Here is a 72089-nt window from a genome sequence, read left to right on the forward strand (position 1 = left end):
TAGTTCACCAATGCGCCACTCAAAAAAGGCTAACCAAACCATATCAAAGAAACTAAATCTCTTCTAATCTTACTCATAAATAAGGAGCCCTAGGAACCTGTTAAGCCAGACGAACCCTGCTCCAAAACAAGTTCATTCCACTCCCATGGGGACCTCAGCACATCAGGCTCCTCATGTGCATGATCAAAATCCATCCACACGTCTTTTGAATTTTTTTCCTTTGTTGGAGCAATTTTGACCTGAGAGCGAATGCCATTATTGTCTGAGCTGTTTCCGTGGCCGGTGCTGCTACTGTTGTTGGTATAGCTGGTCAGGTAGGGTTGCACCTCAACTCGGACGCCTGTTATAAGAAACCGCTGGTGCTTTGACACGTGTGGGGTTGCGGTGTGTATTGCCACATCACAGTTGCGGCAAAGAAGAGCACGGTCTTCTAAGCAGAAAAAATAACCGGCTTTCTCCTAAAGAATAAAAAAGTTGGGGAAAAAATCAATGCCTCCATTACCAAGATTTGAGGACATATAGCTGAGGGGAGTTACTGTTTCAATTATATTGTATGTCTATGTCAGAAATTTATCACGAACATTACATGAGCATTTGCTTAATTAAAGTTCAAAACTATTTTTAAATAGAATAATGCAGTTGGTAAAAAGTTGACAACCAGTGCGTTCCCTTTGCAGTGACCTTTTATATAAAATGTCACATTTGCTTATCTTGATTTGTAAACCAACCACCAAAAGAAGAAATCTATAAAGAATTATATTTATCTTTTTCTTAGAAATAAATACGATGCATAACTAACAAAAAGGCAAAAGCAATGAAATTTTAACTGAAGTGATCCTCTGTTTTCAATATTATTTGTAGATAATTGCAGAAGATAACACAATTGATATAACCATCACAACCTCCTAAATAACTTCCAACTTCATCACTTCACAATTCCAATCCAAATCCTAATGCACAAATTAATTTTACTGTGCATATATAGCAGGAAAATACCAAGTTATACTGATTAGCGATATGTAACTTTTCAATATGTTGGAAAAAACCCATAAATATTCTTGGACACAATTTAGTGTCAAATAAATAAAAAACTAAATCTTCTGATAATGGTGCCTCACCATCAATTGATCAATAATAAGCAAATAAGGTAACGAAAAATAATTGCTGGTCTTCATGTATTGATTGGTAATTCGTCATTAAAATGCAAAGGTGTTTAGAAAAAGAAAATAAAAATGTAAACACATAATAGTTTATCATTTTGAGCATAAAGATATGAACACGTAGTTTATCATTTTGACAGTTCTAACATTCATCTTTGATGGTACATCCGTACTGCTAAGACAGTGATCAAGATGTGAACACATAATAGCTTTATCATTTTGATAGTTCTAACATCCATATCTTGATAAACATTGTTCAAACTAAAATTTGAAATTATAAAGCTTTTTCATTTTTGAATAGTGTAATAAATTTGGGCCAATTTGAAAGCCATTTACCTTTCCGTCAAACAATTTAATATTTTAAAGATGAAGTTTTAATGATTTTTGATGGATTTATCACTCAAATTCAAAACTGTCTCAAATTTGATACACGCCTCATCTAAAATGACAGAAAAAAAATATACAATTTAAACTTCTTATTTTGAAGAAATCTTTCTTACAATAGCAAATGAATGCACCATAAAAGAGGGATGTACGCAATAACCCTTATTATTATCATTATTCAATATTTACGAGTTTTAATTGGTTAATTGAAGTTAAATAGCTTCTTATTAACGTTCAGTGGCCCATAATCGATCAACCGTGGCTTGGTTTGAGAATTAATTGAGGCATAATAAATCAAGCTAAAATCAAATAAAAAAAAGGAAGGAATCCAAAGCTAGTACCTGACAAATGTCGCACAAAGGATTTGAAGAAGACGGAGAAGAAGAAGAAGGGCGGTCGAGGCGAGGAAGCAGTGGGACCCGCTGGTGCTTCCTGGCAAGCTTATTGGCCGCATGGACCACATCATCGCACTGCCGGCACAGCGCCGCCTCATCAGCACAGCACAACAGCGCTGCCTCTGATCTTTCACATACATCACATAATATCTTCATCTTTTGATCTCGCCTTCTCTTTGTACAAGGTGGTAGTTACGGAGTAGCTCCTGCTCAATAAGTCAAACCACAAGCTAAGAAATAGAGCAAAATACAGAGGGGTAATAGAAAGGGCCGTAATTGAAGTTTCCAGAAAAGACAGATATTTCTAGCGTGTTGCTGCGTGTAAGAGTCGCTTTTTCCTTTTCCCACGAGCGCAATTAAATTAAACAAAGGGGGATATTTGTGTGATAAAAACAAGAAGACAAAAGAAATAGTAACGAGATATTAAGAAAAGATAATTTTTTGGAACCTGCGAGAAGATGCTGCAGCAATTGCACAAAAAGAGATTTGGGTTGGTGAGAGGAGGAAATGAGAAGGCAGAAGTGGGAAAATGAGATATTTTGTTTGCGGTTATCTTGGTCGGAAACTTTAAGTGCGCGCTAATCAGGAATTTATTCACTAATAAGCTGGGATGTAATTAGGATTCTATGCGGTGTTTACCGTGTTGCTGTTGGGATGTAATGATCTGTTTTGGTGTTTACTATTTCTGAATCCTTTTTTATTAAACATTATAATTTTGATCATTTTTGTAAGCGACGCTCACAATTTTTATATATAATATATTAAAATTAAAAACAATGCTTAAATTAAAATATAATTCTTGATCATAATAATAATACAACATGATAATAAAATAGAGGGATCCACTTACACTGTTTTTGGTGACACTTAATTACACTTTACATTTATAAAGTTTTTAAAGTTCAAACAGTCGATCCAAATCGTTTGATATGATGGATATATTAAAATGTACTTGAAGATCAAATTTTGCATTTTTTTATTTTTTTTACTATTTATTAAGTATTTTACAAAATCGTTGTTTTTATACCATTAAATTTTTGTACTCATCTTAATAAATAGTAAAAGAAGATTCAAAAAACTGTAAAATTTGATGTGCAAGCACATTTTAATATATATATCATGTTAAACGGTTTAAATTGACTGTTTGGACTTTGAAAATGTAAGAAGTAATTCGGTGTAACAAACAAAGATGTAAATAGACCCCTCCTCAATAAAATAATATAATAATTTCAAATTAAATTGTAATTTATCTAATTTTTTAAATATTATATCCCTGATGCAACCTTTGCAAGGAACATGTGTATTAGGGTTAGAGATTAACTGTTTTCTTATGAAAGAAAATTTCTTATTTAAGGATTAAAGAAGGAATATAAAATAAATTATAAAACATTAACAATTTTATCATCGTGATTCAGATTCAAGAGCATTAGTTATGATAAGTATTTATTTGATATCATCATTGTTAATATATAAGTATTAAATGGGGGTATTTATATCCGATTTTTTTTAGTTAGCATTTTAAAATAATAAAATTTAAGAACAGTGCTTTGAATTTTTTTTTCCAATATTAGTTAGAACACATACATTATTTGCGCATTGCCTAGGAACGGCACATAAACTAAGTTTGTGCCTAATTAAATGATGCTCAAATATAGTGTGTATTCTTTATTTTTGATTCAAATATGCTCATCCTCCTTTTAGAGAGATAACTAAGAGAAGAGAAGCAAAAAAGAAAGAAGAGAGAGAAAGAGAAAAAAGAAGAGAAGTATGTGTATTCTAGCCCTGCATACACTTTGACTAACAAACAGAACACATCAAGAGCAATTTTTAAAAGGTTGGATAGGGTGGTGGCAACCCCGCAATGGCTGAGTCAATATGGGGAAGCGCACGTGAATAACCTCCCAAGAATTCATAGTGATCACGCACCAATCCTACTAAGAACAAAAACTGGGCAAAGGAAGACTCGTGGTTTTAAGTTTGAAAACTGGTGGACAAATATAGAAGGTTTTTCAGAAAATTGCAAGCAGTCATGGGTGCCATCTGGAACTCTGACTTGGGATCAAAAAATCCTACTGATGAGGGAAGACATGAGGCACTGGGCACACAGTACACCTACCCCACAAAATAGGATACTGGTAGCACAGGAAAAAATCCTCCAATTCCAATCATTGCATCCGCATGCACAGGATCAGAGAGTTGAGGAAGAATTAATGAAAGAATACAATAGAGCTGAAGATGATCTACAAGAGTACTGGAGACAGCGATCGCGGACTCAATGGCATGTAGAAGGAGACCGAAATACTGCATACTTCCATGCAACCGCAACACACAGGAAAAGGCGGAACTTGATAGCACAGATAGAATCAGAGAGTAGGGAGGTAGTGGCTGATAAGAAGAAAATAACTTAGGTCTTTGTGAGTTATTTTAAAAACTTATATTATGAACCACAAGAAATTGAAAACAGGAATGTGGAGGAATACATTCAAAGCTGCTGTCAACAGGAAGACTCGATCATAGAAGAGACATACCACGTCGAGCTCACAACAACACCTAGCCAAGAGGAGATTCGAGAAAATCTATTTCGGATGGGAGCCGACAAGGCTTCGGGCCCTGACGGCCTCACTGCAAGATTTTTTCAGATGAATTGGGACCTTTTCAAGGAAGACCTGACAAGGGCAATGACCTCCGTCTTTGAAATAGGTCAAACACCCACGAAATGGCTAGCAAGTCACATGATTCTGATACCAAAAATGGATCAGCCAGCGACACCTAAAGAGTACAGACCTATCATGATTAGGAATGTAATCTATAGGCTTCTCATGAAAATTATTGCCTCAAGACTTCAACCCCACATGCAAACCATAATCTCCAAAAACCAAACAGCATTTCTGAAAAATAGAAGTATTGCGGATAATACAATTTTATTGAGAGAAATAATCCAATCTTTCCAGTCAAAAGAGTACAAAGACCAGTCATTCCTACTGAAGGCGGATATTAATAAGGCTTTTGATAAGGTGAGATGGGAGGCTGTGAAATGCTCACTTCATGCCATCAACATGCCAAAGCCTCTGATTGACCTGATCATGACAGCTATGACTTCAAGCCGAGTTCAGATATTGATAAATGGTAGAGGAGACGGTTTCATTAAATCGATAATGGGCTTGAGGCAAGGATATCCCTTATCCCCTTATCTATTTATCCTTGTAATGGAAATGCTTACGAGAAGAATTAACCTTTCAAGGGTACAAGGCAGAATTATAGGTGTTAAATTGGCAGCTACGGCACCAATTTTAACAAATATAATATATGCCGATGACCTTGTTATCATGGGTCAGGCATCAGCAAATGAAACAAAGGAATACAAGAGCATCCTCAATGAATTTGGGAAGAATTCGGGATTATTTGTCAATCCACAGAAATCCAAGATCTGGTACAGCAAAAGGTGTGAAGAACAAAACAAAAACAATGTGAAGCAAGAACTAGGGGCAAGGCCAGCTGCTAGAGGGGAGAAATACTTGGGGATTTTCATGTCAGAAGATAATTCACAGCATGATATGACCCGAAAACTGCTCACAGAAAGGTTTATTGATAAAATGGCCTCATGGAAAACCAACACACTCTCACATGCGGGCCATGCAATCATGATCAAATCAGTCCTTACCTCATTACCTGTATATTATATGTCTATTGAGAAGTTACCAACAAAAACGGTCAAGGAATTGGAATCAACAATGAGACGGTTTTTTTGGGGAAAACTAGACAAAAAACATTATATGGCTCTGATAGGGTGGCATAAGATATGCCGGGTAGAAGAGGAAGGAGGACTAGGGATACGAGATATCACCATGTTCAACATAGTTCTACTACTGAAACTGGTATGGCACATAGCGGCGGGGTCAGATTGTATATGAGTTAGTATCATGTGTGCAAAGTATTGCCAGAAAGGGGGATTATGGGCTGAAAACTCAGCAAGAGGTGGTAGCAAGCTGTGGAAGGAGATACAGAGGCAAAAAGGTTTCTTTAGAGAAACAATTCGGTGGTATATTGGAGAAGGAAACCAAATCACAGCTCTTAATCAACCATGGTTCGAGGGATGGGAAACATGCACAATTCGATGTGACTAGCAAAGGCTCACAAAGGTTAAACAACTATACAACCAGGATCTGAAAATATGGCATGAAAATGTCATAAATGACCTTATGGGGGCAGCAAGCATTACTGAGAATTAAGCAAACAACAAAACCTCCCTCAAGGCAACCGGAAATTGAAGACAGGCTAATTTGGATGGAGAGCAAAAGAGGGATATACACAACAAAGGAAGGGTATCAACTTCTATTTAAACAGAACCAACAACCCATAAACTATAAAGAGGCTCAGGTGACAATGTGGAAAAAAAATTTCAAAATGGAAAAATATACTGCCAAGGATTCGAACCTTCCCGTGGAGGGCAGTTCATGAAGGAATTCCAACCCAAAGCATCATTCACATGAGAATTAGAAATTTGACCTCGATTTGTCAGATATGTGGATCTGAGAATGAAACAATCATGCATACCCTTTTCTTCTGTTCAGCGACTAGAGCTACCTGGTACGCATCCCAATTCGCTCTCCAAGTTGATGGGTTACCGCTAAACTTTGCAATAACGCTATTAGAGATCACAAAAAACATGGATATAAGTCAAATAGAAGCCATCTGTAACATACTAAGGAGCAGATGGAAATCAAGAAATGATGAAATTTTTCAGGGAACTAGAGCCGATCCGATTGCAACCTTATCACGAGCAAAAACACTTGAATACACAAGAGTAAGACCTCAAACAAGGGAAACACAACACCAACAGAACCCCATCCCCATCGGAGTGCCGACTAGTATGGTACTGATACAGGTAGATGGGTCATGGGATATTAAGAAAAATGCAGGAGTAGGAGCAGTTATTTTTGATACACAGGGAAACATGGTGGGAATACAGTTTAGCTACCTAGAAGCACAAGACGCACTAGAAGCAGAGGCAATTGCAATCAACACAATGGTTGAAAGGATTGCCACCTCATGGGACGCTAATGGATCCACAAAATATCAGATCTATACCGACTCAAAAAACCTGACAAAGGCGCTGGCAACAAGGAAGATAGAGGACTTACAATCGTGGAGAGCAACTCAGATAATTGCAAGGACAATGCAGCTAACACAACAGATGGGAGGAAGGTTTGAGATAATCTTTGCAAGAAGAGAATATCTTAACACGGCACACAACCTGGCAAATTGGGCAAGAAGGGAGAAGCAAACTTTCAGCGGCTATCCGAGTGAAGATTTCTGTAGTAGGATGAAAATTGAGCTAACAACAAATCAAGCTCTGTTTTCATATGGGGAATAGCAAGTGAGCTGCAACTCCATAAACCTGCCAAGGATCATGCAACAACACACCTAGCAAGTGAGCTGCAATCCTAGACTCTACAATATGTTTTCTTAGTTTACTATTTTTCTTTTAATTTATTCATAAATTGCTTTTTCAGTAGGTTACTTTTACCAGTATTTCTGTAACAGTAGGACTAGATGTCAATTTAGATTTTTTACATTTGATGTAATGGTAACTTTCTATGATATTAATGCATGCCTACGGGCTTCCTCTCAAAAAAAGAAGAAGAGAATAGTAGAAAGTGAGCGGATTTGAATCCTTTATTTTACATGTTTTTTATACCAAAATGCCTCTCTCTCACCTCGTGACGTTATATCTAATTTTTTTCTATGACTTTAGTGGAGGATTATCTTTTTTTGTATTTTATAACTTTTGACATTTGCATTGTACATTGCACCAAGATCTTTTTACTAAATGTATAGGACACACATAATATGTTTGCATGTTGTCCCTAAGGGGTGTATGCTAATTATGTTTGTATTCTTGCTAACTTAAAAAAAAAAAATTCAAGGTGTTGCCAACTCTATATTTTTATTATTTTAAAATGCCAACTAAAGAAAATTGGTATTTATATGGGTGTTAGATTGGAATGGAAATTTGTTGCTCTTTTCAAGAAAAGTAGAGATTTGTTTTTCTTCATCCAATTATTTATATAATTTCAACGGTTCAGTTTTTAAAGAGAAGAGTAGCGGATTTCATCTTCAAATTTTAATTGTTAAAAATTTATATGAAGTTGTTTCAGAAGAAAAAAACAACATATTTGGTTCCATTATATTTAGTTCAAATTTGGATCATGTAGGGCAGGCAACGACAAAATTAATTCGAGTTGCAATAGGGTTGCAACCAGCCACTTCTCTTGCTATATGGAGACACAACTAGTGTGCTACTAATACCTTCAATTGGAGTGTTAAATTAGGGTTGCAACTACCCTCTTCCCTTTATATTTGGAGACACTACTACAGTGCTACAAATATCTGCAATTGTAGTGTTGTTTTAAGGTTGCAACTTCCATCTTCTCTTGTCATCTGAAGACACTACTAGATTGTTGCATAGACATTCAATTGAAGTGTTGTATATTAAGGTTAATACTACCCTTTTCTTTTGTCATATGGAGACACTACTAGAGTGCTCCAAAGACCTTCAAAATATTGTATTAGGGTTGCAATTACACTCTTCTCTTGGCAAATGAAGACATGCATATCTAAGGCTTAGCCAAAGGTGACTAAGTTGCCTCTATGATTTCAAAATTTTAATTATATATATAAGAATTTAATTGAATTTTAACTTTTTATATAGTTGTTAAAGCTCTATTTTATGGTTGAGAGGTCTTGGGTTCAAATCCCACTCACCACAATTTGTATTTTAATTTTCAGCCACCCCTAATAAAATTTTATAGTTCCGCCCCTGTGAAGAAACTAATAGGGTGCTAAAAAGACCTTCCATTAGGGGGTTGTATTAGGGTTGCAACTACCATCTTCTCTTACCATTTGAAGACACTACTAGAGTGTTGCAAAGACCTACAATTGGAGTACTGTATTTAGATTGCAACCACCCTCTTCTCTTTTCATATGGAAACACAACTAGAGTGCTGGAAACTTCTTCAATTGGAGTGTTGTAATTGGGTTGTAACCACCCTCTTCCCTTACCATATGAAGACACTACTAGTGTGCTACAAATACCTTTAATTGGAGGGTTGTATTAGGATTGCAACTACCCTCTTCGCTTCACATTTGGAGACATTACTAGAGTGCTACAACCCTTCAATCGGAATGTTGTATTAGGGTTACAACTACCATCTTCTCTTGCCATATGGAGACATAATAGTGTGCTGTAAATACCTTCAATTAGAGTGTTGTATTAGGGTTGCTACCATCCTCTTCTCTTATAGAGACACTACTAGAGTGTTATAAACTCCTTTAATTCGAGTTGCAATAGGGTTGCAACCACCCACTTCTCTTGCTATATGGAGACACAACTATTGTGCTACTAATACCTTCAATTGGAGTGTTAAATTAGGGTTGCAACTACCCTCTTCCCTTTATATTTGGAGACACTACTACAGTGCTACAAATATCTGCAATTGTAGTGTTGTTTTAAGGTTGCAACTTCCATATTCTCTTGCTATCTGAAGACAATACTAGAGTGTTGCATAGACCTTCAATTGGAGTGTTGTATTAAGGTTAATACTATCCTTCTCTCTTGCCATATGGAGACACTATTAGAGTGCTCCAAAGACTTTCAGTTGGAGTGTTGTATTAGGGTTGCAATTATTCTCTTTTCTTGCCAAATGAAGCCACCCGTATGATTTCAAAATTTTAATTATATATATAGGTATTTAATTGAATTTTATCTTTTCTAAACTTTTTTATAGTCTAGCTACCCTTAATAAATAACTAATGTTTAGTTGTAGGCTAATGGTTAAATCTCTATTTTATGGTTGGGAGGTCTTGGGTTCAAATCCCACACACCACAATTTGCATTTTAATTTTCAGCCATCCCTAATAAAATTTTCTAGTTCTACCCCTATGAAGACACTAATAGAGTGCTAAAAAGGCCTTTCATTGGAGGGTAGTATTAGGGTTGCAACTACTATAGTGCTGCAAACTAGAGACCTTCTCTTGCCATCTAGAGACACAATGAGAGTGTTGCAAACTCCTTCAATATGAGTATTGTAATTGAGTTGCAACCACCATCTTCTCTTGCCATATGGATACACTACTAGTGTGCTAAAAAGACCTTCAATTGGAGTGTTGTATTAGGGTTGCAACTACATTATTCCATTGCCATTTCGAGACACTACTAGAGTAAAGCAAAGACCTTCGATTGAAGTGTTGTATTAGGGTTGCAACCACCATCTTCTCCTACCATCTAGAGACACTACTAGGTGCTACGAAGGCCAATTGGAGTGTTGTATTTAGGTTGCAACCCCCCTCTTCTCTTGCCATATGGAAACACAACTAGAGCACTGCAAAGACCTTCAATTGAAGTGTTGTATCAGAGTTGCAACTATGCTCTTCCATTGTCATTTCGAGACACTACTAGAGGTGCAAAAACCTTAAATTGGAGTGTAGTATTAGGATTACAACCCCCTCTCTTCTCCTGCCATCTGGAGACACTACTAGGTGCTGCGAAGGCCTTCAATTGGAGTGTTGTATTTGGGTTGCAACCACCCTCTTCTCTTGCCATATGGAAATACAACTAGAGTGTTGCAAACTCCTTTAATTGGAGTGTTATAATTGGGTTGCAACCACCCTCTTCGCTTGCCATATGGAGACACTACTAGTGTGCTACAAATACCTTCAATTGGAGGATTGTATTAGGGATGCAACTACCCTCTTCGCTTCACGTTTGGAGACACTACTAGAGTGCTGCAAAGACCTTCAATTGAAGTGTTTTACTAGGGTTGGAATTACCCTTTTCTCATGTCATCTGGAGACACTACAAGTGTGCTGTAAACACCTTCAATTAGAATGTTGTATTAGGGTAGCAACCACCCACTTCTCTTGCCATCTGGAGACACTACTAGGGTGCTGCAAACTCCTCCCATTGGAGTGTTGTAATATAGTTGCAACCACCATCTTCTCTTGCCATATGAAGACACTACTAGTGTGCTGTAATTACCTTCAAACTGAGTGTTGTATTAGGGTTACAACTACCCTCTTCCTTTACTATTTGGAGACACTACTATAGTGCTGCAAAGACCTTCCATTAGAGGGTTGTATCGGGGTTGCAACCATTCTCTTCTCTTGCCATCTGGAGACACAACTAGAATACTACAAACTCCTTCAACTGGGTGTTGTACTAGGGTTGCAACCACAAACTTCTTTTGCCATATGGAGACACTACTAGTGTGCTTCATAGACCTTCAATTGGAATGTTGCATTAGGGTTGCCACTACCCTCTTTTATTGCCATATTAAGACATTACTAGATTGCTGCAAACACCTTCAATTGGAGTGTTTCTATTAGCGTTGCAACCACTCTCTTCTCTTGCCATATGGAGACACTACTAGTGTGCTGTAAACACCGTCAATTAGAGTGTTGAATTAGGGTTGCAACCACCATCTTCTCTTTACATCTGGAGACACTACTAGAGTGTTGCAAACTCCTTCAATTCGAGTGTTGTAATAGGGTTGCAACCACATACTTCTCTTGCTCTATGGAGACACAACTATTGTGCCTACTATACCTTCAATTAGAGTGTTAAATTACGGTTGCAACTACCCTCTTCCCTTAACATTTGGAGATACTAGTAGAGTGCTACAAAGTTCTTCAATTATAGAGTTGTTTTAGGGTTGCAAATACCATCTTCTCTTGCCATTTGAAGACAATACTAGGGTGTTTCATAGACATCCAATTGGAGTGTTGTATTAGAGTAAATACTACCCTTTTCTCTTGCCATATAGAAATACTACTAGAGTGCTCCAAAGACCTTCAATTGGAGTGTTGTATTAGGGTTGCAATTACCCTCTTCTCATGCCAAATGAAGACAGTAATAAAGTGCTAAAATGACCTTCCATTCGAGGGTTGTAATGGGGTTGCAACCACCCTCTTCTCTTTCCATCTGGAGACACAACTTGAGTGCTACAAACTCCTTCAATATGAGTGTTGTAGTTGGGTTGCAACCATCCCCTTCTCTTACCATAAGGAGACACTACTAGTTTGCTACAAAGACCTTCAATTGGAGTGTTGTATTAGGGTCACAACTACCCTCGTTCCTCCCCATTTAGAGACACTACTAGAGTGCTGGAATGACCTTCAATTGAAATGTTGTATTAGGCTTGCTACTACCCACTTCTCCTGCCATATCAAGACATTGCTAGATCGTTACAAACACCATCAATTCGAGTGTTGTAATTGGGTTGCAACCACCATCTTCTCTTACCATATAGAGACACTACTAGTGTGTTACAAATATCTTCAATTGGAGGGTTGTATTAGGGTTGCAACTACTCTCTTCCTTTAACATTTGGTGACACTACTAGAACACTGCAAATACCTTCAATTGGAGAGTTTTATCAGGGTTGCAATTACCCTTTTGTCATGCCATATGGAGACACTAATGGTGTGCTACAAATACTTTCAATTGGAGTGTTGTATTACGATTGCAACTACCCTATTCTCTTGCCATATCAACAAACTACTAAATTATTGCAAACATCTTCAATTTGAGTGTTATATTAGGGTAGCAACCACCCTCTTCTCCTGCCATCTAGAGACACCATTAGGATTTCGTAAACACGTTCAATTCGAGTGTTGTATTGGGGTGCAACCATCTTCTCTTGCCATCTAGAGACACAACTAGAGTGCTGCAAACTCCTTCAATATGAGTGTTGTAATTGGGTTACAACCACCATCTTCTCTTGCCATATGGAGACGCTACTAGTGTGCTATAAAGACATTCAAATTGAGTATTGTATTAGGGTTCCAACTATTATCTTCTCTTGCCATCTGAAGGCACTACAAGAGTGATGCATATACCATTAATTAAAGTGTTGTTTTAGGGTTTCTACTGTCCTTTTCCCTTGCCATATAGTGACACTGCTAGAGTGCAACAAAGACCTACAATTGAAGTGTTGTCTTAGGGTTGCAAATACCTTCTTCTCTTGCCATATGAAGACACTATTAGAGTGTTACAAAGACCTTCAATTAGAGTGTTGTATTAGAGATGCAATTACCATCTTCTCTTGTCGTATGGAAACACTAATGGTGTGCTGCAAAGACTTTAAATCTGAATGTTGTATTAGGGTTACAACTACCCCCTTCTCTTACCATCTGGAGACACTACTAGAGTGTGACAAAGACCTTCAATTGGAGGGTTGTATTGGAGTTGGATCCACACTCTTCTCTTGCCATCTGGAGACACAACTAGAGACAAACTCCTTCAACTGGAGTGTTATAATAGAATTGCAACCACCCACTTCCCTTGCCATATGGAGACACTAGTAGTGTGGTTTTAGTGGAGCACACTAATTGAAAGTGTTTGGAGCACACTAAACACCTTCAATTAGAGTATTTGGAGCACACTAAAACCTAATACAACTTCTAGAGTGCTCCAATTGAAAGTGCTTGGAGCAAACTACTAGAGTCCTACAAACTCCTTCATATGGAGTACACTAAACACCTTTAATTAGAGTGTTGTATTAGGGTCATAAATGCCCTATTATCTTGCCATTTGGAGGCACTATTAGAGTGCTCCAAACACCGTCAATTGGAGTGTTATATTATGGTTGTAAATGCTCTATAATATTGCCATATAGGGACACTAGCAGGGTGCTCTAAACACTTTCAATTTGAGTGTTGTATTAGGGTTGTAAATGCCATATTATCTTCCCACCTAGAGAAACTGCTAGAGTGCTCTAAACACCTTCAATTATAGTGTTGTGTTAGGGTTGTAAATGCCCTATTATCTTGCCATTTGGCGACACTACTAGAGTGCTTCAAACACCTTCAATTGGAGTGTCGTACTAGGGGTGTAAATGCCCTATTATCTTGCCATATAAAAACACTACTAGAGTGTTCCAAACACCATGAATTTGAGTGTTGTGTTAGGGTTGTAAATGTCATGTTATCTTTCCATCTGGAGAAACTACTAGAGTGCTCCAAACACCTTCAATTGTAGTGTTGTGTTAGGGTTGTAAATGCCCTATTATCTTGCCATTTGGAGACACTACTAAAGTGCTCCAAACGCCTTCAATTAGAGAGTTGTATTAGGGTTTTAAATGCACTATTATCATCCCATTTTAAGACACTACTGAAGTGCTCCAAACACCGTCAATTGGAGTGTTGTGTTACGGTTGTAAATGCACTATTATCTTGCCTGTAGATACACTACTAGAGTACTTCAAACACCTTCAATTGGTGTGTTGTATTAGGTTTCTAAATGAACTATTATCTTGCCATTTTGAGACACTACTAGAGTGCTCCAAAGTCCTTCAATTGGAGTGTTGTATTAGGGTTGTAAATGCACTATTATCTTGCCATTTGTAGACAGTTCTAGAGTGCTCCAAACACCGTAAATTAGAGTGTTGTATTAGGGTTGCAAATACCCTATTATCTTGCCATATGGAGATACTAATATAGTGCTCCAAACACCTTCAATTGGAGTGTTGTATTAGGGTTGTAGATGCTCTATTATCTTGTCATATAGATACACTACCAGAGTGCTCCAAACACCATTAATTGGAGTGTTGTATTAGGGTGGTAAATGCCCTATTATCTTGTCATATAGAGACACTACAAGAGTGCTCCATATACCATCAATTGGAGTGTTGTATTAGGGTTGCCAATGCCCTATTATCTTCCCAAATGGAGACACTTCTAGAGTGCTCCAAATACCTTCAATTGGAGTGTTTTATTAGGGCTGTACATGCTCTATTATCTTGTCAGTTAGATACACTACTAGAGTGCTCCAAACACATTTAATTAGAGTGTTGTATTAGGGTGGTAAATGCCCTATTATCTTGCCATATATTGTATTAGAGTTGTCAATGCCCAATTATCTTGCCAAATGGAGACACTTCTAGAGTGCTCCAAACACCTTCAATTGGAGTGTTGTATTAGGGTTGTAAAAGCTCTATTATCTTCTCATATAGATACACTACTAGAGTGCTCCAAACACCTTTACTTAGAGTGTTGTATTAGGGTGGTAAATGCCCTATTATCTTGCCATATAGAGACACTACTAGAGTGCTTCATATACCATCAATTGGAGTGTTGTATTAGGGTTGCCAATGCCCTATTATCTTCCCAAATGGAGACACTTCTATAGTGCTCCAAACACTTTCAATTGGAGTGTTTTATTAGGGCTGTACATGCTCTATTATCTTGTCATTTAGATACACTACTAGAGTCCTCCAAACACATTTAATTAGAGTGTTGTATTAGGGTGGTAAATGCCCTATTATCTTGCCATATATTGTATTAGAGTTGCCAATGCCCTGTTATCTTACCAAATGGAGACAATTCTAATGTACTCCAAAAACCTTCAATTGGAATGTTGTATTAGGGTTGCAAATGCCCTATTATCTTGCCATATAGAGACACTATTGGTGTGCTCCAAACACTTTCAATTGGAGTGTTGTATTAGGGTTGTAAATGCAATATTATCTTGCCATATAGGGACACCAGCAGAGTGTTCCAAACACTTTCCATTAGAGTGTTGTATTAGGGTTAAAAATGTGTTATTATCTTGCTATTTGGAGACAATACTAGAGTGCAACAAACACTTTCACTTGGAGTATTGTATTAGGGTTGTAAACGCCTTATTATCTTGCCATATAGATACACTACTAGAGTGCTCCAAGCACCTTCAATTGGAGTGTAGTATTAAGCTTGTAAATGCCTTATTATCTTGCCATATTGATACAGTACTAGGGTGCTCCAAACACCTTCAAGTGGAGTGTTTTTACTAGGGCTTTAAATGCCCTATTAACTTGTCATGTATAGACACTATTGGAGTGCTCCAAACACCATCAATTAGAGTATTGTATCAGGGTTACAAATGCCGTATTATGTTGCTATAGAGACACCAGCAAATTGCTCCAAACACCATCAATTGGAGTATTTTACAAGGGTTGTAAATTCCCTATTATCTTGAAACCTGGAGACACTACTAAAGTGCTCCAAACACCTTCAATTGGAGAGTTGTATTAGGGTTTTAAATGCACTATTATCATCCCATTTTAAGACACTACTGGAGTGCTCCAAACACTGTTAATTGGAGTGTTGTATTATGGTTGTAAATGCTATAATATCTTGCCATATAGGGACACCAACAGAGTTCTCCAAACACTTTCAATTGGAGTGTTGTATTAGGGTTGTAAATGCGTTATTATGTTGCCATTTGGAGGCACTACTAGAGTGCACTAAACACCTTCAATTAGAGTGTTGTATTAGGGTTGTAAATGCCATATTGTCTTGCCATTTGGCGACACTACTAGAGTGCTTCAAACACCTTCAATTGGAGTGTTGTATTAGGGGTGTAAATGCCCTATTATCTTGCCATATAAAAACACTACTAGAGTGCTCCAAACACCATGAATTGGAGTGTGGTGTTAGGGTTGTAAATGCCCCGTTATCTTCCAATATGGAGAAACTTCTAGAATGCTCCAAACACCTTCAATTGTCGTGCTGTGTTAGGGTTGTAAATGCCCTATTATCTTGCCATTTGAAGACACTACTAGAGTGCTTCAAACACCTTCAATTAGAGTCTTGTCTTTGGGGTTTAAATGTCCTATTCATTTGCCATATAGAAACACTACTAGAGTGCTCGAAACACTTTCAATTGGAGTGTTGTGCTAGGGTTGTAAATGCACTATATTCTTGCCATTTGGAGAAACCACTAGAGTGCTCCAAACACTTTCAATTGGAGTGTTGTGTTAGGGTTCTAAATGCACTATTATCTTGCCATATAGATACACTACTAGAGTGCTCCAAACACCTTCAATTGGTGTGTTGTATTAGGGTTCTAAATGAACGATTATCTTGCCATTTTGAGACACTACTAGAGTCCTCGAAAGTCCTTCAGTTGGAATGTTGTATTAGGGTTGTAAATGCACTATTATCTTGCCATTTGTAGACAGTACTAGAGTGCTCCAAACACCGTCAATTATAGTGTTGTATGAGGGTTGCAAATGCCCTATTATCTTGCCATATGGAAACACTACTATAGTGCTCCAAACACCTTCAATTGGACTGTTGTATTAGGGTCGTAGATGCTCTATTATCTTGTCATATAGATATACTACCAGAGTGCTCCAAACACCTTCAATTGGAGTGTTGTATTAGGGTGGTAAATGCCCTATTATATTGTCATATAGAGACACTACAAGAGTTCTCCATATACCATCAATAGGAGTGTTGTATTAGGGTTGCAAATGTCCTATTATCTTGCCAACACTTCTAGAGTGCTCCAAACACCTTCAATTAGAGTGTTGTATTAGGGTTGCAAATGCGCTATTATCTTGCCATATAGAGACACTATTAGAGCGCTCCAAACACATTCAATTGGAGTGTTTTATTAGGGTTGTAAATGCACTATTATCTTAACATATAGGGACATCAGCAGAGTGTTCCAAACATTTACCATTGGAGTGTTGTATTAGGGTTAAAAATGTGCTATTATTTTGCCATTTGGAGACACTACTAGAGTGCACCAACCACCTTCAATTGGACTGTTGAATTAGGGTTGTAAATGCCCTATTATCTTGCCATTTGGAGACACTACAAGAGTGCTCCAAACACCTTCAATTGGAGTGTTGCATTAGGGGTGTAAATACCCTATTATCTTGCCATATAGAAACATTACTAGAGTGCTCCAAACACCTTGAATTGGAGCATTGTATTAGGGTTGTAAATGCCTTATTATCTTGCCATTTGGAGACACTACTAGAGTGCTTCAAACACCTTCAATTAGAGTCTTGTATTACGGGTGTAAATGCCCTATAAATTTGCCATATAGAAACACTACTAGAGTGCTCTAAGCACTTTCAATTGGAGTGTTGTGTTAGGGTTGTAAATGCACTATATTCTTGCCATTTGGAGAAACAACTCTCCAAACACTTTCAATTGGAGTGTTGTGTTAGGGTTCTAAATGCACTATTATCTTGCCATATAGATACACTACTAGAGTGCTCCAAACACCTTCAATTGGTGTGTTGTATATTAGGTTTCTAAATGAACTATTATCTTGCCATTTTGAGACACTACTAGAGTGCTCCAAAGTCCTTCAGTTGGAGTGTTGTATTAGGGTTGTAAATGCACAATTATCTTGCCATTTGTAGACAGCACTAGAGTGCTCCAAACACCGTCAATTAGAGTGTTGTATTAGGGTTGCAAATGCCCTATTATCTTGCCATATCGAAACACTACTATAGTGGTGCAAACACCTTCAATTGGAGTGTTGTATTAGGGTTGTAGATGCTCTATTATCTTGTCATATAGATACACTACCAGAGTGCTCCAAACACCTTCAATTGGAGTGTTGTATTAGGGTGGTAAATGCCCTATTATCTAGTCATATAGAGACACTACAAGAGTGCTCCATATACAATCAATTGGAGTGTTGTATTAGAGTTGCCAGTGCCCTATTATCTTCTTGCCAACACTTCTAGAGTGCTCCAAACACTTTCAATTGGAGTGTTGTGTTGGGGTTGTAAATGAACTTTATTGTTGCCATTTGGAGACACTACAAGAGTGCTCCCAACACCTTCAATTGGAGTGGTGTATTAGGGTTGTAAATGCACTATTATCTTGACATATAGAGACACTACTGGAGTGCTCCAAACACCGTCAATTGTCAATTGGAGTGTTGTATGATGGTAGTAAATGCTATATTATCTTGCCATATAGGAACACCAGCAGAGCGGTCCAACCACGTTCAATTGGGGTGTCATTTTAGGGTTGTAAATGCCCTATTATCTTACCATTTGGAGACACTACTAGAGTGCACCAAACACCTTCAATTGGAGTGTTGTATTAGGGTTGTAAATGCCTTATTATCTTGCCATATAGATACACTACTAGAGTGCTCAAAGCACCTTCAATTGGAGTGTTGTATTAAGGTTGTAAATGCCCTATTATCTTGCCATATAGATATAGTACTAGGGTGCTCCAAACACTTTCAATTGGAGTGTTGTACTAGGGCTGTAAATGCCCTATTAACTTAGCATGTATAGACACTACTAGAGTGCTCCAAACACCATCAATTATAGTGTTGTATTAGGCTTGCAAATGCCGTATTATGTTGATATATAGTGACACCAGCAGAGTGGTCCAAACACCTTCAATTGGAGCATTTTACATGGGTTGTAAAAACCCTATTATATTGAAATCTGGAGACACTATTGAAGTGCTCCAAACACCTTCAATTGGAGAGTTGTATTAGGGTCGTAAATGCTCTAGTATATTGCCATATAGGGACACCAGTAGAGTGCTCCAAACCCTTTCAATTGGAGATTTGTATTAGTGTTGTAAATGCGCTATTATCTTGACATATAGAGACACTATTGGAGTGCTCCAAACACCGTCAATTAGAGTGTTGTATTATGGTTGTAAATGCTCTATTATCTGGCCATATAGGGACACCAGCAGAGTGCTCCAAACACTTTCAATTGGAGTGTTGTATTAGGGTTGTAAATGCGCCATTATCTTACCATATGGAGACACTTCTAGAGTTCTCCAAACATCTTCAATTGGAGTGTTGTATTAGGGTTGTAAATGCTCTATTATCTTCTCATATAGATACACTACTAGAGTGCTCCAAACACCTTTAATTACTGTGTTGTATTAGGGTGGTAAATGCCCTATTATCTTGTCATATAGAGACACTTCTAGAGTGCTCCATATACCATCAATTGGAGTGTTGTATTAGGGCTGCCAATGCCCTATTATCTTACCAAATGGAGACAATTCTAGAGTATTCCAAACACCTTCAATTGGAGTGTTGTATTAGAGTTGCAAATGCCCTATTATCTTGCCATATAGAGACACTATTGGTGTGCTCCAAACACTTTCAATTGGAGTGTCGTATTAGGATTGTAAATGCACTATTATCTTGCCATATAGGGACACCAGCAGAGTGATCCAAACAATTTCCATTAGAGTGTTGTATTAGGGTTAAAAATGTGCTATTATCTTGCCATTTGGAGACAGTACTAGAGTGCACCAAACACCTTCAATTGGAGTGTTGTATTAGGGTTGTAAATGCCTTATTATCTTGCCATATAGATACACTACTAGAGTGCTCCAAGCACCTTCAATTGGAGGGTTGTATTAAGCTTGTATTGCCTTATTATCTTGCCATATTGATACTGTACTAGGGTGTTCCAAATGCCTTCAAGTGGAGTGTTGTACTAGGGTTGTAAATGGAACCATTAATTAGAGTATTGTATCAGGGTTATTATCTTTCTATATAGAGACACCAGCAGAATGCTCCAAGCACCTTCAATTGGAGTATTTTACGTGGGATGTAAATGCCCTATTATGTTGAAATCTGGAGACACTACTAAAGTGCTCCTAACACCTTTAGTTGAAGAGTTGTATTAGGGTTTTAAATGCACTATTATCTTCCCATTTTAAGACACTACTGGAGTGCTCCAAACACCGTCACCATCAATTAGAGTGTTGTATTATGGTTGTAAATGCTCTAATATCTTGCCATATAGGGACACTAAAAGAGTTCTCCAAACACTTTCAATTGGAGTGTTGTATTGGGTTGTAAATGCGTTATTATATTGTCAATTGGAGACACTACTAGAGTGCACGAAACACCTTCAATTAGAGTGTTGTATTAGGGTTGTAAATGCCATATTATCTTGCCATTTGGCGACACTACTAGAGTGCTTCAAACACCTTCAATTGGAGTATTGTATTAGGGGTGTAAATGCCCTATTATCTTGCCATATAAAAACATTACTAGAGTGGTCCAAACACCATGAATTGGAGTGTTGAGTTAGGGTTGTAAATGCCCTGTTATCTTCCCATCTGGGGAAACTACTAGAGTGCTCTAAACACCTTCAATTGTAGTGCTGTGTTAGGGTTGTAAATGCCCTATTATTATCTTGCCATTTGGAGACACTACTAGAGTGCTTCAAATACCTTGAATTAGAGTATTGTATTAGGGGTGTAAATGCCATATTATCTTGCCATATAGAAACACTACTAGAGTGCTCTAAACACTTCCAATTGGAGTGTTGTGTTAGGGTTGTAAATGCACTATATTATTTACATTTGGAGAAACTACTAGAGTGCTCCAAACACCTTCAATTGGAGTGTTGTGTTAGGGTTCTAAATGCAATATTATATTGCCATATAGATACACTACTAGAGTGCTCCAAACACCTTCAATTGGTGTGTTGTGTTAGGGTTGTAAATGAACTATTATCTTTCCATTTTGAGACACTACTAGAGTGCTCCAAAGTCCTTCAGTTGGAGTGTTGTATTAGGGTTGTAAATGCACTACTATCTTGCCATTTGTAGAGACAGTACTAGAGTGCTCCAAACACCGTCAATTAGAGTGTTGTATTAGGGTTGCAAATACCCTATTATCTTACCATATGGAGACACTACTATAGTGCTCCAAACACCTTCAATTGGAGCGTTGTATTTGGGTTGTAGATGCTCTATTATCTTGTCATATAGATACACTACCAGAGTGCTCCAAACACCATGAACTGGAGTATTGTATTAGGGTTGTAAATGCCCTATTAACTTCCAATTTGGAAAAACTACTAGAGTGCTCCAAAAACCTTCAATTGGAGTGTATTATTAGGGTTGTAAATACCCTATTATCTTGCCATATAGATACAATACTAGAGTGTTCCAAAGACTTACCATTGGAGTGTTGTATTAGGGTTAAAAATGTGCTATTATCTTGCAATTTGGAGACACTAGTAGAGTGCACCAACCACCTTCAATTGAAATGTTGAATTAGGGTTGTAAATGCCCTATTATCTTGCCATTTGGAGACACTACAAGAGTGCTTCAAACACTTTCAATTGGAGTGTTGCATTAGGGGTGTAAATGCCCTATTATCTTGCCATATAGAAATATTACTAGAGTGCTCCAAACACCATGAATTGGAGTGTTGTATTAGGGTTGTAAATGCCCTATTAACTTCCAATTTGGAAAAACTACTTGAGTGGTCCAAACACCTTCAATTGGAGTGTATTATTAGGGTTGTAAATGCCCTATTATCTTGCCATATAGATACAATACTAGAGTGCTCCAAACACTTTCAATTGGAGTGTTGTGTTAGGTTGTAAATGAACAATATTCTTGCCATTTGGAGACACTACAAGAGTGCTCCCAACACCTTCAATTGGAGTGGTGTATTAGGGTTGTAAATGCACTATTATCTTGACATATAAAGACACTACTGGAGTGCTCCAAACACCGTCAATTGGAGTGTTGTATGATGGTAGTAAATGCTATATTATCTTTCCATATAGGGACACCAGCAGAGGGGTCCAACCACTTTCAATTGGGGTGTCGTTTTAGGGTTGTAAATGCCTTATTATCTTGCCATATAGATACACTACTAGAGTGCTCCGGACACTTTCAATTGGAGTGTTGTATTCGGGTTGTAAATGTACTATTATCTTGACATATAGAGACACTACTGGAGTGCTCCGAACACCGTCAATTGGAGTGTTGTATTAAGATTGTAAATGCCCTATTATCTTGCCATATAGATATAGTTCTAGGGTGCTCCAAACACCTTCAATTGGAGTGTTGTAGTAGGGCTGTAAATGCCCTATTAACTTACTATGTATAGACACTACTAGAGTGCTCCAGAAACCATCAATTAGAGTGTTGTATTAGGGTTGCAAATGCCGTATTATGTTGATCTATAGTGACACCAGCAGAGTGGTCCAAACACCTTCAATTGGAGCATTTTACATGGGTTGTAAAAGCCCTATTATCTTGAAATCTGGAGACACTACTGAAGTGCTCCAAACACCTTCAATTGGAGAGTTGTATTAGGGTCGTAAATGCTCTAGTATATTGCCATATAGAACACTCCAATTGACAATCTTACTAGAGTGCTGTGTTGGGGTTGTAAATGCCCTATTATCTTTCCATTTGGAGACCCTACTAGAGTGCTTCAAACACCTTCAATTGGAGTGTTGTATTCGGGGTGTAAATGCCCATCTTGCCATTTAGATACTACAATACTAGAGTGCTCGAAACACTTTCAATTGGAGTGTTGTGTTATGGTTGTAAATGAACTATATTCTTGCCATTTTGAGACACTACAAGGGTACTCCAAACACCTTCAATTGGAGTGTTGTATTAGGGTTGTAAATGCACTATTATCTTGAGATATAGAGACACTACTGGAGTGCTCCAAACACTGTCAATTAGAGTGTTGTATTATGGTTGTAAATGCTCTATTATCTGGCCATATAGGGACACCAGCAGAGTGCTCCCAACACTTTCAATTGGAGTGTTGTATTAGGGTTGTAAATGCGCCATTATCTTGCCATTTGGAGACCTACTAGAGTGCTTCAAACACCTTCAATTGGAGTGTTGTATTGGGGGTGTAAATGCCCTATTATCTTGCCATATAGAAACACCACTAGCGTGCTCCAAACACCATGATTTGAAGTGTTGTATTAGGGTTGTAAATGTCATATTATCTTCCCATCTGGAGAAACTACTAGAGTGCTCGAAACACATTCAATTGTAGTGTTGTGTTAGGGTTGTAAATGCCCTATTATCTTGCCATTTGGAGACACTACTAGAGTGCTTCAAACACCTTCAATTAGAGTCTTGTATTAAGGGTGTAAATGCCTTATTAATTTGCCATATAGAAACACTACTGGAGTGCTCTAAAGACTTTCAATTGGAGTGTTGTGTTAGGGTTGTAAATGCACTATATTCTTGCTATTTGTAGACAGTACTAGAGTGCTCTAAACACCATCAATTAGAGTGTTGTATTAGGGTTGCAAATGCCCTATTTTCTTGCCATATAGAGACACCACTAGAGTGCTCTAAACACTTTTAGTTGGAGTGTTGTATTAGGGTTGTAAATGCACTATTATCTTGCCATTTGGAGACACTATAGTGCTCCAAACACATTCAGTTGGAGTGTTGTGTTTGGGTAGTAAATGCACTATATTCTTCTCATTTGGAGACACTACAAGAGTGCTCCAAATACCGTCAATTGGATTGTTGTATTAGGGTTGTAAATGCACTATTTTTTTGACATATAGAGACACTATTGGAGTGCTCCAGACACCGTTAATTGGAGTGTTGTATGATGGTCGTTAATGATCTATTATCTTGCCATATAGGGACACCAGCAGAGTGCTCTGGACACTTTCAATTGGAGTGTTGTATTCGGGTTGTAAATGTGCTTTTATCTTGACATATAGAGACACTACTGGAGTGCTCCGAACACCGTCAATTGGAGTGTTGTATTATGGTTGTAAATGCTCTATTATCTTGCCATATAGGGACACCAGCAGAGTGCTCCAAATGATTTCATTTGGAGTGTTGTATTAGGGTTGTAAATGCGCTATTATCATGCCATATGAAGACACAACTGGAGTGCACCAAACACCTTCAATTGGAGAGTTTATTAGGGGTGTAAATGTACTATATTCTTTCCATTTGGAGAGACTACAAGAGTGCTCCAAACACCTTCAATTGGAGTGTTGTATTAGGGTTGTAAATGATCTATTATCTTGCCATATAGGGACACCAGCAGAGTGCTCTAAACACTTTCAATTGGAGTGTTGCATTAAGGTTGTAAATGCTCTATTATCTTGCCATGCAGGGACACCAGCAGAGTGCTCCAAACACTTTTAATTGGAGTGTCATATAAAGGTTGTAAATGCCCTATTAACTTGCCATTTGGAGACACTACTAGAGTGCACCAAACACTTTCAATTGGAGTGTTGTATTAGGGATGTAAATGCCTTATTATCTTGCCATATCAAGACACTACTAGAGTGCTCAAAGCACCTTCAATTGGAGTGTTGTGTTAGGGTCCTCAATGCACTATTTTCTTGCCAAATAGATACACTACTAGAGAGCTCCAAACACCTTCAATTGGTGTGTTGCATTAGGGTTCTAAATGGACTATTATCTTGCCATTTTGAGACACTATTAGAGTGCTCCAAAGTCCTTCAATTGGAGTGTTGTATTAGGATTGTAAATGCACTATTATCTTGCCATTTGGAGACACTACTAGAGTGCACCAAACTCCTTCAATTAGAGTGTTTATTAGGATTGGAAATGCCCTATTATTTTGCCATTTGGAGACACTACTAGAGTGCTTCAAACACCTTCAATTGGAGTGTTGTATTGGGGGTGTAAATGTCATCTTGTCATTTGGAGACACTACTAGAGTGCTTCAAACACCTTCAATTGGAGTGTTGTATTGGGGGTGTAAATGCCATCTTGTCATTTGGAGACACTACTAGAGTGCTTCAAACACCTTCAATTGGAGTGTTTGTATTAGGGTGTAAATGCCCTATTATCTTCCATATAGAAACACTACTAGAGTGCTCTAAACACTTTCAATTGGAGTATTGTGTAACGGTTGTAAATGCACTATATTCTTGTCATTTGGAGAAACTACTAGAGTGCTCCAAACACCTTCAATTGGAGTGTTGTATTAGGGTTCTAAATGCACTATTATCTTGCCATATAGATACACAACTAGTGTGCTCCAAACACCTTCAATTGGTGTGTTGTATTAGGGTTCTAAATGAACTATTATCTTGCTATTTTGAGACACTACTAGAGTGCTCCAAAGTCCTTCAATTGGAGTGTTGTATTAGGGTTGTAAATGCACTATTATCTTGCCATTTGTAGACAGTTCTAGAGTGCTCCAAACACCGTAAATTAGAGTGTTGTATTAGGGTTGCAAATACCCTATTATCTTGCCATATGGAGACACTACTATAGATTTCCAAACACCTTCAATTGGAGTGTTGTATTAGGGTTGTAAATGCCTTATTATCTTGCCATATGGTTACGTTACTAGAGTACTTCAAACACCTTCAATTTGAGTGTTGTATTCGGGTTGTTAATGTACTATTATCTTGCCATTTTGAGACACTACTAGAGTGCTCCAGCCACCGTCAATTGGAGTGTGGTATTAGGGTTGCAAATGCCCAATTATCTTGCCATATCTAGACACTACTAGAGTGCTTCAAACACCTTCAATTGGAGTGTTGTATTCGGGTTGTTAATGTACTATATCTTGCCATTTTGAGACACTACTAGAGTACTCCATATACCATCAATTGAAGTGTTGTATTAGGGTTGCCAATGCCCTATTATCTTACCAAATGGAGACAATTCTAGTGTACTCCAAACACCTTCAATGAGAGTGTTGTATTAGGGTTGCAAATGCCCTATTATCTTGCCATATAGAGACACTACTTGAGTGCTCCAAATACCGAGAGTCGTATTAGAGTTGTAAATGCCTTATTATCTTGACATATAGATACATTATTAGAGTGCTCCAAATACTTTTAATTAGAGTGTTGTATTGGGGTTGTAAATCTGCTATTATCTTGCCATTTGGATACACTACAAAAGTGCTTCAAACACCTTCAATTGGATTGTATTGGGGTTATAAATGTCTTATTTATCTTGCCATATAGATACATTATTAGAGTGCTCCAAACACTTTTAATTAGAGTGTTGTATTGGGGTTGTAAATCCGCTATTATCTTGCCATTTGGATACACTACAAGAGTGCTTGAAACACATTCAATTGGATTATTGTATTGGGCTTATAAATGTCTTATTTATCTTGCCACATAGATACATTATTAGAGTGTTCCAAACACTTTCAATTGGAGTGTTGTCTTAGGGTTGTAAATGCGCTATTATCTTTTCATTTGGATAAATTACTAGAGTGCTTCAAACACCTTCATTTGGAGTTATCTTGTTATTTGGAGACACTACTAGAGTGCTCCAAACACTGTCAATTGAAATGTTGTATTAGGGTTGCAAATGCCCTATTATCTTGCTATATAGAGACACTACTAGAGTGCTTCAAACACCTTCAATTGGAGTTTTGTATTAGGGTTGTAAATGTGTTATTATCTTGCTAATATAGATACATTATTAGAGTGCTCCAAACACTTTTAATTGGAATGTTGTATTAGGGTTGTAAATGCGCTATTATCTTACCATTTGGAGACATTACTATAGTGCTTCAAACACCTTCATTTGGAGTGTGGTATTGGAGTTGTAAATGAACTATTATCTTGCCATTTGGAGACACTATTAGAGTGCTTCAAACACTGTCAATTGAAGTGTTGTATTACGGTTGCAAATGCCCTATTATCTTGTTATATAGAGACACTACTAGAGTGCTCCAAACACCTTCAATTGGAGTTTTGTATTAGGGTTGTAAATGCCTTATTATCTTGCCATATAGATACATTACTGGAGTGCTCCAAACACTTTCAATTAGAGTGTTGTATTAGGATTGTAAATGCACTATTATCTTGCCATTTGGAGACACTACTAGCGTGCTTCAAACACCATGATTTGGAGTGTTGTATTGGATTTTTAAATGCACTATTATCTTGCCATTTGGAGACACTACTAAAGTGCTCCAAACACTGTCAATTGAAGTGTTGTATTAGGGTTGCAAATGCCTTATTATCTTGCTATATAGAGACACTACTAGAATGCTCCAAACACCTTCAATGGGAGTTTTGTATTAGGGTTGTAAATGCCTTATTATCTTGCCATATATACATTACTAGAGTACTCAAAACACTTTTAATTAGAGTGTTGTATTGGGGTTGTAAATCCGCTATTATCTTGCCATTTGGATACACTACAAGAGTGCTTCAAACACCTTTAATTGGATTATTGTATTGGGGTTATAAATTCCTTATTTATCTTGCCATATAGATACATTATTAGAGTGCTCCAAACACTTTCAATTGGAGTGTTGTATTAGGGTTGTAAATGCGCTATTATCTTTCCATTTGGAGACATTACTAGAGTGCTTCAAACACCTTCATTTGGAGTGTTGTATTGGAGTTGTAAATGCATTATTATCTTGCCATTTGGAGACACTACTAGAGTGCTCCAAACACTATCAATTGAAGTGTTGTATTAGGGTTGGTAATGTCATATTATCTTGCTATATAGAGACACTACTAGAATGCTCCAAACACCTTCAATTGGAGTTTTGTATTAGGGTTTTAAATACCTTATTATCTTGATATATAGATACATTATTAGAGTGCTCCAAACACTTTTAATTGGAGTGTTGTATTAGGGTTGTAAATGGAGTAGAACTAGGGTGCTCTTAAGCTCACCAAAGTTTTGGTGAGCTTAACTCTAAAACTTATCAAATCGATTTCAAATGACGAATCTGAACCGTTGAAACCCACCTACCTTACGTGTGATGCATCTACATGTGAAATTTTTAAATATTCGAATAAATTTAGTATAAATTCAAGCGGTCAAAATTAGAAGGTTAATAAATTAATTTTAGTGCATTCATTTTTTGAACATTTTTGACCGCTTGACTTTATACTAAATTAATTCGAATGTTTAAAAATTTTACATGTAGATGCATCACACGTAAGGTCGGCGGATTTCGACGGTTCGGACTCGTCATTTGAAATCGATTTGATGAGTTTTAGAGTTAAGCTCACCAAAATTTTGGTGAGCTTAAGAGCACCCTAGTTTTACTCTTGTAAATGCGCTATTATCTTACCATCTGGAGACATTACTAGAGTGCTTCAAACACCTTCATTTGGAGTGTTGTATTGGAGTTGTAAATGCACTATTATTTTGCCATTTGGAGACACTACTAGAGTGCTCCAAATATTGTCAATTAAAGTGTTGTATTAGGGTTGCAAATGCCCTATTATCTTGCTATACACTACTAGAGTGCTCCAAACACCTTCAATTGGAGTTTTGTATTAGGGTTGTAAATGCCTTATTATCTTGCCATATAAATACATTACTATAGTGCTCCAAACACTTTCAATTAGAGTGTTGTATTAGGGTTGTAAATGCGCTATTATCTTGCCATTTGGAGACACTACTTGCGTGCTTCAAACACCTTCAATTGGAGTTTTGTATTAGGGTTGTAAATGCCTTACTGTCTTACGATATAGATACATTACTAAAGTGCTCCAAACACTTTCAATTAGAGTGTTGTATTAGGGTTGTAAATGCGCTATTATCTTGCCATTTGGAGACACTACTAAAGTGCTTCAAACACCTTCAATTGGACTGTTGTATTGGGGTTGTAAATCCACTATTCTCTTTCCATTTGGAGACACTACTAGAGTGCACAACTAGGGTGATGCAAACTCTTTGAACTAGAGTGTTGTAAGAGGGTTGTAACCACCATCTTCTCTGCCATATGGAGACACAACTAGTAAAATCGACTTCAATTGGAGTGTTGTATTAGAATTGAAACTACCCTCATCCCTTATTATTTGGAGACACTACTAGAGTGCTACAAAGACCATCAATTGTAATGTTGTATTAGGCTTGCTACTACGCTCTTCTCTTGCCATATCTAGACACTATTATATTGCTGCAAACACCTTGAATTGGACCGTTGTATTAGGGTTGCAACCACCTTCTTCTCTTGCTATTTGGAGACACTACTAGAGTGCTGCAAAGGCCTTAAATTGGAGTGTTGTATTCGGCTTGCAACCACCCTCTTTTCTTGTCATCTGGAGACACAACTGGGTTGCTGCAAACTCCTTCAAATGAAGTGTTGTAATAGGGTTGCAACCACCCTCTTCTCTTAACATATGGAGACACTACTAGTTTGCTGCATAGACCTTCAATTGGAGGGTTATGTTGGGGTTGTATCCACCCTCTATTCTTGCCATCTTGAGACACTATGTGCTGGACAGACCTTCAATTGGAGGTTTGTATTGGGGTTGCATCCACCATCTTCTCTTGCTATCTTGAGACACAACTAGAGTGTTATAAACTCCGTCATCTGGAGTGTTGTAATACGGTTGCAACAACGCTCTTCTCTTGCCATATGGTGACATTACTAGTGTGCTAGAAAGATCTTCAATTGGAGTGTTGTATTAGGGTTGCAACTACCATCTTCTCTTGCCATATAGAGACACTACTAGTGTGCTACACTAATACCTTAAATTCGAGTGTTGCGTTAGGGTTGCAACTACCATTTTCCCTTACTATTTGAAGACACCTACTAGAGTGCTGCATAGACCTTGAATTGGAGTGTTATATTAGGATTGCAACTATCATCTTCTCTTACCATATGGAGACACTACTAGAGTGTTGCAAAGACTTTCAATTGGAGTGTTGTATTAGGGTTGCAACTACCCTCTTCCCTTGTCGTCTGGAGACACTACTATGGTGTTGCAAAGACCTTTGATTGGAGTGTTGCAGACCTCATTCCTTACCATTTTGAGACACTATTGGTGTCCTGCAAAGACGTTGAATTGGAATGTTATATTAGGGTTGCAACTTACCGCTTCTCTTGCCATATGGAGACACTACTAGTGTGCTACAAAGACCTTATATTGGAATGTTGTATTTGGGTGGGAACTACTATTTTCCCTTAATAAAACACTACTAGGGTACTGCAAAGACCATCAATTGGAAGTTTGTATTAGGCTTGCTACTACCCTCTTCTCTTGCCATGTCAAGATACTACTAGATTGCTGCAAACACCTTCAATTGGAGCGTTATATTATGATTGCAACCACCATCTTCTCTTTCCATTTGGAGATACTACTAGAGTGTTGCAGACTCCTTCAACTAGAGTGTTGTAATATGGTTTCAACTACCCTCTTCTATTGCCATATGGAGACACTACTAGTGTTGCTACAAATACCTTCAATTGGAGTGTTGTATTAGGATTGCAAAGACTCTCTTCCCTTAACATTTGGAGACACTACTAGAGTGCTACAAAGACCTTCAATTATAATGTTGTATTAGGGTTGCAACTATCCTCTTCTCTTGTCATCTGAAGATACTAATAGAGTTCTACATAGACTTTCAATTGGAATGTTGTATTAGGGTTGCTACTACCATTTTCTCTTGTCATATGGAGACATTATAAGAGTGCTACAAAGACCTTCAATTTGAGTGTTATATTAGGTTGCAATTTCCCTCTTCTCTTGCCATATGAAGACACTACAAAAGTGATAAAAATACATTCGATTGGAGGATTATATTGGGGTTGCAACCACCATCTTCTCTTGTCATCTGGAGATAAAACTAGAGTTCTGCAAACTCCTTCAACTGGAGTGTTGCAAGAGGATTGCAATCACCCTCTTCTCTTGCCATATAGAGACACTACTAATGTGTTTCATAGACCTTCAATTGAAATATTGAAACAAAATATATCATTTTGACCAAATAAAATTGTGTAATAACAAATAAGTAATAACCATACTAACAGATGTTATATCCTTTTAACTTTGAAACATATCAAGCTCAGAAACTATATCAATTCTTTATATTGTGTGCACTAATTAGTTGTACGATACGATTATCTAACATATCATGCTAGATACATCAATTTTCAATATTCAATAACAATTCATAGGTGAATCCCTAGTTCATGATTTGATTATATAATAACGCGGAAAATTGGCTGATGTGCTGGTAACAGTTTATACCTCATAAATACAATATTGGGTCAAATTGGGCCATCAGACATGCTTTCAGAAGAGTGGATTCAAATCCGCTGTTATTCTAAAGAGAATAGTAGGGTGGTGCTCTCCATTTTTGTCTCTATCTCTCTCTTGAAAAAAGAAGGAGAGAGAAACAGAAGAGAGAGAAAGAAGAGAGAGATAGAGAGAAGAGCACGGATATATAGCAGGGATTTTGAATAGCAGCGGATCTCATTCTCAGAAGAGTAGGGATAAACTAAAAAAAAAATTAAATTGGTTATCTGGCAAAGAGATTATAAAAATACCCACTTCCATCAAATTAAAGGAATACAAAAATTAATTAAGGTGGAATGCTTTCCACTGCAACAAAGATAATCACCAAATTGCTGCGACTATATACTCTCTTTTTCATTATGTACAGTTTCTTTGGTTTATAAATCCTTCTCTAATTTGCAATCACAGATCCATCATTTTCCAAATAATTTGCAAAGTAAAAACCGAGCTTCATCTTTCATGCCAGAACAAAAGCAACACTAGGTATGGAAGACATGATCCCAAAAAGAAAAAGGTATGGAAACATGCATGTTTCATAGTGGTAAGGCTTCACTCAACAACGTGTCGATGCTTTCGTTCTATCATGCCATTTTGTTGGGGTGTATGAGGATATGAGGTTTGATGCGTGAGGTGAGGAAAGAGCTTTGTGATGGGTTTAAACTCTGTCTCCATCGGTTTGAACTATCTTGATTTTGGTATTATAAAGGTTCTTAACTTGAGCCTTAAACTTTGAAAATACTTGAGTCACCTCATCTGTAGTGTGCAAAAAATGAATTCAAGAAAAAACACGAAAATTCATCCACAAAAATCATACTGAAATCCACTAGATGATACAACAGGGGAAGGTCCCTATAAATCTAAATGTATAAGTTCCAAAGACATAGTAGCAAGAGAAAAAGAAGAAGAAAAAGGTAATACACTTGATTTTGCCATGCAACAATCACTATACAAGTGCATTTTATTTGAAGAAGTAGGAAGCCTATTGTAACTAATTATTTAGAGATAGAGAGACATAGAGATTGTAATTGAGATGAAATGATTTTATTTCTTTATCACAGTAGCTTTACAACAGATGGTCTATATATAGACATCTTGAATAAGCCTAATTACATTTGACTAGCTAGTCTGTTACAGTAACTAACTGCTGAGTCTAACTAATACAACTGTTTAGGCTAATCTAAAACATAAGACTCTATCAACCATATATGGTATCAATTCCGTACATTTGACACAACTATTCTAGATTAACTAATTTATATATATATATTTTTTAAATCCTGATAGAGGCTATCAGGTTTTAATTTATATTTCTTGGTACTTCTCTTTACAAAAAAAAAAAAAATAGAGCTCGTAAATCATCAAGTTGTCTTGAAGGGCTTATACACCTTTAGATCTGATACAATTCCAGCAACAGATCCGATACCCGCAGCCACTGAAATTATCAGGCAGGTGATGCTGAGAAGCTGCAACAAGATCCAGCGTGTACTCCATTTGGGGACCTTCTTTTGCACAATGTACATCTCTACTGGAAAATATACTGTCAGTGGCCAGAATCCTATGGCGCCAAGAAATCCAGCTACATCATTAAAAAATGGCATGAGCATGGAGATGAAGGTGGTCACCACCACCAACAGAGAGCGCCACGTTAGTTGAAAGAGGTTGAGGTTGTACGACTTGGATAAAGGCATCGGAATCGTTATTTCTTTTCTAATGAACTGGCTATTTGGCCATGTTTGCATTGCCCATTTTTCAACGAATGCAAAGAGAGGTTGGCAATATACCTGTTTCATAACAAATCAATTAGATTAGATATACAAACTTAGCGCAGATTTAATGAAATTGAAATAGAATTATACTACAGGGTGGTAATCATTGGCATAAAGATGATCGATAACAACTAAAGTACTAAACAATTAATATTTATATATTAATTCATTACATAATTTGGTCTTGAATTGGTACTTCTTTTACTCCATTCCATAATTTGATTGGTAGCAAATAATATATTTTTTTTAAATTTGTGTATGTTTTGTAATTACAAATTTAACTAATTCAAATATATTTAGCATGTTGTCAGTCTTAACAAATAAAGGGACTCACAATTTTATTTGTTTTCTTAAAATTAATATAATAATATCTTTCACCGAAATATTAATAAAAAAAAAGGCTTCTACTTTGTGATAAGGTGCATGTCAACTAAGAAGGGGGTTAAAATGCACCCTTTTTGTGCTTCTAACGTGCACTCTCTCCTTATATCTTCATTTTTAAAGTTCAAATAGTCGATTTGAACCTTCCAACATGTTCTTCATCTTAAAATGTGCTTGGTGACCAAATTTTATATTTTTTGGAAATTTTTTACTATATTTTCAGAATTTTTTAAAACCATCACTTTGCTGAATATTTTTTATTATTGTTCAAGTTTAATCAAAAATTCTGAAAATTAGTAAAAAAAAATTCAAAAAATGTAAAATTTGGTCTCCAAGCACATTTTAATATGAAGAACACGTTGGAAGGGTCGAATCGATTATTTAGAACTTTGAAAATGAAGATATGAGAGGAGGGTGCACGTTAGGAGCACAAAAGAGATGGTGCATTTTAACCCTCCTCATCAACTAAATACTATCATACTTTTCATAATATTGGAATAATTATAACTAAGTTACCTGGTAAGCGCCAACAAGGTGAATAACAATAGCAGCATTAGCTATATCCAAAAGCCAGAACGGGTTGTAAAACCCGAAACCAGTGAGCAGGTTTCCTGGCGCAGAATCACCAAAGCCAGCATAGCCCATGCAACCACAGAGCATGTAAAACACTGTAGTAACTGCAATGCTAATAAACGTCGCCCGTTTTATCACTTTCGACTCTGATGGAGGAGGCGCTTTAATAGTATCCTATAGAAATGGATTAATGTATTTCATAGTTTAGCAATGTGTTTTTTTTTTTTTGGAGATAGAAAAATAAAAGTTAAAGTGCTTGATGATATCATGAAATTAATGCTTACTTGAATTTCAATGAGAATCATAGAGTAAGAGTATGCAAAGGCAATGTCACCGATGGCTTGGAAAACCAGCCACACTTTCTGGGCTGGTGTCACTAATCCAGCTCCAATGCCTATGCCAGTAAGGCTACCTTTGAACCCTCCATTTGCTATACACAAATAAACATCTTTCTTTAGCTTGAGTTAACACTAAATGATAGTAGTTACTACATGTGGTTTTGATAAATATCCATATACAGAAAAAAAAGAAGGAAATTTTGTATTAAACTACCTTTGACTTGAACAATACCAAGAGCAAGGCCAATGGTAGAATAGGTAAATGACATGATGGCGGCAACGATGGAAAGAAACTCAATTTTATCAAAATTTGGAAGTTGTGAGAAAATTATCTGCACTATACCAAACAGGATGATATATATGTTGCTTGATATCTGGCAAGGATCAACTTTCCCATTCTTATGGAAGCAATCAGATCTTTTAATTGCCCTGTATAACAATAATAAACCATTTATAACAATCAACAAAGCGTATTTGGCACCAGAAACAATTATTAGGAAAAAATCATGTCTGATTATCTGGGGTCATACTTACACCATGCTAATAGATGCAGCAATTGTATATCCAATAGCAGTACCAAAGATGTTCAGATACTGGAGAACACCGCATATCTTAACCTTTATACCAGCTACATATTTAACAAAAGTGAGTAAGAGGATTTTTCACACCACATATATGCATGCACATGCTAATTCATGAGGAGATAACAATAGGTAAATGCAGATATATAAAAAGCAATATACTTAGATTATCTTCAACCACATCCATATATGTATAATTGCGTTTGCCTGTGCAGGGGTCCCCCGAGCGATAACAATCAGACAAAAGCACCGACGTATAATATGTCACGAAAGAGAAGAGAAGCATGACAACCGGACCCGCAATCCAACCCAATTGCCCGATTGCCCATGCCAGAGATAGCACACCAGAACCAATAACAGCAGTTATTATGTGTGCACTTGCTGTCCATACAGTCCCTGGATAACAAAAAATATATTACATGTCAGCAATTACAGCAATGATTAAACTCCATTAGAAGTTAAAAAAACAAAAAAAAATGATCAAACCTGTTCTTTTTAGGCGACCATCGTCATCAATGCACTGTGATTCAAGTGATTGGCCATGCTCTTCATCTGGCCATGCACCGTTCTGTTCCATCTTGAACGCACAAAAGTACACAAACAAGGTTGGAAATAAAAACCAATAAGAGCAAAAATCAGAGAGATTGAAAATCTTTGTTCAATGAATTACAATGAACTCACGGTAGATGTTGATCTCTTAGTGCACTTCTTATTTATATGATTGTGGAACCCCTAAAATAGAGGGTCGGTGAGGCACAGAGAGATTAGAAAACAGGAACTTAAATGCATTAATTTGAAACTGTCAGAAATAGGTGTATGTTGAGAAGAATTTGGAATGAACAGGGGACGTGCTTGCAATCTTAAAACTGGATTTGAATGCATGAATAATTTGGTAACTGCCACAAATAGATACATGTTATGATGTTGAGAAAAAAAATTGGAAATAACAGGGGAGGTGCCTGAAAACTGCAATCTTAAAACTGGTCGCAACTTTTTATAAATGGAGCAATTCTGTTTTTAGTATATTGATGTTTTTAGTCGCGTATAATAAAGATTTATAGATTATATATGACATTGTTTGTAGCTGATATTGTGATACACGTTGCTAATATTGTGATGCTTTTTGTAATTTATATGGTATCGTCTATTTGTGGAAAAGTTTTAGTGCTACAAAGCTTTTATAATATAAAATACCAAAATATTACTCTTTTATTGAAGTTTCTAATTTTTTACCCTAAATATGGAATCAAAAATATTGATTTTATTTATTTTTATTAGGAATAACCACATAAATATCTAATTTTGCAAATTCGTTTAATAATAGATAATATAAAATGATGATAGAAAAATAAACGCATTTAAATTAATCAATCATGGTTAATTATATTCGTTTATATTTTTACAACTTGATCTAGTAAAATATGAGCTCAAGAAAACATAAAAGTTTATCAAGACCATTTAAGTTCCAAGCTTATAATATACTTTACAAATTAATAACAAATCTAAGATTCTATACTGAAATTCCAAGTTCCACATTTAAATGATCGAGCAAAATATTTGAAAAAAAAAATAGAACCCACCAAAAATTCACAAACTTTTAGTTGTCAATCTCTTGGTAATTCAAATATAAATTATTATATCCTTGTTCCAGTTGTGAAGTCAGTTGACTGACTTAAAATATATCATTTGAGATGCTTCAATTTATAGTTTAAGCTCTTAAATCCACATTTAACTGCATAGATAATTAAATTGGGTTGGGTATGTGCGTGGCAAACCCGACCCACAAGATCACCATTTTCGGTCGGGCAAGGAATTGGCATCCAGAGCCCGAAGGGAACCATCTGGGCTTTCAGGCTGAACATGAGCCCAAGAACAGAACAAAACTGAAACCCCTTTATTTAGACAATTTTCAGAAAAAAGAACTGTCGATCATTTTAACGTGTAATTTGCCGTTTTTTTTTTAAGTACCACCCCAATAAATCAGAATTAAATAAATATCACCGGATTTCATAAATTTAAGATTCCACCACGTTCACAAAATGAATTTGCGCACCGATCCGTTCCCGACTGACCCGTTTCCTGACCCGTTCACAAAACCATTCTGCGAACCGACCCGTTCCCGACTGACCCGTTCCATGACCCGTTCGCAAAACCATTTTGCGGACCGACCCGGGGACCCGTTTCCGACCTGACCCGTCCGTCGGTACCCGTTCCATGACCCGTTCACAAAACCATTTTGCGGACGGATCCGTTCACAAAATAGTTTTGCGAACGGGTCATGGAACGGGTCGGTTCGCAGAATGGTTTTGTGAACGGGTCAGAAAACGGGTCGGTGCGCAAATTTATTTTGTGAACGTGGCAGAATCTTAAATTTATGAAATCCGGTGGTATTCATTTAATTCCGATTTATTGGGATGGCACTAAAAAAAAAAAACGGTGTAATTTGCATGCTGGCTTCTGCGCTCTGAATTGGTATCCTCTGCATTAACTCAAAAGGGGAATCTTTTGAGTTAATGAATCATGATCATTTGATCTGTTTGAAGATTCGTGCAGATTAGATCCGCATTAATATTAAAGGCCTCCTATATCATAAGCAAGGGCCGGATTAGCTCCATTTAAAATCAAATGGTTGAAATTCATTAACTCAAAGATTTCTTTTTAAGTTAATGCAGAGGATACGAACACCTGGGCTCTGGTACATGTAAAACAGTATAAAAGCGAAAGCACACGACCCACGCAGAGAGCGACAGATCAAGGGACAATTAACAATTCCCAGATTCAACGCTTTTTTCTCATACCTCGGGATCCTTGTTTACCATTAATTTTGTTTCTTTTTTCGCTGTATGAACTGGGTATGTTTTGGGAAGAACGAAGGCATGTCCGAGCTGGTGCTAGTTGTCCCTTTTGACCTTGTATTCTCATTCAGCCTCTTTTCAAGTATAGGATACCATAAATAACTTTAAACATTTTTTTTTTTACATTTTATTCCCGCCATCAAGATTCTTTTTTACTTTTAACCAATGCTGATGCAAAATTCTTGTTCATAGCAACTTCGCCAACTAAATATTTTACCTATCTATAATAACTATTTTTAGATGATCCATAATTATTAGATCAAGTAATTTTTTAACTATCTAAAAGAATAGTAATTTAAAAGAAAATGTAAAACTTAATATAAAAATATTTTTCATATGAAAATTATGTTAAATCGTTTAAATCGACTATTTGAACTTTGAAACGAAGATTAATACATAGTAAAGATCGATTTATGCATTACAAAATGAGCTAGGCTACGGTGAGTTGCGAAGTAAAGCGACTATTTTACTTCACGCTCATATTTTGCGATTTTAAAGTTCAAAACGTCGATCCGAACCGTTCATCTTGTTCTTCATATTGAAATGTGCTTGGAGACCAAATTTTACATTTTTTGGAATTTTTTTACTACTTATTAAGCAATTTTGAAAGTCGCTGATCTGATGATCCAGAAAATTTTACTGTTTTTTACTGTTCACAGCAAAAACAGCAATTTTCAAAAATGCTTAATAAATAGTAAAAACATTCCAAAAAATGTAAAATTTGGTCTCCAAGCACATTTCAATATGGATTAAACATCTAACGGTTCGGATCGGTCGTTTGGACTTTCAAAATAAAAATACGGCGTGAAGTAGAAACGCGTTTTACTTCGCAACTCACCGTAGCCCACCTCTTACAAAATATCATATATAGAGAGAGAGAGTGACTAATGTGCATTCGTATGCATATGGCCCGATATGCATACGGTTCAAATTTAAAATTTCAAAATCTAAAACGTCGATCCGAACCGTTCATCTTGTTCTCCATATTAATATGTGCTGGGAGACCAAATTTTACATCTTTTTGAATTTTTTTACTATTTATTAAGCCACTTTGAAAATTGTTGATCCAATGGCGGCTGTTGGTTTTACTGTTTTGTTAAGCCACTGTTGGATCAACAATTTTCAAAGTGGCTTAATAAATAGTAAAAAAATTCAAAAAGATGTAAAATTTGGTCTCCAAGCACATATTAATATGGAGAACAAGATGAACAGTTTGGATCGACATTTTGGATTTTAAAATTTTTAATTTGGACCATATGCATATTAGTCACTCACTCACTTTCTCTCTCTCTCTCTCTCTCTCTCTCTCTCTCTCTATATATATATATATAGGGATGGGCTACGGTGAGCCATGGAGTAAAACGCGTTGGTACTCCACGCTGTATTTTCATTTTGAAAATCCAAACGACTGATCCGAACCGTTAGATGTGATATTTATATTGAAATGTGCTTGGAGACTAAATTTTACATTTTTTGAAATTTTTTTACTATTTATTAAGCATTTTTGAAAATTGTTGTTTTGTTGTAAACAATAAAAAAACAGTAAAATTTTCTAGACAATCGGATCAGCAATTTTCAAAAATGCTTAATAAATAGTAAAAAATTCAAAAAAAATGTAAAATTTGGTCTCCAAGCACATTTCAATATGGAGATCATGTTGAGCGGTTCGGATCGGTCGTTTGAATTTTCAAAATAAAAATATAGTGCCATGGAGCACCAACTCATTTTGCTCCATGGCTCACCGTAGCCCATCCCTATATATATATATATCCCTATATATGTATATATATATATATATATATAGAGGTAGGCTAATATACAATCGATTGTTCCTGAGGTCCCGTATAACCAAGTCATTTTCCGATTTTTAAAGTCCAAATGATCGATCCAAACCGTTCATCTTGTTCTCCATATTAATATGTGCTTGGAGACCAAATTTTACATTTTTCTGAATTTTTTTACTATTTATTAAGCCACTTTGAAAATCGTTGATCCAACGGTAGCTTCTGGTTTTACTATTTTGTTAAGCCACCGTTGGATCAGCGGTTTTCAAAATGGCTTAAGAAATGGTAAAAAAATTCAGAAAAATATAAAATTTGGTCTCCAAGCACATATTAATATGGAGAACAAGATGAACGGTTTGGATCGATCATTTGAACTTTAAAAATCGGAAAATGACTTGGTTGTACGGGACCTCAGGAACAATCGATTGTATATTAGCCTACTCTATATATATATATATATATATATATATATATATATATATATATATATATATATATATATATATATAGGAGGGTTCAAATGCACCCTATCTTTCAAATCCTTTTTCTCCGTTTTCAAAGTTCAAATATTAAATCCGAACCGTTAGATGCGATCTATATATTAAGATGTGCTTGGAGACCAAATTTTACATTTTTTTGAATTTTTTTACTATTTATTAAGCCACTTTGAAAATCGCTGATTTTACATTTTTTGGACCATTGGATCAGTGATTTTCAAAGTGGCTTAATAAATAGTAAAAAAATTCCAAAAAATGTAAAATTTGGTCTCCAAGCACATCTTAATATAGATCGCATCTAACGATTTGGATTTACTATTCAGACTTTAAAAACGGAGAAAAAGGATAGGGTGCATTTGAACCCTCCTCATATATATATATAGAGAAGGGTTCTAATGCCTCATTTTTTTTATACCTCATCATACCTCATATTTTATATCTTTATTTTCTTCATATTCAAAGTCTAAATTGTTGATCCAAACCGTTCAACATGATATCCATACTAAAATATGGTTAGGGATGAAATTTTATATTTTTTGGAATTTTTTTGCTATTTTTTAAGATGGTAGAAAATCACTATTTTTTAACAGTTCAAAAACAGTGATTTTGTACCTATCTTAAAAAATAGCAAAAAATTCTAAAAAATATAAAATTTCATCTCCATGCATATTTTAGTATAAATATTTTGTTGAACGGTTCGGATCGACAATTTGAACTTTGAAAACGAAAATATAAAATATGAGGTATGATGAGGTATGAAAAGAAAATGAGGCATTGGAACACTCCTCGTATATATATATATATATATATATATATATATATATATATATATATGAGATGGGCTACGGTGAGCCATGGAGTAAAATGAGTTGGTGCTCCATGGCACTATATTTTTATTTTGAAAATCCAAACGACCGATCTGAACCGCTCAACATGGTTTCCATATTTGAAATGTGCTTGGAGACCAAATTTTACATTTTTTAGAATTTTTTTACTATTTATTAAGTAATTTTGAAAATCGCTGATCTGATGGTCTAGAAATTTTTACTGTTCACAACAAAACAGCAATTTTCAAAATTGCTTAATAAATAGTAAAAAAATTCTAAAAAATGTAAAATTTGGTTTCCAAGCACATTTTAATATGGAGATCACATCTAACGGTTTGGATCGGTCGTTTGGACTTTCAAAATGAAAATACAACGTGGAGTACAAACACGTTTTACTCCATGGCTCACCGTAACCCATATATATATATATATATATAGCCTCACTTTTAACATTTGTAAGACAAATATAACGTTTTTGTTTTTATTTTTTTGCGAATTGGCAAGCTCCAGTAAAAGCTGAATTCATTGGCAAACTAGTTTATATACTCGATTGCTGTGCCATTAGCAAGTAATTCACGCATTTGTGCATTACACCGTATAAAGCTGTAACTACGCATGATTTCTTAACAGCTCACAAAGTCTATATACTAATTATGAGAAACTATGTACGGAAAGTCTGTTTCTGCGCTTTTTACAGCAATACCAATTAAGTTAATCAAGTATATATCAGACTATCGGTGTATATTTGTATGCGTATACGTTTATTTATTATTATTTTTAAAAGAATGAGTTAAAGTACTATCAAGTCTCAACTGTCTCCGCCTCTCCGGTGTTGTTATTCGATTTTGAACAAGCAAATTTTATCGCGGAGGACCATTCCATATATAACCAATTATATACTAATAAACGTATATGTTTATATATTAGGATGTGATAACAGCACCCAATATTAATCCTTTGTTAAATCCTCTAACTAGATTTTTTTGTAAATAGAATTAAGGTTGCAGACTTTTCACATATACGTTACATGATGAAACATCTCAGCTGTCATCTGATTTAATTTTCTTCTTATTTAAGAACTAGCATTTAGTATAGTTAAAAATACACATGATCTCTCTGTAGAATGTCATGGACTTGAAATCCAAATAGGAAAAATTATTTATTTATTTATTATAATAACAAAGATATTAAATAGTTGGGTGACTTGACCTCCAATTTTACTAAAAAAAAATCTCTTCTTCTTCATTATTATAAGATTATTCATATTTTGTAGTGCAATCTATCCTCATTTAACAAATATATTTTATTATAATTACAGATGTCCATTTTATCAATTTTCTCTCCTCATCCCGAGAGACAATCTTTAGGTACAAAGTTCAATAAACTGTATTGCCTAATGAACTGTATTGGATTCACGGCATGTAAGTTGGATTGGACCCGAATCCGACAAGACAATGCACTATAACAGGCCAGGCCGTAGAAGTAGGCCGTATATATACACAAAGTTATACGTTGCGAATGATGTGATTACAGCTAGGAGTGATTATGAGAGAGATAAAAATAGGCAGAGATGAGGGGTTTCTTTTCATTGTTTGGAGATGAAAAAAGTGTACTAGAGATAGTAACAGTAATAAAGAAGGGTAAGTAAATGAATGCAAGGAAAGGAAAGATTAATATCTAAGAAATTAAACGGTGGAGGCTGCAGCATTTCACGTTCCACAGGATAAAGAGTGAGTGAGTGTGTGTGAGTGGGTAGGAATTATGACCCTGCCAAGAGCGCCTTTTGTGCATCACGAATGCTATATATGACAAAATCACAAGCTAATTTTGCTCACATAATTTTTTTGTGAGCAAATTTTACGAATGGTCCTTGGAGTGTCACAAAATATTAATTGACCCGTGTACTACAAGATTCAGTTGCCTCAGCTCAGTGTTCTCCAAAGGCAAAATAGAAAAAGTAATGATGTAACGAATAATTTTAAATAGTGTTTTTAAACTCCGTTTCTCAATGTTATATAACTAGCTAGTCATGAATTTAACTACATTTGTAAGGGCTTAAAATTTGAAAACAAAGAGCGCATGCACACACACACACACGAGACATGACGCGTCACGTATCTGCACAACACGTCTACTATACCGATGAGCATGTCATGTCGCAGGCTCAAACGCGTGCCGAGCATGAGTTGCTATGTATTTTGTTGTTTAGTTGTATCATACTAGAGTTTTAGTTGAGTTACCATGTATCAGCATAACATGTTAAGTATTTAGACACAAATTGACATGGTCTGAAACATGTGCGCACACACGGATTCACGACACTACTCATGTGGCATGTTTGTGGACATACTGAGACGCATGTGCGAAATAAAAATAAAATAAAATTAGAAAGCTGAATTAGTGTTATGCAATTTTATTTTACGAGAGGGACTAATATTATTATTTTTTTCAAAAAGTTAAAAATTTTAATGGCACATTCCTCTCCTCCTAATGACACGACATGATATAAGATCTAGGATTATGTTTTGTTACATAATTATGGGTGGTCCTATGTGAGTTCAGGGAAGTCAACTACCTTGGGATTTTAAATTTTATAGAAGATTTTGCCTCTCCTAAAAATATTTTTGATCCCTTGAATTTTGAGCATGGAAAATTAGAAATTAGAGTATATATTGAAAATTAGAAGTTAGCATTATTTTTTTCTAGTATTCGATTAGATAATGAATTTAAACATGATTAGTTATTTATACCAGGTTAGCGCGCAGATTCGTTATTATCAAATTCTAAATCCGCCCTATACATAATAGCTGTTGAATTTGATCAAATGATCCATTTTCAGACTTTTTTTGTTAATATTATGGTGCTAACGGACGGATGATAAAAGATTTGTGGCACTATTATAATTGAGTGAGGCTATTTTACTTTGCAATGTGCGGATTGTTTCATACATTTGACTCATATCTCAATCTTCAAAGTTCAAATAGTCGAACTGAACAGCTCATTATTATTATCATCTGAAAATATATTGGAGACCAAATTTTATATTTTTTTAATTTTGTTTACTATTTTTTGAGACAATTAGAAAATCACTTGATCTAAAAATTGACTATCCAAAAGTAGTGATTTTCTACCTACCTCAAAAAATATAAAATTTGGTCCCCAAATATATTTTTTATATGATAATAATGTTGAGCTGTTCGGATCGACTAATTGGACTTTGAAGACGGAGATATGAATCCAATACACAGAACGATCTGCGCATTGCAAAGTACCATAGCCTCACTCTATAATCATTATAATTTATTAAAAAAAAACGCAAGTATATTAGTTCAAATATTTTTGGATTACCAAAAATCTGGAATTGAAGTTGCAATACACTTTTTGTGATTTTAGATGATATATATGTAAAAGCAACATGAATTAATTATGAAATTACTTAATCCGTACTCCAAGCCGTGACAATTTACTAATGTTAAGCTGCTTTAATGATATCTTAATTTATAATCAAGCTTATGTGCGTAATTTTTAATACGGTAAGCAAGATAATACAGTGTTGCTTAGAAGGGAGGTTACGGAAAGATTACACTTTTCTTTTCATTTTTGTATATACGTACTTTTCAAAAAAAAAAAAAAAAAATTGAGAGAGATTTTTGTTTCACAATTGTCTGCTTAATTCTTAGATTTTCCGAACTGAAAGTGATATGTCTGATTAGTCTAATAGGATTAATTATTCTTAACAGGAATTGCGTTTTGAGCTTGTTTGTTTTACAAGCACAAAGTTGTCTTAAGCATATGCTTTGTTTGCATGTCTCAGTAATCAAAGTGCCGTTTACACCTGGTTGACATCTCACAAAATTTGTGTGAAAATGTCTATTATGTAATATGTGAAATATAATGATGAGATAGTATTATGTTAAATTATTATTTTTTAACATTTGATAAATCCACAACTTTTTTTTTGTTTTCTCTTTTTCTCTATCTATTTGAAAAAAAGATTAATTTTTTTATAATAACACATAAAACAATTTATTAAAGTAATTCTCTCGATAATTAAAACCCAATACAATTAGGCTTGACCTCATTTTTGTCTAAAAAAAAATCTAACACAATTGTAATTCTCTCGATAGTTCAAGCTCCTTCCTTATAAAAAACCCCAAATTGTGTTTATTTCTATGTTTACATTTTCTAATTAAGTAGAAATTTATATTTGTTTATTTTCATGTTTAAATTTAATCCCTTGTTATGGCCTATAAAAGGAGATGTCATGCATGTAAGAGGAGATGAACTTTGATCAATATATTTTCTTCTTGAGAGAGTTTTATACTCTCCTTTTGCTATTTAGTATTTATTTGTTTTTATTCCACTAAATCGAGTTCGAGACCCGTTACTAGCGGAGCTGAGATCCGACCGAGATTGCGTCAAGTGGTATCAGAGCAAGTTCTTCTTTTATTGTTCAATATCTCACTAAACAAAACAAAATCTGTACACGCGGAGTAGAATTTGGGACGTGCTTGCATCAATTCTATTCTATATTTTTATTTTAGGATAAACTACCTACTTGATTAAGGGTTTATGATACTGTCACAGCATTTCCATTATCTTATCAAAATTTTAAAATAAAATAACCGATCGATCTAGGGAATTTAGCTTTTTCTTGAAAAGTTTCATTGACCAGTACGTTTCGCACCAGTGCCGAACTTAAATATCACCAATGAATATAACAATAATATGTGATATTAATTAATCTATCGGGAGCAAAAAGCAATCTCAAAATCAGAAAATCCTATCATTGATAATTGGCCCCAATTTCATATACACATAAAACACATCAAAACTAAAGAGATTAGGACCGCTAAAAAAAGCGAAATAAAGCAATTTTAACTAAAGGGAATGGGCAGATGGAGATAGATCGAGACAACTTAACAGATCGGATAATAATCACATAATCGCTTGAGTGCATATAGATCGCATGCACTTTGGTCCCGGATTGCATCCAATTGTGGTCCCTTGAATCCGATGCACAAGAGGTCATCACAATTCAAAAACAAAATTTTAAACCCTCATTCTGTCACGACTTGGGTTGCAATCAGAGATGGATTGGGTCAATTTTGACCCAGTCAGATTGCGTGAGGGAGAAGATGAAGGTGGGGGCAGCTAGGGCACGCACTCGGGCAGCATTCATTTAGTCTCTGAAGCGCTGACGGTGGGGTCAGCGTTTAAGTTAATGACCCACGCTGCTAGATTTTTCTCTTGATTCTTTCTTTTGAGTCTTCTATTGTTAGCTTGGCTATAAATAGGTTTTCATTGTAAACAAAACAATCAAGCAGTTATATGAGAAATTGAGTATTTTACCATTTCGTTTTTTCCTCATTGTTCTTCAATTTTGTATTTAATTTTCTTAAATTCCATCAATTGTGTTGTTCTTTTGTGAACCTTCTTCCCTGAACTTCGTGAGGTCAAGCTCATTACATCTGGTATCAGAGCTGTTCAAAAAAACTATGGGAAGGCACAAAACCAAGAACTCAAAAAGGTCGGCAATGGCGAAGACACACAGTTCCTCCAATCCAGAAGAGTTGCCACGTTGCCACTCGACATTGCAACACTGAGCGATTGTCTCAACAAGTCAGAGACGTCAATTAACCAAAGAATGGAGGTTTGGTAGCATAATTTGGCAAGCACCAATTAGCAAGTGGCATGCTAGCATCTAAAGTTTGACAAGATGAATCAGAAGATGGACGAAATGTTTCGAAACTTCAATCAGCTAATGGGAGGGGCTGGGGGAAGTCACACTACTTCCAAAAATTCTGACAGAGATGGGGCATCTATTCCACATCCTCAAATCTCAATCCTTAAACAGGGTAATAAGCAAGAAGATTCAAGAAGGCATCGAGATCAATGGCAGAACCCCAACTCAATACCAGACCCAAGATTCAATCTTCACAATCTAAGAAATGTTCCAAAGCAAAGAATACAAGTGAACTTTGATGATTATAGAGAAGAGCCAAGAAGAAGGCAAGAACAGTGGTACTTCGACAACCAATTTCAGAATCCAAGATTCAACATTCCTCGTTTCAACTCTCCAACCTTTAATGGAGATGATCCATCAGATTGGATAGAAGAGAGTAACTTCTATTTTTATGTTAATCATACTTCCGAGATGTACATGGTAAGAATGGCCACAATGTATTTTAAGGGTGATGTGAAGGAGTGGTACAAGAGTTATAAAATTGTCAAGCCCGAGCCACCATGGTTGATTCTCATTGAAGAAGTGATGAAGTACTTCTCCAAGGTTAATTCAAACCCAGTGACTGATTTTAGGAAGATCCAACAGCAAGGGGGCGTTGAGGAATCCATCAAGCACTTCTCACGAGTCAAAGCAAAGTTTATGAACCAATTAGGGATTGTTAATAAAGTTTTTTTTTTTATAAAGAGAGGTTTATGAACCAATTAGGGATGATATTCAAAACCAAATTAGATTGTTTCATCATCCATCTCTTGAAGATGTCTTTCAAATTGCAAGGGAGATAGAGGTGTCTCTGGATACTAGTTCGAGAAGAATTAATTCAAACCTCAATTACACTCAAAATCCCATTTATGCAAACAACCAAGAATTCAACAAGAATGGGAGGGATGCCACTAATTCAAACAACAAGCATTATACTCCAAATCAAAATGCATTGATGGAAGAAAGTAGATTAAAGGGTTGTGTTACAAGTGTGGAGAGAAGTTCTATCCAAGCCACAAATGTACAAAGCACGCCATTCATGCAATCCTAGCTGAGGAAGATGGAAAAGAGTATCAAATGGGTTGTGCAGCAATTGAATTCAACTCTAAACATGAAAAAGAAGCAACCATTGCTCTTTGTGGACCTAGAGATGACCTAGATAGCACTGGGAGTGCTTGATGGACAATTTCCCATTCTAGTACTCTTGGACACTGGGAGTTCTCACTCATTCATCCATCCTGAAATTACCAACCATTTGAAGCTACTCATCACAAAATCAAACATCTCAAAGTCATATTAGTAGATGGTAGAAGGATGACAGCTGATTTAGTGTGCAACACTCATAAATTCCAACTCCAATGGCATGATTTGATAGCAAACCTCAGATTGTTAGACATACAAGGGTATGATATGGTGCTAGGAGTTAGTTGGATGAAGAAAGTAAGGCCAGTGACCTTTGATTTTGAAGAAGGAAAATGCAAACTAAAGCACGATGGTAAACCAATCAAGCTAATCTTTGGAGGGCAGTTTGCTGACGCTAACATGTGTGAGGAAATATATGAAGAATTAATGAAGAACGATCTTAGAACTCTAATTTTGGATGTATTTAGCATTTGTAATTCGATAAATGGCAATATTTTAGATCAAGTGATAGGAAAAATCACTACTTATTTTACCCATATTACTTTGGAGTCAACCGTGGATAGAATCTTGTAGACAGCACCAAAATATAATATCACCACCGATTAATTTGCAGTCGTGTGTGAAAGTTGATGAATTTAGTCACAGCACCAAAACTATAGATGTGTACATCTAAACTTTTACAAATGGTAACACTAAGTTACGGCAAATTTGGGAATAATACAGTGCTTTTACGAGAACCAGCATTTGATATAATGGCCAAAGCAATGCTCTCCGTATGGAATATCGCATGTTCAAAATCCAAAAGAAAATACTTTGTGGATATGAAATAGCTGGATGACTTGAACTCCAACCTTTACTAAAAAAAAAAAAACAAATACAGTGCTTTTGCTCATAACTATCTTTTTTTGTTGGTGGAAAGCCCATAGACAATTGCATTGATTCAAAGATTTACAAGATAGCTATTACATATGTTTTCTTTGTTTAAACTAAGAACGCATGAAAACCACCTATACATTGAGCTACTTGTAAAATCATCTAATTTTTTTTATGTGTTGAAAAACATGTATATGAAGTTAGAGAATGTGAATTAGTCTATTCACACCTGATTAGCAAGTAGGTGGGTCTTTCGATTTTCTTCTCTAGGAATATAGACACAGAAATAACTTTTTCGAGTTACAGGCTGCCAGACTTCACCATATCGAACCCTTCCTTAAGGACTAAATGTCTTTTTCTTTTCAAAATTGACAATAATGAGAGGAATGCACAGCCAAGGAGGCACTGGATCAAACCAGATCAGAAATTGAATCAATCGCACAAGGATAATTACTACTCAGCCGAGAAGACATTGAATCAAATCGGACTGGAAACTAAATCAACCGGACCAGGACAATCACGACTCAGATAGGAGGAAGAAGAATGGAAAGAATAAGAAAAAGAAGAAGGAGAAGGAGAAGGAGAAGGAGAAGGAGAAGGAGAAGGAGAAGGAGAAGAAAGAGAAGAGGAAGGAAACAACTCTTTGCATTCTCGTCATTGACAATAACCATAAAAACACGTACCTTATCCACACACGATAGTGACAGTACCGCATGCGGCATAGATAAACGTCGAAACTCGTATTTTACATGATTAATAAGGATAGAAAACCTGAACTCTAAAAATTGTTTATCTATTCTTTTATCTATTTAGCTATAATACATTGATTACATTTGTCACCACAAACTCTTTTATAAAATATCCATAACCTAGACTAGTAAAAATTATTTAAAACTTATACACTATCTATATAGATCGACACCCCAATTATACTACACAGTAGAATCACGCACTTGTGATCTAATCATAGGTAAAAATTAAAGTTTATAAATATTTAAAAGTTAGTAGTCTCATTTTGAGTCATCAGTCACTAGAACCACCACTAAGGTACTAGTACCCTCTCTTGTACTCCTCTATAATGAATAGAGATATAACAGTGCATGAAGCAAGACAACAGGGTGGCTAGGACATGTCTCTGCATTTGGGATTCTTCGGACGAAATATCACAATACCAGGCACTTCTTCATGATTTGCACCAATATTCTGAGGTGCCATTGCCTCAGGACATGCCGGTTTGGAGTTGGACAACCACATGGGCATTTTTGGTAAAATCATATTATCAGGTCATGGAAGATGGGCCGGTGGTTCAAAACAATTTGGCAAGAATTTGGAAACTAAAATGGCCTCTTAGATTGATGATATTTGACTGACTTGTGATAAGAAGCCGTGTTTTGACGGTGGATAATATGTTTGAAAGTGATGGCACCTGGTCAATAGATGTTGCCTATGTAAAGTTGATAAGGAATCAGTTGGACACGTGTTTGGATCATGCAATTTTATCCTGAGCATCAAAACAAGGCTAAGGTAGAGAATTCCATAACTTCAAGGCTGTCGACACTTTGCAAATGGGGACTTTAAGCAAGCCATGATCAACTCAGCATGCAAGCAAACAAGACAAATACAACTGGTACTTACCTTTGTAGTGTAGAAGGAACATTGCAGAAGGATTTTCCTAGAAATCAAACAGTCATGGAGAACATTGGAAGGGAAAGTGATGGCTGAATTAAGAAGTTGGCTTTCACTAGTTTTGTATAATTCTATCTTATTTTCTTTCTTTCTCTTTCTTCCTTTCATTATTTTCCTTTTCTTTACTTTTTCTTTTAAAAAACAATAATGTAATCTGACACCACTAGTGTTTGTTGCAATAGAATCTAAGGGCTGGATCCCCACATTTATACTTAAAAAAAAAACTAATTAAGGGCTCATACAATAATTAGAATTTTTTTTTTTTGCAAATGTAAAAAAAATCATGCATTACAAATATAAAATAACAACAAATAAAATTTGAATGGAACAATCGGACAAAAGAAATACCACACACAGCTCTACTCAACATTTTGATCTAAAATATATTATTTTAATTAACAAACAATATATCTACTTTGTAAAACTTATGTAGGTAAAGATTTCGTACAGCACCAAAAAATTTGGAGACATCTCATATGGTGCAGCTCTACTCAACAAAGATTTCAACTATAACCATAAAAAAAAAAAATGATTTCAACTATAGTACATCCATGTACTATAATAGAAATGGAAACAATATATTGAAAAATTGTATCCATGTAACAATTTGTTACAATTGACAAAATATTTATCAAAATAGAAAGGTAAAATTTTGAGGTTACATATTCGAAATTCTGATAAAAAAATATTTTTGTGAATATTAAATAGTTAGAATCTTGACCTCCAACTATATTTCAAAGAAAAAATAAAGTTAAAATTTTAAAGCAAGTTTGAAATCTTGAAGTCAATGATTAAATATAAGTAAAATTGAACGGTTACTTTTTCATATATTCATGACGGTTACTTTTTCCTATCATTCCATGAATATAGGGGTGTCACTGACACCCATTTAGCCGTTTACCCTACTTATATCGTATTCGACAAGACGGGTATGGGTAATATTTTTTTTTGTTAACTTATTGGATATGAGTATGGGTAAGAATTTTTTTTGTTAGATATACGGGTATGAATACAAGTAAATGTTATTTCGTACCCGTTGGGTAACAAGTAATTATATAAAATAAATTATATCATAAAAATAATATTATGCTAAACATTTTACTTTTTTATTTGAATGTTTTATTATTTAGTTAAGAAATTGAATTCGTCTGAAGAGATATTTGTGATTTTGATTTTTTTTGCGTGATAAAAACTATTACTTAGAATTAATTACATATTTATATTTTAATTTTATATTAATAATTGTGATTGCATGTGTATGACATGATAAATTTTGATGGTTTATTTGTAAAAATAATAAAACTATTATATTTGTATTATTCGTTATTTGTCCACTACCGTTTCGTTACCCATTAATCTTAACAGGTATGGATAGAGTAGGGTAAAGTAAATTCTTAACGGGTATGGATAGGGTATGGATAAAGTCAATTCTTAATGGGTATGAGTATAAAAATGGTTTCATCCTACCCGTATCGTACTCATTGACACCCCTACATGAATAGCTAGCGGTTTTAAAAATTGCATCAAATTTAATTCGTATTATCTTCAACCAATTGTTATGATTACCCAACAAAACCTGTCAATATAATCCATCCTAACAAGTACTTCGATTTTTACATAGGCGGATGGTATTGGGGAAAATAACATCATATTTTATTATGAGAAGGGTTCAAATACCTTCATTTTTTGTGTCTCCACTGTACTTTCATTTTTTAAAACTCTAATAATTCAAAATTTAAAAGTCAAAATAAAACTGTTGGATATGATCTATATCATTTTATCTATGAACGTGTAAAAAATTATAACATTTCAATTTTATTTGAGTAGTCATCAAGAGCTTGTAAAAATCGTACTAATGTGGATAATTTCTAGACATTGATTTTTGAACTTATTGATTCACATAAAAATAAAATTGAAATGTGATAATTTTTTATGAGCACATAGAGAAAATGATATAGATCACATCTAACGGTTTTATTTTAACTTTTAAATTTTAAATTTTGAGTTATTAAAGTTTTTAAAAATAAATGCATGGCAGAGGCACCAAAAATAGAGGCATTTGAACCATCCTCTTTTATTATACATAGATCGATGTGCCATTTATCGCAAGCGGTTTAAATGCAAACAATTATGGGTTCGAGGTGCAGCAAGAAGATGTACAGTCCTGATTAATCAAAGGCCACCCCATAAGAAGGTACACCTGATTCAGTGGTCCTGATATTATTTGGATATCTGTGCGCAAATTTGCGACATGGTTGCGAAACTCTTGCTGACATGAGAAGAAAACAAAAAAAAGTTTGCAACCATTAGCACTTTCGAGGATGCATGCATCTCTAATTTTTATTTAAAGAATTATTTGCTTCCCCGGAGCATATTTTTTCCTTTCCAGATAATTTGGGGCGATTATTGTATCACGGATTTACATGACAAAGAGATCGATCGATAGTTTACCATGCCAGTTGAGTTTCTCTGCCGTGTAGAAAAATTCCACGCAAATTTAAAACTATTCGACCGTTTTCTTGCATATTTAACCTTTAAAAAATTTCTTGAAAATCGACCGATTTTATCAGGACATATGACTAATATGACTAACGAATTGAGGATTATTCTAAATTAATTAATTCAGTCTGTGAGTTGTCTATGAATTGACAAAATATTTTTCATAAATAAGCAACAACTCGATTATTCACAAACTCATAATCTAATTCAATGTAGTTGTGTCACTGTATTTTGCACATCATTTCACATGCATAACAAAAAACATTGATGTTCCTAAATTGAGAAAAATGGTAGATAAAAATTGAAGTTTTATTGAGCTTTTGTTGTTCATAAATATTTTCTTATCCTTAGATTAGGCCTCTAGAAATTAGGTTATATGATATTATAGCATGCGAAATTTACAGATGTATCAAAATGCATAAAGAACCTAATTCGATTATTTCATGAGTTTTTGGTAAAAAAAATGTTTATCCTACTTATTTATATTAAGGTTAGGCCTCTAAAATTAAAATTACACAATATTATTGCATTTGAAGGATTAATTTGATAATTGTACAAACTTCTAAATCCCATTGTTAACGTACTTGTTGACATGAGATGTGTCATGTGTCGTATCAGACGTGCGTTTATGTATTATGTGTTGTGTTTTGTTTTTTGACACTGAACATGTCGCGTTTTCATGCTCGAGTCAAACAAATTTTCTAACCCAACACATTCAAAGAATATCATATATTAACCTGTCATAATCTTAAAATATGATATGTCATGGCATGACATACAAATTATTAAATTTCTAACTATATACAAGAAAACACATAACACAATAGCACACCACAATTTGACGAGTATAAATTTTTTACTTCAAATAAATGAGTGTGAGCCGCCACACTCTATACAATTGACTACCCGCCTCATGAGAACGTTATCTCAGAAACCTCAGAGTCAGACAAGAGATGTCCCAAGCTGCACACTTTGGTGCAGTAGCTTTACAAACAAATCTCTTTTTTTCTTTTTTCTTTTTTCTTTTTTCAGGTTTCGGCCCATATTTTGAATCCGTATTCCTTTTGCCGAATCAACTTCCTGGCCCACTGTCAGATTTTATTTTTATTTTTTATGTTCCGACTCAAATCTCTATTCATAATAAGGAAATAAATATCCTTCTTCAAAACTACTTGCATTTGATTTGACGCAATGCATTTCGTAATCCCTTTATTGTAGATTGGATCTAGAGTGGAAAAAACGTGCCATATCGTGACTAATACGTCGTGACTTTGATATCTCATGTCGTGTCGTGATTAAGTGAACAATGACCCGTGCCGTGTTGTGCTGTGGCCAAAATGTCAAGGGCGTGACTCGTGTGCCGTGTCCAAACGTAACTGGTCGTGTTTCTCACGTTTAACTATTTTTTCATAATTTAAGTTAGTTTATTCAATATTCACTATTTGATTAAGCCCTAACGGTTCTAATTACACATGACTCGTGTGATTATGTGCCATGCCGAGCTGTGACCAGATCTTTCACGTGTTGTGCTATACCGTGACCAAAATGTCAAGAGGTGGTCACGACATGAAACAGTAACACATATCGTGCCGTAACCGTGCCGTTCCGTGACGAAGAGAGTCGTGCCATTTTTCCCACTCTAATTGGATCGATCACCCATATAAATGTGGCGGGGGTGTGTCCGAGGGGTATGAGATCCAAATTGATTTGATGTTTGATGTCTATTTAGAACTGTCTAATTTGTTTTATAATATGTATATATTTGATTCAGACATATATTAAAGAGTCATGCTTGAATGTTAAAGCGGCTTACACAAATTATAGACCGATCAAACTATTTTAAGTATATATCAGACTAATTTGGATTTGATACCTATCGGACACCGTCCTCTCATTTTATAATGGAAAAGTATCCGCTGCTTTTCTCAAAGAAAAAGCAGGAGCTTGTTATCTATTTTACTTTCTATCTCTCACTTCAAAGAGAAAGAGAGAAAAAAAAAAGGAAAGAGAGACAGAATAACAGAGATTTGAAGAGGAGCGGATTTCATTTCTTTTATAATTTGTCTTTCTTACACAAAAACTAAAGCAAAATATCATTTTTTTTCAAATTGTTTTATAAATTAACCTTCTAGGTCCCTCATCTACTCTCTCCTCATTTCTCTTTTGTTAACTCTAAAGTTTCCTTCTCAAGAATTAAGCCGATTTTGTTTACAAATTATTTTATTCTTCAATGTGTATTTATTTAATATTTTTATCAAATAATTTATTAAATATTTTTTTTCGTTCTGAAAATTTAATGGGTACATGATAGCACATTAATGATAGTTAAAAGATAGCAAATATATGATACATATAAAAGTATTAAAAAATCCATAAAAAATAAACTATCATGGCACTTATTTGGACATATATAGAATCCCCGGTTTATCCCTAAAAAATACCAAAAAATATAAAACAAAAAATAGAGGCTCAAAATGTCATTGAAGTCATCAATTTTCTGTCTTCTTTTATTAAACTGGTATTGTATGAATCTGCATCGACAAAACCCTCTATTATTGAAAGAGATGTTCAAAATCAGAGTTCTTTATTAAACTGATATTGTATGAATCTGCATCGACTTAAAATTTTCTCCCGCTCCGGATCCCAAAATCTTCAGGATCAACTCTAATTATATACGTTGTCCAGTATAATGTATAAAATCTGGAAAACAGGTGCAGGAACGGGTAGTTGCTGGTATAACAGTAGATAATGTATTAGGAAAAGAAGTAGTCCTTTATTACAAGTTTTTTACAAGTGAAGGACTGAAATGTAATGTAATGTGACATTTACCGACGGGCTTCTGAATGGCAAAAAAAAGAAAGAAAGTATAATGTATATACTGTATTGGGGCCTTGGGGGGATAGTGCAATGTAATTATGTAGGTTGGTTTGATAGCGCATTGAGATGCGTGATCAGCGAGTCATCCAAATCAACCCCCTATTTAATTGGCTGCTCCTGCACTCTCTGCTCGCCACAATTAAATCCCCACCACATGCTTTTCTATCCTAATTCCTCTCTTTCTCTCTCTGTTTGTCTCTCTCTCTACACAGAGAAAAGCACTTGTTTATTAATTGCATTTATTGTGGCAAAGCCAACAATGCCTTGTGATTTATTGAATGGGTCAGCAGAACTTGGCTTTTGCAAAGGGGACAGATTATATGGGTAGAGAGAGAAACAAGCATACACATTAATAATAGTAATAATAATTGTTATTTTAATTTTAGTTGAGTGGATTATTGAGAGACGTTATCTGAATTGTTGCATAATGTTAATAATACAAGTAAAAGTAGAGGAGAGTAAACTTTTATTGTCTTTCATGCTCATTGATTACGCCTCACATTTTTTATCTTTATTTTCAAAATTCAGTCAATCAATTTGAATTGTTTAACATAATCTCCATGTTAAAAGGGTAAGGCTAAGGTGCTATGGGTTGCATAGCGACCTACGGTGCTATGGGTTGCATAGCGACCTACGGTGCTACGGCTCAATATTTAAGTTTTCAAAATTCAAACAGTCGATCCGAACCGTTCATCTTGTTCTCCATATTAATATGTGTTTGGAGACCAAATTTTACATTTTTTGGAAATTTTTTACTATTTTTTTAGATAGGTAGAAAATCAGTTGATCTAAAATATTCTGCACCATTCAGATATTTGATATTCTACCTATCTAAAAAAATAGTAAACAGTTTTCAAAAAATGTAAAATTTGGTCTCCATACAAATATTAATATGGAGAACAAGATAAATGGTTCGGATCGACCGTTTAGATTTTGAAAACTCAAATATTGAACCGTAGCACCGTAGGTCGCTATGCAACCCATATCACCTTAGCCTTACCTATGTTAAAATGTACTTGGAGATCAAAAAAAAAAATTTATTTTGTACCATTTTTTAGACAGGTACAAAAATATTATTTTTGAATCATCCAAAAATAATAATTTTGTACCTATTTAATATATAAATAAAATTTGAAAAATAATATAAATTTGATCTTCAAGTATATTTTAATATAAATATTAAGTTGAACGTTTCAGGTCGATCGATTATTTAGACTTTAAAACTGAAAAAAAAATAATGTAAAGCACCATGAAAATATGTAAGACACATCATCGAGGCATATACAAACTCTCGTAAAAATAGTAATGATAAAAATAAGAATAGCAACAAAACAAATAAAAACACAACAGCAGTAGAAAAAAAATGGTAATATTGTTTAGCATGGTCGCCATCATATCTATGCCAATAAGTGAATCTAACAATTTTGATTATACGTTTTTAAATTATGCTAAAACGGATGTTTTAAAATACAAAAACAAAATATAGATACGTTGTTGGCCTCTGAACTTGTTATTTGTCAAATTCCACGCGATTATAAGTTTAATTTCATACCATCAAAGCCCTTGTACAATATTCTTAAGTAATATGGCGCTGGAAAATGCTTGGAGAGCCCAGTAAAATCGCCTAACATAAGCTGCGGAGATTTTTATTAATATCCAAAAAAAAAGATTTTTACAAATCTACCTCCAATTTCATTTTATTTTAAAATGTCCCAACCGCCAGGACCATGGGAGGTCCATGTTGAGAGCTGACTGCTCTCTCTCCGGAAGGTGTACTATGGAGACCTGACCGCCCCATATAGGGGCGGTTCACTAGGGATGCCTATAAATTCGGTTTTTTCTCTCTTCTGCCCACTCCAAATTCATTCTAAACTCACTTCAAAGGCTGAGAGAAGGAGAAAGAGAAAGAAGGAGATTTTTCAGACGATTTCGGATGATTTTCTGGACGACTACAGGTATTTTTCATTTTTATTTTTTAATTTCCTTTTTAATTATTTTCTAATTAGTCATTGATTACTATACAATTAGTCTTTAATTACTGTCATAATTAGCTTTAAAATTGCTATTTAGAATCAATCGATTATCCTATAATCCTTATTTAATTACTTTTTAAATGTAGTTTGTTAAGGGAAAAATGTTAATTGCACTGTATGTAGGTGGCAAGCTAATTTGGGGTGCAGAGGGCGTACAATACACGAAAGATGCCGCATTTGGCTTCCAGGTTAATGAAAGTACCACATTTCTGGAACTTAAGCAACTACTATTCGAAAAGACTGGTATAAATCCCAACCGGTATGACATAGAATTTGAGTCTAGGGGGGTAAACCTTACTTTGTGAGGTATCCTATAGCAGATGAGGGGTTGTGGAGATGTGTGTACCATCAATTTGAGTCTAGGGGGTCCCGATAATTGGCTTATATTCTAAGAGGGTTCCCCCGACTGGGATTGGACCTTCTAAGGTTCCCCCGGCTGGACCTTCAGGTTATGACAACCACAGGTACTACAACTCGGGTTATGAAAACCATGGGTACCATGACTCCAGTTATGACAACCAGGGGTACCACAACTTCGATTATGAAAACCAGGGGTACCACAACTCTGGTTATGACAACTCGGGGTACCACAACACCGGTTATGATAACAGGGTACCACAACTCTCCTGAGTTTACTGAAGAGTTACCACCACCACCACCTAGACATGCACCAATAATCCCTAGATTTCCATCTATACCAGAGTCAGGACCGGTACATTTACCCGTTAATCAAAATGATACTGAGATTGATGTTGATGGGATTGATGCCATACCATAAAAGGAAATGGAAACGGGGGATGAATACCAAGGGGTTTGGGAATCTGATGACTTATCAGATGGTGATGCAGATGTACCAGGTTTACCCAAGGAAGACAAATTTTTGATTAGAGGTCGGGGGAATAGGCATCCGGTTACCACATTCAACGACAGCTTTTGAAGAGGCATACATTAGTTACTTTGGTACTCGTGTTGTATACAATCAGGAACTTGCCCCAGGGCAACTTTATACCAACATAGTGAAGAAAATCAATGAGACTCATGTTTACAGCAACTGGGAAAGTAAAATATATAAAAGGAACTGAACAAGATTGGTTGTGATATGTAAAACTGCCCCGCATTGCGAATTCTGCCTTTATACAACCCCTGCGGGTGGGGGGAAGCATGGATGATTAAGAAGTGTGAACCACCTCATACATGCAAGTCTGCGTCCACAAGGACAGACCATTGACGGCTACCGACATCACTAATTACCGATGTAATTGAGCATGACATTAAGGAAGACCCAACGATGAGCATCAAGGAGGTGGCTAGGGCCGTCAGAAAAAAAAATACCAGCATGTAATCCCAAAATACAATAGGCTGTGGAGAGGTCATGAACATGCGGTTTGCAGAATATTCGATAGTTGAAAGGATTCGTACAACTTTCTGGCACCATTGGTCCAGACCATGGCAAGTACAAATCCTGGCACTGTATATGAGCTATGGCATGTCCCCATTTATGATCAAAAGAGAGTACTAGTGGATGGAGTTCAACAATTCAAGGGCATAACATGGGCTTTTGGTCTTTGTATTATTCAAGTTGTGCCATTCATCAGACCAATTATCAGTATTCATGCATGCTTCATGTCTGGCCGTTACGAGAGGAGGCTACTGATAGCATGTGCATATGATGCTGAGAACCAGTTGTTGCCTTTGGCCTTTGTAATTATTGAGAAAGAGGATGGTGATAATTATGGATTCTTCATGCAGTTTTAAGAAGACGAGTGGTTGGGGTGGGTAGGTTTTTCACTATGATATTAGACCAGCACAAAGGAATCAAATATGTTTTTGATCGTGAAGAATATGGTTGGTCAACACATACTGGCGAGTGTGTGCACAGGTTGTGTGTGCAACACATTTCAGAGAACCTTAGCAAGGCAACTTGAAACGATACATAGGTTTTAGAAACATTTAGACGGAATTGCAAAAAGAAGAAGCCGAGAAAGGTGGAAGAGATAACTAGAGATTTTGCCAAAGGTATGTATATTTCATTTGTGGACGATTTTTTTGTACAATTATTTACTTATATTATTTTATTTCCTTTCTCTGTAGTACATGCCAAAAGCAAATCTTTACTTAATGAAGGTGGGCAAAAATAATTCCATAGGTGTCCAAGAGCCACCAGCATATGAGAAAATATATCAAGTACGTGATGGAGGTTGGCGTTGGAGAATTATGACCACCAACGGGTCTGAGTCGTTGAATGCAGTCTTCAAGCAGAGTCGGACATTGCCTATGGCTGCAATTGTAGAGGACACCTTCTACAAGTTAAATGCATAATTTCAAGAACGACGTGCTAATGCCGTAGAATTAATAAGGAGGAATCAAATATTTTCAACAAGGGTGGAGGAGAAACTAACAAAACACATGGATAAAGGGGCAACTATGACCGTGATCGCAATGGGTAATGATGGTACAAAATTCGAAGTGCAAAATCCAAATGAGTACGTTCCTACTAGCTGTAGACCAGATGTCACTATAGAGTTTATGAAAAGGGCTTTCAAGTATAATGTTATATTTGTTGCACTTAGGGGCACCGCTAATTAGCTCAAAAACTGAAATTAAATTGCAATTGAAAGTAAATAGATATGAGTTTAGAGAAATTGACACGCGGGATGATAACGGAGTTCGGCAAAACAAAGGCCTACGTCTCCGAGGCGTCGCAACCTCTTTCTAGGTGCGCCTTTCTATTACCCAATATGAAAGGATTACAATTGTGAACCGTGAGCCCTTACAAAACGGGAAGTCACGGCCAACGAGAGATGAGCGCCGGCGAGCCCTTACAACCAAGGGAAGTCACACAAGCTACTCAAGAACAAGAGAAACACTCAATAGATCACTCTAACCTAATCTAATTAGAGATTAGTGAAGTGGGTTTGAGATTGATTGAGAGATATTGAAGTTTTAAGCTCAATCAACAATGGTGGAACCAGGCTCTCAGAAAATCACCTCTTTTGAAGTTTAGGGACGGCTAGGTTAAGTGGGGAAGAGACCCCACTGCTCTATTTATAGAGACAGCTCAAAAATGAGCAAATTGAGCTAAAACGTTACAACGTTTTATATTATAATGCGATTTTAGGTTTTCAATTTCCTGACAGCTCAGCTAATCGTTTAAAAACGTTACAACGTTTTGCACTGTAAAATCTTGATCAAAAATAGAAATTTTTGAAGCTCAGTTTTAATTAAAACGTTACAACGTTTTAAATTTGAATTTAGCATTGATACAGACAATCCTAAAACGTTATAACGTTTTATAAAAACGTTACAACGTTTAAGTTGTTCTGTACACCTGTGCTTTAGTTGTTTTGACACTCCTAAAACGTTACAACGTTTTAAGTTGTTTCTGAGTTTAATCAAGATTTTACTTCAGTGTTTTTGACAGAATTAAAACGTTACAACGTTTTATAAACGTTACAACGTTTTATAAACGTTACAACGTTTTATAAACGTTACAACGTTTTATAAACGTTACAACGTTTTATAAACGTTACAACGTTTTATAAACGTTACAACGTTTTATAAACGTTACAACGTTTTATAAACGTTACAACGTTTTATAAACGTTACAACGTTTTATAAACGTTACAACGTTTTATAAACGTTACAACGTTTTATAAACGTTACAACGTTTTATAAACGTTACAACGTTTTATAAACGTTACAACGTTTTATAAACGTTACAACGTTTTATAAACGTTACTAACGTTTTACCTCTGTAAAAATAGCCTCAAACTTACTTTACCAAGCTTCTGATTTTACAATTTGTATTCTTGATAAAAGTCTTCGTGATTTCTTCAGTCCAAGCATATTACATTGCAATTTCAACTCTTCTTGAACCTACATAATCTTAAAACAGAAGAAATCGTAAAATTCAATAATTGTATGTTTTTGCAAATTAGTCAAATAGACGTAAAAGATTATTGTACGAACAACAATATTCGGAGTTGGCACGGAGGTAACTTGTACATGCGAAGGAATCCAACTAGCTCACCTACCCTGTAATCACGTGATGGTGGTGTGTAGAGTGAGAAACTTCTGCGAGGATGACTATGTCGCTGCCATGTATCGTACCGAGTACCTTGTGAGCACTTGGGGTGGATCTTTTCATTCTTATTCCAACCAGCGTGAGTGGCCTGCATATGTTGGGAATAGAATACTCCCTGCAAGCACATGGATAAGAAAGGGGAGGAGGAGACACATACGTGCTGTAATGACCATGAACGAGATGGCTGGTAGGCGACCATCGGGAAATCAAGCTCGCTGTTCAACTTCTGACAGGCGCATGGCAGGTATGTACCATTATACAAAATTAATTTATGATTTTATTATATTAATAACTGAATAGTGTTGTTATGTTCAGATGCCATAAACGAATACAATGATAGAGAAAATACTAGAGTTGTTGCTGAAGCAATTGGTACAAGACAACCCGCTCGTGCGAGCCAAGCATCGACTTTGGGTGCAATTGTAACTAGGGTTTCAAATGACAGTGATGGATTTGACTTGTATTGATTCTAAATAGCAATTTAAAAGCTAATTATGACAGTAATTAAAGACTAATTGTACAGTAATTAAAGACTAATTGTACAGTAATCAATTACTAATTAAAAAGAAATTTAAAAAAAAAAATACCTGTAGTCCCCCAGATAATCGTCCAAAATCGCTCGAAAAATCGCATTCTTTCTCTTTCTCCTTCTCTCTGCCTTTGAAATGGGTTTAGAATGAATTTGGAGTGGATATGAGAGAGAAAAAAATGAATTTATAGGCATCCATAGTGAACCGCTACTAGAGGGGGCGGTCAGCTCTCAATATGGACTGCCCATAATCCTGACGGTTGGGGCATTTAAAAAAAAAAAATGAACTCGGGGTAGATTTGTAAAAAAAAAAAAATTAGAGTATTAATAAAAATCTCCGCATAAGCTGGCACATTGAATTAATTTATACATTTTTTTATCATTTAGTTAACAACACTTAACCTATTACAATAATAAATCTAGAGTTTTTAATCGAATTATCAATGTTACACAAATAAATTCACACATAATTGTGTTCTGATCAATATTTTCATTAGGGATGGATTTACAATTATATTTCATCTAGCTTACAGATCGCCAATCTTTAGGCAATTTCGTTCTCATTATTATTCCTACCATCATATTAAAAGAAAATGAATTATCAATCACTAGAAAAAATAAATCGTTCAACAATCTGTAGCTCATAGATCACATAGAAATGACAAAGGTAACCAATGTGTATTAAATAGTTAATACACATTAGTTACCTCAGCATACAAACCCGTGTACAAATTCATGAGCACCGACCAACAAAATTGATTAGACATTCATGTATTCATCAGATTATTCCAAACCGTATCGACCATGAATAAATTCAAAGTGACTGGATCATGATGATGGATAAGATAACAACAAGGTACAAAAAGAGCTTTGAATTGGTTAATTTTAGAATAAAGATGCAAGATAATGAAGAATAAAGTGATGTGGATGTAAAAGTTGAATAGAGGACAAAATAGTATATTTTCATAACGAGTTTAGTATCTAAACTGATGACATGGTAGAGGTATAGTTACTGCAGAGAAAAGATAAGTATACTTCGTTTTTATCATTATATTTTACATATAGGGTAAGACTAAGGTGCTATGGGTTGCATAGAGACCAACGGTACTATGGCTCAATATTTGAGTTTTTAAAATCTAAACGGTCGATCTGAACCGTTAATCTTGTTCTCCATATTAATATGTGTTTGAATACCAAATTTTTTATTTTTTGAAAATTTTTTACTATTTTTTTAGATAGGTAGAAAATCAGTTGATCTAAAAAATTCTGCACCATTCAGATATTTGATTTTCTACCTATCTAAAAGATTAGTAAGAAATTTTCAAAAAATGTAAAATTTGGTCTCCAAACACATATTAATATGGACAACAAGATGAACGGTTCGGATCGACTGTTTGGATTTTAAAAACTTAAATATTGAACCGTAGCACCGTAGGTCTCTATACAACCCATAGCACCTTAGCCTTACCCTTTTACATATGGACCCACATAACCTATGTATTTGCAAGTATTCATTCCAAAAACTAGTTGTGCGGACAGTGCACTTAAATTTAGCAATTAGCTGATTTATGATTGATTAAAGTTGCTCTATATATTGGATACACATGTACAAAATGAACAACGCCAAAGAAAATTATATAATTTTTTAAGTGTATTGCTCGGAGTTATACTCAAAATTGTTCATCAATTTGATCTCTAAATTTAAAATGCCCATATTAGCCTTTGAATTTATCAACTTGTACCAAAGTAGAATCATTATTAGAAAGAAAGTGGTTGCAAATCCTTGTCAACGAGATGTGGATAACAAATTGCATGTATTCATGTTTTTCAGTAGATATTAATGGCATTTTTCAGAGAAAGAATTTAATGGCATTGATGATGATATAATAATCTACGAATCTGTATCTCCGGCATCAGATTACAATATACACGAATCTCATAACAAACTCCTTATATTTACAATAGACACCAAATTTCTTTTAACCCGACTTAGATTAAATCCAAACCATTCGTTCCTAATTGTACCTTTAGGTACCTGAGGCGATATAGATTCATAATATACACCATTGATTTGATGTGTGGATGATGGTTTCATATATTGCACACATCTGTAGACTGTCATGTTACTTTTATGGAAGCGCCTCGGTCAGATATTGTTGGCATTTAATTGTGAAATTTTATTTATCCTTTCTATTTTTCTACATAGTAACTGCATCTATATTTTTAAAATAATGTTTGTAAACTGAATACATGTTTTCCGATGTGTTAAGTAGCTAGCTAACCACATGTACTTGAAGTTTTAGAAACAGGTGTTTAGAGTTGTGTTCATTTACTATATGAATGTATATATTCAAACTATACTTTGGAATATATATATGTATATAATTGTGCCACGCATGCGCAACAGCACATCATTTAAAAGGATTCTCATTAACTTCAGTGTCCACGTTATTAACTTAATTGGTTTTGTTGATTGCATAATAACTTGAATTTTTCAACTGCTACTATAACTAATTTAGCAAAATGATCAAATTTGGTACCAATTCATAAGGACCAAGATAGCACAGTTGGCCAAAACTACAATTTAGTGCTACTCTCGGAGACGATATGTGTAATTTTCTATGTTGTAGATGCATTGCAACTGCCAATTAAATAATCTAAAAAATAATATATAAAAGTTTAAATACAAAAGTCTACAAGGGAGCACATCAAAATTTCCATTTGTTTCAACTATTAGACAGTTGGAGGTTTTTCTAAAGCACATTTATATGTCGTTAGGAAAGTCTTCAGTAAAAATATTAATCGACAAATGTATATATATCAATATTTTTAAGGGGGTGTTTGGTGCTTTCCATTTATTTTGGAAATATATTACCTAAAAAAAAAAATCAACCATCAATTAATAAACTTTAATATGGTGGATGTATAAAAAAAAACTAAAAGATACAATATGTATTCTTAATATTGGATGACCTTTTTTGTAAAAAATAAAAATAATTTCATCTTCTATTAAAAAATGCTATATATATTTCTCTGTTTTTTTATTATTCCTTCTCTAAATAATTGTCTCCTTCCTACCAAATTTGCTACCTTACACCATATTTTTTTTAAATAGAGGGACAATCATATTTACAATGTTTTTCACTCTATTTCAAAAAAATAAAAAAAAATATGATGGTACTAAACGGAGCCTAGGCAAAATTGTAACCCAATTTTTATTTTCTTACTATAAGATATATATTCTAAGTTCAAATTGAGAGCGAACATTCTAATGATCCAGGAGACAATTCGGATGTAGAAAAGCTAAAAGACTAAAAGAGTATATTGCATTGCACCTTAAAAGGTAATTCCCTAAGCACTTTGCATAGGCTACACTTTATTCATCGCAGCAAAGAGATTAAGACCTTTGCAATAATTTCAAGGACTTTAATTTCTTTAAGGAATAAGATGGATTTGAAGTTTTGACCCAAATGGAATTTAACTTAAAGTTGAGTAACACTTGGACTTCACTACTACCTCATGTAGTTTTAGTCAATTGGGTCCAATTTTATTTAGTAATTGATCAAGACATGCATATGCTTCTGGCTATTTTAAATTATTTTAAAGCCATAGAAAATCAACTATGTTGAATAAGGTTTGATGTGTTTTTTTATTAGAAAGATCCAATTTTAAATTATCTTGGTTGAATTTTTTTTTTTACCAAATTGAATATAAAAGCCTCACAAAATTCCATACCAGATTATGTTGTGAACTCTTGACATGCTTATCTTATCTTTTCTTTTATTAACAAATTGTAGAATGCTTAATGAGATTTTGCCTCAAATATTACACAAAATTATTTTAAAGCAGTGTAATTTGGTAGTACCGAAGTAAGTAATTGAATTAGTGTTAAATAAAAAGACTAAAAGTTTTATTTAAAAGTTAAGTAATATCGGCTTTAACTTCACCTCAAAAATATCTTAATGAGCTTCCATTTGTTATATTTAAAGCATATTCAAACACTTAAATCACTGTTACTCCACTAGTTAAAAAACACACTAGACTTGTATCAATATAATCTCTCTCCTTTTTTTTTCCTATGATCGCTTCACAATCGGGCTTATGTAATAAAAAATAATGTTTTGTAAAGTAAGATCTCATAGATTGGACAGGTATGTAAAAGTTGCTTGAGCAATTAGTTCAGTTCTTTTAGTAAGTTAATTAATAGAAATTGTTTGTTATCTTGTTGGTGCTTTCTTTACAAGATACTACCTCTTTCGTCGGATTATACAAGAATATATCTTATAGCATCAAGAAAGAAAATGTTCATTAAAGAATTCAACCTTGAAAAGGACGAGGAATTTCTTTATACAAAGGAAAAAAAAAATGTTTTTTTTTTTTTTTGGTCTTCCAAAAATATATACTTACAAAAAAATAAATACGGTACAAGAAGGGTGCTGATATTAGCGCAATAATTTTTTATTTTAACACAACAACTTCAAATTTTTTTTATGGACAGTTTTATTCTCTGTACACAGTTTTTTCAACTGCTATTTTTTTTTCTCCGGAAGTAATGCAATTTTATGTTTAAGGACCATTTTGTTAGTTACTATATACATTATTCTTTATAATTAGTTACTATATATATATATATATTGTTCGTTATTAGATCTTTATTTAATTTGAAAAAAAAAAAAGGAAAATGAACCCATGCATCTCTAGTTGTACATCAATGATTTTAAATTTTATAAATATTTATTAGGATCCTTTGTTGTTTGGATATATATAGTTGGTATTAAGTTTATAATATTATCATTTTGTTAACAAATTTAACATAAATAATTTATTCTTACTATGTTACTAGAGCATATACAAATTCAAAATATATAACATCATTTGAAAAAAAAAACAATAAAAGCATATAAGTATTATGCTGGACAAATCTTATATTTTTATTGCAGTTTATTGTTCAAGAGTTTTTATTTTGAATTTGTATATGTTTTAATAACATAGTAAGAATAAAATCATAATTTATGTTCTTTCCTCTAGCTAATTATACTTTTCAAATTTGAAAAAAAAATGAAATATCCTAGTAAGTTCTTAAAGATTTCACTAGATGTTTTAGTAATGAAAATGAAATAAATAATCATTAATCATTAATATAAAGAAAGTGTATTCTAAACAGATATGACATATGGAGAGAAGTTAAGTAAGGATAAATTTGTCTATATAAGTAAAATGTTTGAAATTATTGTGTTAATATAAAAATCAGAGTTCTAAATCACTAGCTATGATTATGATATTATTATTTCGGACCTTATAATTCTATCAGTCTTTTTTTTTATCAGTGTTCTACATAGCTACAATTGCACAATAATTACGTTATAGTTTTTTCAAACATTGCTACAATAATCGCTATTTAAAACCTTGATAAAAATTAATTGTGTTAATATCATCATCCATATTAAAAACCTAAAATAAGCTAACCTTCCTCCGGGCACAGCGGATACTTATTTAAAGTTCGCAGACACGTAGCATTTCCTAATTTTATAGTGGATTTCATCTTCATTTTTTGTAAGTTCGAAAAATAACACACGTGTATCAACTATTCAACTAGGTGCCTATCCTAATTTAGAATATCCCGAGAGCTTAAGCTTAAGGGTTAACCCTGTTTTCTTTCGTAATTAAGCTAATTTGCTAAAACGTTAGGTAACAAATTAAAATACCTTGCAATTTAATTTTCATTACACAAAAAGATATCCAACTATGTATCTTAAGTTTTGAATATATCTTGTCTTCAAAAATATCCCATGATTAAAATTTATAGCTTAGGGAATTACTAATGTTGTCTTTTTTATTAAAAAAAATTTTTGGTCAGTTTATTTTATATAGGTGAAAATAATTTGTATTACATATTTAAACCTAGAAATTAACGATTGTACGTAATATATTTATTGTCGAAAATAACTCTTATGATATGTGGTAGTTACTACCTGAATTTCCTTAAAAAAAAAAAAAAAAAACCTCTGTGCCGTGGAAATTTTACGGTTATAATTCTAGACATATGCTAGGAGTGTATATAAATAATTAAATATGTGCTAAAAGTATCATATTTATAATACTCATAATTACTTCTTTGACTCTCACCACTACCCCGTCCTAAGTTGAAAAGTGCCAACTTTTTTTCCCCCAAAACTTGAAATGCGCTGTTCGTTAATGGTGATAACAGGAACATCAGCATATACCACGTGGGAAAGTGGTAAACTTTATTAATTCCAAATGGTATCTGAAAAGTTGACAAAAATATAAGAGTAAAGCTAGGGTGTGATGTGCTCATCAAGAGAGTTTAGTGAGCACAACTTCAAAAGTATATCGGATCGATGTCAAATGTTGAATTCAAACCGTTGAAATTCATATACTTCATGAGTGATGCATATACATGCAAAATTTTAAGTTCAAAGTTTAGTTTATATAGTGATCTATGTTGCATGGATACGGGTATCGTGTCGGATACGACACGGGTACAGGTATCGTGTCGGATACGACACGGGTACAGGTATCGTGTCGGATACGACACGGGTACGGCGATACGGCAATTCTCAAAAATTAAGGATACGACACGCATATTATATTATATTATTAGTTTAATAATACTTGTATTATATAAATTAAATATCAAAAGTTCTTGATATACATTAAATAGAAACGCTACTAGATTATATCACCAAATGTGAAGTAATGCAGTGGTCAAGTCTTTTGGTGCTGTCAGCTAAAATCTGGGTTCGAATCCTAGCGATGAAATAAACATTTTGGCGCGGTTTACAGCATGTTGGGTGCACGGGGAGCAGCAACTAGCGGGCGGTCCACTGCAGGCGCGGTGCACAGGGGTAGCGATGGACCATGCGACGAACTGTGTAGTATTTATGGCGTATCCAGACGGGGCAGGGCAGTGTCCAGGCCGTATCCAGACGAGTCAGAGCATGTCGGAGACCGTATCAAAGGACTAAGGATACGCCACGTAAGGCCACGCGCCAGCTGGCATGTCTGATACGTATCGTGGCCGTGTCAGAGGCGTGTCGGTGTCAGATACATGTCGGACACCGGTACGATGAGTTTCTAGGAGTGTCAGGGTAACATAGATAGTGATGTATAGATAGAAAATTGGATACAAATTAGCATGATATTTAGAGTATTTTTTAAAATTGGTAGAAAAATCACTACTTTGTTATGGTTCAAAATATTTTTATCAGGTGATTATCTACATATTGATAAAAATATAAAATTTGATCTTCAATATATTTTTCATACAAAGATTATGTTGAACATTTCAAATTGACTATTTGAACTTAAAAAAAAAACAGAGATATGAATTCATAGCACCAACCTAATTCTACATTCCAGAAATATGAATTCATAGCACCAACCTAATTCTACATTCCAAAGTAACATACCCTCACTATTTGATTTTTTTTTTCTTATTTATAATCAACAGCTTCTTGAAAAACAAAAGAGATACTTTTGTTTATAAAATGGTCTTGTACTTTGATTGAATTTATTCATTTCGGCTTACTAAATGATCTTGGGACCCCATGCGATCAATAGAGAAATTAATTGTCTAAACATGAAGAAGTCTAGTATTTTAGCTTTGTAATTTGTGATAGAAGCAAATGTAAAATGGAGAGAATTCAAAATAATGTACAACAATTAAAATTTAAACTTCACTTGTAAGAAAAAACCACAGTAACAATTTGATACCCAAACCCTATTTAGAAGCTAAGTTTTTTTTTTCTTCAAAATACCTCACACCTTCAGATTGAGACTATTAACATTCCAATTAAATTTTTTTGCAGGAAATTTGGTTATTTTTCGAGCAAGTCTATTGCGTTAGTTATTACTTAATTGTAAGTTTTGGAGGATCAACCGCCAGGGTATATTCAAAACAACAAAGTAGCAAATCCTGTTGGGGGGGAGCATATTATGTGTGCCATGCCAGCTCAGCTCAGCTCCAAACAATTTCTAGGCCATTTTTTTTGGTTGAGATATTTTGGCTTTCATTATTTTGAAATATGTTGGTCAACCAGGAAATACAATAGTCCTCTCTCCTCAGAAAGGGAACAAATAAAAATAAACTTAAGAAGTCCTGTCTATTTCGTTATTTTAGAGGGGCACTTAGGTACTTAAATCTTTTCAACCAATTTAATTTTTAAAATTCTGTCGGGCCACTTCGCTTTTCCTTCTACCCTGTCCCTGTGCGTACGTCTTCGTTTCTGACACTTCCACTGTGCTCTCTCTCTCTCTCTCTCTCCCCCTCACATCTTACATCTATGGCCGTATGGCGTAAGCTTGGCTTGATTCCTGATAGTGCAAGCAAAGCAAACTATCCGGACATTTCATTTTTTTATTTATTTTATTTTATGTTGTTCTCTCTCTCCCCCCTCTCTTTTCTTTGTTGTTGTTTTCTTCTTTTTCCTACAACACTTGTACTAAACCCCCCGCGCTCTCTTTCTTTCTCTCAAGAGTACTCTTTGCCCAGTAAAAAAGCCTTTAACTTTTTTCTCTCTTTCTATTTCCTTCAAGCTTTTGTGCTTCCTTCTCACTGTTCAAACCTCTCCCTTAGTGCTTCTCTCTCTCTCTCTCTAATGGAATGCATGATGGGGTTAGCTACCGAGTGCTTTAGCAGACAAAGTGGCCATGTGAGTTAAATTTACCTTCGATTCCCCATCTCTCTCTTCAAATTAACCGTCCATATTCGCTTCTGTTTTCTCCTTCTCAAAACAAAAGAAGAACACATATGGTGTTTGTTCTTTCATTTCTTTGTTTTCTAAATCAATTTTGAGTTGCACAATATATGCTTTAGGAACTTATCTCTCTCTCTCTCGTTCCAACGAAAAAGGCCGTGTATTTTCTTCTTGATAAGGTTTTCTCTGAAAATCAGGGCTTCCATTTGTCCTTTTACCTCTAATAAAGTAGTATATTTTAACAGACCCCTAATAATTGTGTTTATAGTCCCAAGAAAGTGCCTCGCCCCCAAAAAAGAACAAATACACCATCTCACATTTATTACGATCAATCTCCCCGTTTCTCTTTCATTATTTTGTTTCAGCAATTCTGTGTTCTTGATTATTTCTCCTCTCTTGACCTCAGACCACTGCAGCTCACTAAGCCAACAATATATTACAGAGATAATTCAAAAGGAGAAGAGAGAGAAAGAACAAAGATGGATCTTTCAGGCCACCAAGGCGAGATACCAATCCCAATGACCACCACATACATTCCCTCTGCACATACTAGCCACACACATGGCCACTCCTTACTCCACCACACTACATCGAACAACAACAACATCACCCCTACCCCTGCCAACGCCAACAACAATGGCCCTGCTAACCTGGCCACAGAAGATCACCACAGCCCGAGAAGAGACGCCATGCCGGCAGCCACACCGCTATCCATCCCCAAGAAGAACACCGTCACAGTGAAGTACAAAGAATGCCTGAAGAACCATGCAGCCTCTATTGGAGGAAATGCAACTGAT

At 35.1% G+C, this 72089-nt stretch overlaps 4 protein-coding genes across 9 annotated transcripts in view; 2 read left to right on the forward strand and 2 right to left on the reverse strand.

The window, feature by feature from the left end:
• The window catches only part of LOC144551728 (B-box zinc finger protein 23-like), a 2326-nt gene extending 140 nt beyond the window's left edge, over window positions 1–2186 (reverse strand). The window contains exons 1-2 of the mRNA XM_078299812.1: window positions 1886–2186; window positions 1–458 (exon numbers count right to left, since the gene is read on the reverse strand). The exon at window positions 1–458 is cut by the window's left edge and continues 140 nt beyond it. Of these exons, the coding sequence (XP_078155938.1) occupies window positions 90–458; window positions 1886–2095 (579 nt within the window). The 5' untranslated portion in view covers window positions 2096–2186 and the 3' untranslated portion in view covers window positions 1–89. The remainder of the gene's footprint in view (window positions 459–1885) is intronic.
• Window positions 2187–4014: 1828 nt separating this feature from the next.
• Window positions 4015–7313, forward strand: LOC144564360 (uncharacterized). The gene is made up of 5 exons (XM_078313968.1): window positions 4015–4317; window positions 4441–5678; window positions 5881–6078; window positions 6193–6316; window positions 6459–7313. Exons 1-5 carry the CDS (start codon window positions 4015–4017, stop codon window positions 7311–7313), a joined length of 2718 nt encoding a protein of 905 aa, XP_078170094.1.
• A 25504-nt stretch (window positions 7314–32817) lies between these two features.
• On the reverse strand, window positions 32818–35740 carry LOC144564370 (amino acid permease 3-like). Its single transcript, XM_078313976.1, has 7 exons — window positions 35650–35740; window positions 35326–35574; window positions 35117–35210; window positions 34797–35011; window positions 34529–34674; window positions 34188–34418; window positions 32818–33305 (listed from the first exon to the last, which is right to left on the reverse strand). Exons 1-7 carry the CDS (start codon window positions 35738–35740, stop codon window positions 32883–32885), a joined length of 1449 nt encoding a protein of 482 aa, XP_078170102.1. The 3' UTR covers window positions 32818–32882.
• Window positions 35741–70810: 35070 nt separating this feature from the next.
• LOC144551736 (zinc-finger homeodomain protein 2-like) overlaps window positions 70811–72089 on the forward strand; it is a 3448-nt gene continuing 2169 nt past the window's right edge. The window contains exons 1-2 of one of the 6 annotated variants that reach the window (XM_078299856.1): window positions 70811–71247; window positions 71699–72089. The exon at window positions 71699–72089 is cut by the window's right edge and continues 225 nt beyond it. In XM_078299856.1, the coding sequence (XP_078155982.1) occupies window positions 71772–72089 (318 nt within the window). In that variant the 5' untranslated portion in view covers window positions 70811–71247; window positions 71699–71771. The remainder of the gene's footprint in view (window positions 71248–71698) is intronic. The other 5 variants (XM_078299864.1, XM_078299847.1, XM_078299831.1 and 2 more) reach the window with 5 other exon arrangements.

The sequence above is a fragment of the Carex rostrata genome, chromosome 1 (assembly GCF_964058835.1).
Source record: "Carex rostrata chromosome 1, lpCarRost1.2, whole genome shotgun sequence".
NCBI classification, from domain to species: domain Eukaryota; kingdom Viridiplantae; phylum Streptophyta; class Magnoliopsida; order Poales; family Cyperaceae; genus Carex; species Carex rostrata.

What these genes read in the sequence shown, in the direction of transcription:
- LOC144564360 (XM_078313968.1), top strand. Translation starts at nt 4,015, where the DNA reads ATGAGGGAAGACATGAGGCACTGGGCACACAGTACACCTACCCCACAA. An exon ending in TAGAATCAGAGAGTAGGGAG is followed by an intron (nt 4,318 to 4,440) that starts GTAGTGGCTGAT and finishes TGCTGTCAACAG; the next exon opens with GAAGACTCGATCATAGAAGA. An exon ending in ACTAGCAAAGGCTCACAAAG is followed by an intron (nt 6,079 to 6,192) that starts GTTAAACAACTA and finishes ACCTCCCTCAAG; the next exon opens with GCAACCGGAAATTGAAGACA.
- LOC144564370 (XM_078313976.1), bottom strand. Translation starts at nt 35,740, where the DNA reads ATGGAACAGAACGGTGCATGGCCAGATGAAGAGCATGGCCAATCACTT. An exon ending in TGGTCGCCTAAAAAGAACAG is followed by an intron (nt 35,575 to 35,649) that starts GTTTGATCATTT and finishes ACATGTAATATA; the next exon opens with TTTTTTGTTATCCAGGGACT. An exon ending in ACCTTGTTGGCGCTTACCAG is followed by an intron (nt 33,306 to 34,187) that starts GTAACTTAGTTA and finishes GTTATGAAACAG; the next exon opens with GTATATTGCCAACCTCTCTT.